General features: G+C 43.6%; 1 protein-coding gene across 5 annotated transcripts; it reads right to left on the reverse strand.

Annotated features, from left to right (window-relative positions):
* Nucleotides 1-19289: 19289 nt before the first annotated feature.
* On the reverse strand, nt 19290-59387 carry LOC147641062 (voltage-dependent chloride channel 1, chloroplastic-like). Of its 5 annotated transcripts, XM_086817813.1 has the most exons (5): nt 58966-59351; nt 57736-58878; nt 57472-57639; nt 41256-41462; nt 19290-19962 (listed from the first exon to the last, which is right to left on the reverse strand). In XM_086817813.1, the coding sequence occupies exons 1-5, from the start codon at nt 59191-59193 to the stop codon at nt 19768-19770; spliced, it is 1941 nt and encodes a 646-aa protein (XP_086673939.1). In that variant the 5' UTR covers nt 59194-59351; the 3' UTR covers nt 19290-19767. The 5 variants fall into 5 exon arrangements, with proteins under 5 accessions (XP_086673939.1, XP_086673932.1, XP_086673949.1 ...); XM_086817806.1 differs by having other exon boundaries at nt 57736-59355; XM_086817823.1 differs by lacking the exon at nt 19290-19962 and adding an exon at nt 19975-20981 and having other exon boundaries at nt 57736-59351.
* Between the last annotated feature and the right edge of the window lie 12702 nt (nt 59388-72089).

Consider the following 72089-nt stretch of genomic DNA (forward strand, 5'->3'; position numbering starts at 1 on the left):
CTCGGCTCGTTCAAGTTGTAGCGGAAGAGATGAGATGCTCGAAGGCGAAAGCAATCATGTCTTGTGACTGGGTGAGGTCGGGAACACCAAATAAGTGTGGAACTTCCATCTATAAAACCAAATTCTTTGATTAAAATTCTTCGTTAAATTAAGCTTAAGGAATGAAAATACAACACGTAAATGCTCTTTCTCAGTTTTTATTATAAAATTTTGATAAGAATTCATTTTTCCTTACTAACTTTCAACAAAGCTCTGATACCAGCTGTGAGACCCCTCGCCCCCTCCGCGGTGCCTCCTCAAAGGGCGCTGGCAGACGGAAGCAGCGTTAGCCTCTCATGCAGGGCAGGGATCCACACTCGGGGCCTCGCCCATGGATGTCCGGACAAGAGACTAGCCCGACGGTTCCTTCGAAACCGAGCCCGGAAAAACTTCCCTAGCCCAGAAGACACGGGCGATTCCTCCAAGAAAAATCTTCTAACGGGAGAATTAATCTAACGAGTCAAAGTCTTAACTATTCAAACTGATCCGATCGAACCTGAAGTTACATGGTCAGATCAAAGAAGAGACTTGCACTTGGTCTATACAATCACCACTTTTTTCCTCTTTTAAAAAACAAGGCATAGCCGCTGATTCTCTCCCACAGAACAAGGGTCTTTCTAGGATTTAATCTAACTAACGTAACTAATCATAACTTAATTGTATCACAAGAATCCCTTGATCCAGCCTAGCCCATGGGTTAGCCAACCGCCCAACCGCTGTATTGGTGGGATTCCTTTATAAAACTTTGGTTATGTTTTTGCCCGAGTACCGAGGAAAAGAGTTCCCAGGCCCCCTAGCCGGCGTTTCATGCAAAAATTAAGATAGGCATACCACGTACACACCCAATACGAAATTGCCATTATAACAGATTCGGTTGTCTTTAAAATAATATTTCAATGAAAATTATAATATTACTGATCATAGTCTTCCAAAAATATTGAGTCCATTTTATTACAAAATATATCATCTCGACTCTCCGTTGAAGACCAGCTGGTCAACCAACGAGATCCAATATCAAAATTTGATTCACAAAAGTCATCCTTTTCAGTCCATCCGAATCTTCCTCGATGCACACATGGGTGCCCTAGCAACCGCGAGCCCGTGCATCACTTGGTCAAAACCCTCTAGGATCCTACTTAGGTATCCTAGCACTTCACTCAGGGACTGCTTTGTCGGTCCTCGCCCATCGTACCGGAAGCGCACCATTTTAACCATACCGAGGCTGGTCAAGACCTCGGCAGGCTTTGCCGCGCGAGCGACGTCCCTTGACGACTCCCCGCCAGCTATTGCAACAATGAGCCTCCTCTTAGTAAAACACATACCAAATGCTTTCTCCAGCATTCTGGCGTAAAACAACCCTTTAAAAGAAAACAGAGGATCTATACAAGTAAAATTCCTATTTTGAGATTGGTTCCATAAAAACCCTTTTTCCTTAATCCATAATTTCATAATGAGAATCATTGATTTCTCATCAGGGTAATCTACCCATCATTTGACTGAATGTCCAACTAGATTCTTGGTGATTTCGGTCAAGGAAAAACTAGGTTAATTCAATGATAGTCTATTCTTTGAATTAAGAACTGGAATTGGTCACACAAAGTTTTTGCTTGATTCAGATCGAGAGATGGACAAGTATTTGTCCCTTTTGCAACACAAACCCGCCAGCCTCCAATTCTCAAATCTCATCCACAGTCAGGTTTGTACATTGTAACACTGGCCAAACAACTGGGGATCTAGCAGGTGATTGACAGATGGTGTTAGAGACTCTCCAAGTATGATCCACACTGTTGTTACAAAACCACATGAACTGATGCCTTTTCCTCCCAGAGACCATTCTCTCATACCATAAAAACAAGGAGCTAGAACACCTTGCCCCCATAGTTCTTGATGCTCTTTTTGCACTTGCCATCTTGGCCACCTAATCGTCCCTAGCAAGTTACCTTGCTCTGTAGAGATGTTCGACGTATAGCCCACATTGAATCATGTATGTCACTCTCCACAATTTTCTGCATCTCTGCTTCACTTGTCTCTCCTTTTGCATTTTTTTGATCACCTGTAGTTAAAGGAATAGTGGGTGGAAAGCTTAATCTCCTACCTTGTTTCTTGCATGGCTCTGGTTTTCCATGACATACTCTGGACGATGTGATGAGTTATCTTTCTCAAGATTTATAACTGTGAATTTTCGACGCCAACTAACAATAATGTTATTACCAAAAAAGTTTGGTTGTACATGCATTGGTGTGCCACTCACTTCTTTCCCCACCAATATGTTAGTGCCTAACGGATTTGGGGCTTTTGATGTTTTGGCCTTCTCATCATCAACTTTGTATTGTAGGGCCTACTCCGTGATATTTACCTTGTATGAATGCATGCTTCTTCTGTGAATTGCAAGAGGGCATTAGTGAGGTGGTCTAAAATAGCTGCATCATATAAAGAGATGGTTTCCCCCCCTGAAACCCTCTCTTTTGCTAACCAACTTGCATGCTTCGTTTCTACTAGATTAGTGATCAACATGTTTGGCACACAAGCATCGTCGACATCCTACAGCAGGAAATTAAGTTAATTACATCATCCAACCACATTCTATCACCAACCAAGCCAGCAATCCATGTCTACTAATAAGTTTGCATCAGCAACTTTACCGTTCATCCACCATGATCTAATGTGTTTGTATTTTAAAAGTTCCTCTTCCTCACTCAATACACAATGCCACTGACGGCATAGTCAATTGTGCTCTTCTTGAAAATTCCTAACTACATATTATATTATATGGATGCTCAAGCTTTGTTCCCAATGAAAAAGACACGAACGCTCACAAACTTCCAATATATTCTCTCGTCCATTATTATAGACAGTCCTAACTGCCCTTAGGTTGGCTCCAGCCTCATCAGCCCCATGAAGCCAAAAAACTATGGCTTGGAGAAGCCTTTTTGGACCACAACATTGTTAATCATCTCCCAAAAAAGGACTTTTGCCACTGTGTCCCCCTCTTTCATTTCACAAGTTGCAATTGTCATGAGCTATTGCAGGCTGCATGCCATCATATGACAATTGAAAAAGTACTAAAAACAAGATCAATTTTTTTCAAGAACTTAACAAGACCAAACTCTACCTTGGATCATATACATGTGCAGCCATTGTTGTCCATCCTTGTACACGCCTCATATGATCAAAATAAACCCAAGCCTTCCTCATATCCCCGTCTCTTGTTTGGCGCATACAATTCACCAGATCTAAACCTGATGCAGGCCTTGTGGTTGACATTTTAAACACATAACACCGGTCTGCTAACTCAAGAAAACGACTACCATAGAAGAATTCAAAAGAACATTGTATCTTTAGTTCTAGGATACTTGACTCTTCTCCTTGCACACTGAACTGTTGATCCTGGGAGTACACACCATCCTCCTAAATCTACAAGAGAATTGGACCAATTAACAAACTATGTAAACTTTCATTCATAAGAATTACCAAACAATAAAAATCAATATGGAAAGAACATTACCTTTGACATTGAATTAGGGGATGCATGTGTTCCAATAATAGTGACAACTCCATGTTGCTAATATTTGATTCATTCTTCATATGCTTCCTAATAACTACATCCAATACGAGTTGTTTGGTGATATCCATTTGTACCTTCCTTGGACCACTTGTAGATAGCAACCTCTGAAACTGCCTCTTGCACAAGTTCTCTTATCTTTTGCAATGCCTGCCTTGATGTGTCCCTTTGTACCTCATGCAAATGTTCCTCTTGATGTATCATCAATCTCGGCATATGTGGATGAGCAGACATACAATAGTACACTGTAGCACTACACATTCTTCTATATACAGGTTTGTTCTTTGCAATAGAAATAAGCTAGTGATCCATATCCATCCGTTGTTAAGCCCAGAGAGGGAAGTTTCTGTGTGAGCTTTCCTATTACGTGAAAAATTACAAAGTTCTAATAAATACTCTTATAAATCAAAGTTTACTTAAATTTAGCCAAGACAATAAGCTTACCAATCCATGATGTTGTATTTAATGTGCCATTCATAGTTCTGCCTCCACACAAGGCATAAGTGCACTCGAATAAGCCTCCACAAGAACTCTTCCGTACAATCCCAGGAAACTTCACATGACTCTCTATAGGTTTCACCCAACAATGGCCATCATGTGCTTGCTCCATTCCTTGCATTGGAGAGGCTGAAGGATCATGTACATTTGATAACTCAAAAGCCACATTACCATTATAGATTTAAGTAAACTCTTCTACTTTCTCAATATGTGTGCTTATTGCTAATAACAATCTACGAAGAACACCAACATGAGATTCCTCAGACAATAAGTATTTGACCACACTCTTCTGAAGTGATGTACTTGTGGAAGAATCTCCTATTATAAGGTCAATAATAACTTCTTTTGGGATGCTTGTTGTAGTGTTGTTTGACTCTCCTATTATTGAAATAACAAGGTATTCTCTTGTTATATCTTTATCAAAGATATAACACGGTTCCTCTCCAGCGGGTCTGGATAGGTATAAGATGTTCTACACCACCATCTTGTGGTTTGATTGCAAAAACTTTCAATCTAGAGTGAGGACATAATATTCCATCAAAATTATCAGCTTTAGTAATATAATAACAACCCTGTACAGTTCTAACAATAGGATCACTCTCCAAACCTCCCATAAAAACCAGCTCAAAAACACATAAGCTCTCAAAAAACCATCTCACAAACATACAACAAACTAATGACAACGAATTCAAAGTCTAAACACGAATTCTATACATATTTAAAAAAAATTAAAATTATACTCATTTTATAAAAATGATCATTATAAATAATGTCATTAATACACAAAATCTAAAATTTATTTTCAATAATTATACTATACAATAAATGCATGCATAAATACCTCTCATTTAATGATTATTCCATAACTAATTCTCATATAATGATTGCATAACTTTTATATCTCTGTCGTGATCCCAATTTAAGTTTTACCCTTTTTATCATCTCTTTTATGATTCCATTCATTTTTATTTAAAATGAAGAGTACATCTTTGTATTGCCCCAACAATGCATGGGAGAATCTAAAAAGATTCAAAATGCAACATCTGAGCATGTCTATCATCATGGTCATTGTTGTCATCATCATCATAATAAAGGTCTCTCTTTAGGTTTAGCCACAATTACAAAGTTATGCTTACAAAGTCAACTCATTGAAAGATAGCAAGTGGCAACTCCTCATCATTAGGAATGACAGAAGAAAATAATGTACTCCCTAACCCCTTAAGTACATGTTAAGCTGGCACACACAAGGAAGATGGACTACATTGAAAAGCAATTGTACATCATGTAACGTGTGTCATATGTAGTGGATTGAAAAGCAATTGCATTGTACATCATGTAACGTGTGTCATATGTAGTGGATTGTGACATTATACTTTTAAATAATGATGTACATCACTAAGCACATATGAGTGAGTTGTCCTTAGTGATGTACATGCTTAAGGGTAACAGTCGCCCTTAGTGGGCAAGATTTTCCACTAAGGGCTTAGTGGGTCCATTTCTCTTAGTGGGGGCAGGCTCCACTAAAGACTTGCCCACTACGAGCGACCGACAGTTGCCCTTAGTGGGTCCATTGCCCTTAGTGGGGCTTTCCCAAGGGCAACCGTCACCCTTAGTGGGTATCTACTCCCAAATCAAAACGCACTCTCTCTCCCCCCAAAATGAAAATGCACTCCCCCCCACCAAAACAAAGCTCGCTCTCTCTGCTCAACTGGTTTCTTCTCCTTCCCAAAACAAAATGCCTTTTTTTTTTCCTTTTCCCTCTCCTCCTTGAAGCAAAACACTCACACACCCTTGTCCTCTCTCTCTCTCTCTCTCACAGATTCTCTACCTCTCTAAATCCTAAAAAGATAGCTTTCTCTCTTTCTCTCTCTCACCAACTCTTTCTTCACTTTCTTTTTTTCTCTCTTTATACCTTTTCCTCTTCTCTCTCTTTTTGCATTGTTTCTTCTCTTCTTCTTCTTTTGTTCCTTCTTTCTCTTCTTTCAAAACCCTAATTTTTTAATTTAATTATTTTTCTCTATTTATATCTATTCCTTTTTTGCTCTATTTTTTATCTTTTGCTTTCTTATATTTTTTAGGACTCTTTCTTTCTTGTTCATTCTCCTTCCGTGTTACTCCTTATGGCATCTCCCCAATTCCAAAGAGGGACATAAGTATCCTTGATTTTCAGTGATACCAAGGTAGCTACTGGGACCGTTTTGCATGTAGACCCCACCGTGGATACTGTCCTGCTATGCCGCATGGTCATGCTGGTGTGTCAATAGAAGATGTTGAAGTGGGAGAAGTTCCTCTTACTTTTTCCCTCGAAGATGGTGATATCAACAAGTTAAATCAAACTAAAGGATACATCATTGTGTGGCCAGCCAAAGATTGTGTAAGTCTTATTTTATCTCTCTCCACCTTTCCAATTATGCTCTTTTTTAGTGATTTTTTTAAGAGTAATTTGTCTTGTATATGTCGATGTGTTTAGATTGTTACAACTACATCGAAGAAAACCCCATATCCAAAGAGTACAAAACGTGTAAAGAAGAACACACCTACCAGGCAACAAAGCCAAGAAGTGACAAGTACCACAAGAAGAGGAAGAAACTGCAAGAGGAAGATGATGATTGGAGTCCTCCTCGAAGGAATCCAAGTCGAGTTGCTAAGTCTTCGAAGAAAGGTGCTTCTTCAAAAATAATTAAAGAAACTAAGGAAGGAGGAGGAGAGGTGGACGAGGGAATTGAAAAAGAAGGCAAGAATGAAGAGGGTTGCATGGTGACTCCTGCAACTCGCTTGTGATTAGAACTCCTACAAGACAGTCTTAACAAAGTGAAGGTAATTGTTAACCACTTTTTATCAAATCTTACATAAGGTATATTTTGGATTACCAAGCATAACATGTGTATGTGCGTGCATTGCAGGTGGTGAAATCCACTCCTTTGCCACCTATTTTCTTGTGCAGAATTGTACCTAACCTCTCTATATTACGAAGAGTGCAGTTTAGGTGCAAGAAGCTGGCAAGGGAATTTTATAATGTTATTTCATGGGATGATATCTGGCGATTGAAAGACGAGAAGTTTGAGAATATGATCAAATGCACAAAGTGGAAATTCATGAGTAATAAGATGTTATGTGTGGGACGGCAATCATCAAGTTGTGGCATGGATGGAGGAGATTAATAAATGTGAGTCTACTTAAACTGCCTACTTTTGTGAATGTGGTCTTTTGTTTTATAAAATAGTTTTGGGACTAATTAGATTTGCACTATCTAATTGTAGCGTTCAAGAATGTCGCATCAAGACATCCTTGTGTTGACGCTATCCTTATTGAATTCAATAAGGATAGTGAGGGGGAGGTTCTCATAGTGATCGCTTGCTTAAATAGGTAAGAGAATATATGTTTTAAGACTTTTTGAATTAGGAATATTCGACATACTATGGCTTAAACAGGTAAGAGAATATATGTTTTAAGACTCTTTGAATTAAGAATATTCGACTTACTATGTTTCAATCGTTCATCATAACCTTAAATTTTGTTGCCGTAGGATGAATAAAGTGGGCTATGTTTCTTCCTCCCTTGTATACAAAGTGTGCCTCATTAGGGCACTTTGCTGGCAAACAAAGAAATAATTATGAAGCACACTAGAGAGATGAACAAGGCATGGATAGACAAGCAAGATTCGACACAGAAAAAAAAAGACCGGCCATCTTGGTATAACTGTGAGCTTTCGAAACTTTCCCAAATAGTATTCCAGGTAAACCTTCAATCTTTAGACACTTGCAATATATGATAAACACTTGCATATTATCCACTAATGTTGCAATTTGTGAATAATAGGATGAGTGCCTCGTAGCCACCCAAGATATTAACCCCTTAGGAGATAGTTTATCTGCACAAGAGTTTGAATAGAGATAGAGAACGACATTTTATAAAGATGAAAGAAAGTGGAGGCATGCTACAAGGCAGCTGGCGATGATTGTAAACCCTACACAAGAGGAAGGTTTCTTTGAGTAATAAATCCTACACTATTTCCTCTATCTATTTTGTAGGCAACAACATTTTATGGTTTTAATATTACGGTTCAATTATGGTGTTGTGTTGCAGATGACTAGTGCAAGTTAATTAGGAACCGGATTGTTTAATAGAGTATAAGCTTATAACTTTGGCAGCTAGCTCGTTGCCAAATGACCACAAAGCATAGATTTTGGATATTTCAATTGATGGAGATTTGCAAAGACTGAAAGATTCACAAATCCCTAAAAGTATTTAATAATTACTTTTTCTATCTTCTTAATATTTAAAAAGTACTCTATTTTGTTTGAATAACAATTTCAATGGAAATGTAGCAAATGCAAGTTTATTCAGGGATTGGCTTCGAAGAGAAGTCATATGGCATGAGCTTAGAGCGCATGGTATAACCTTGCAGAAATATCAAAAAATTACAAGGTAATTTTTCAAGATACATTCATGTGGATGACCTCACCGATCTTAAGAGAATGTATTTTGGGAAGCTTTCCGAGGAAATGGTGGGATTCCTAAAGAAACAAGGTGTGGTAGCTTTGAACCCTGCTATCGTTCAAGGATACCAAGTGTGTTGTGTTCAGGTGCATAACATTCCATAAAGCATACTTACTACTTGATTGTACTCTTATATTTGTAAACTAAACGGACGTATTAATGTGTAAATGGATTCGTAAATGCCATCCATGGAGATCTATTGTAGATGTGCCTGCTGCAATCTTAAAAGAATAGCGCAATCCAAAAAATGAAAGCACTATGTATACACAGAGCAACTTTGAGATCTTTGAGATGTCGAGATATACAAGAGATGCCCATACTCGGTCTTGTAAAGCAAAGCAATCAACCATGGTATGAACTATACAATTAGATATTTTACTTTAATTTAAATATTATTTCTTATATCTTTTCGAATGGTGAATTCTATTATGAAGCCTAGAAGTCTATGTGACAAATCACATGTTCAAGGCAAAGGTAAAGGTCTTATGAAAGATGAAGGGGATGATGAAGATGAAGAGGATGATGATGAAGAAGAGGATGATAATGATGAAGAAAAAAAAGTGCAAAAAAAGGATGCAATGAAGGAAAAGGAAAAAGGAAAGTCACCATAGGAAGAGGACGACTCTGATACCTCTCCATCAAAATATGACGAAAGTGATTCTGATGATAGCACATATAAGATTGAGGCAATCCCAAAAGTTGAAGAAGTTGGTCATGCAGCAGCAACCTAGGCAGGAGGGCACTCTTTTACTTGTGGTTCATTAGTACTATTGTTACATTGTTTGCATACTAACATAGATTAAGTTATGGATTTAGATAAGCTTGGCAAGAGGTGAAATGCCAAATGCACCATTGCGACCAATTCATCCAGGGTGACCTGACTCCAATCCAAATTAATTTGCCAGGTATGATCTTACTCATTGGTAATGATAATGTAAAGTATTTGTGTGGTGCATGCACTTACAAAATGTACGCTTTGTAGGAGTGTCTCATCGTACCACGACAATAGTCCTCGGTGCTCCCAGCGAATATCAAAGTGCTAGTTCCTCTACTGTTATAGAAGCCTTGGCGTTAACAAGTATAATAATCAATTGTGACCACATGTGAAATGATTGTAAAGGTGTGTCTTTTATATCCTGTAATAACAATTGATGTATAACTCTTCTCAACATGGTGTGGCAGGACATCATTCTACAAAGATGATGGCATGTGTTGGGAATACTTTGAAGATAGGTCGTGCACTTCTGAACTAGCAGTGTCCTACCGGAGCTAGAACATATCTTTGATATGTTGCTAAAGGCCACAACGTGGGAGATAGGACCTTTACTATTAAAGGTGTCAATACAAACATAGCGTGTGATTGTATTGTAGTGAGGTTGCCCACATGAGGTTCTGTTTATGGTTTCCCCAATGACATTGTCCTACAATGGAATCTCTGTACATGTGAGTGATGAGTTTATTTTCCCTTCATTAAGACCTTATGTGTTGTTGTGCATATGTTACGTATGTGTATATCATGCTTATGTTTTTTATGTATGTCATTCTAAGTAATGCCACGTAGATGGAGAGGAACATGCATTGTTTCAGATTTGCGAGACCATCTTAGACAACAATGGCTTTATTATTGTCATCGGTACTGTGTGTCAAGTGATAACCATTATAGCTTATGCTGAGCGTTCTAGCATCTCCTTGGACACCTTGGTGAATGTACGATATACAACGCAGATTGGAATGACCTTTGGACAAGAGGTAAGCAACACTAACCATAGAGGTTTCCATTGAGCATCACTTTTTGCTACAAAAAACCATCTCATACTCTTGCGCAGATACATACCCTCATTGTTGCTACATTCATAAGCACAGTTGGACAAAACCATACATAACCTTTCTCACCTGATTATATAATTGATCCTTGCAACATGCTGCAGTGGGATAGACACCTAGATGGGACAACATAGCGAGGTATGGAGTTGACTCTTCATGTGGTCCTAAATAAGGGTCTTACATTTTTTGGTGGAATTAAGAGATGTTTTCTTTGCAGGTGGATGTCAACATGGATATGACTTTTGGGATAGCTTGTTGAGCCATTATGTAAAGCAAGGGAAAGTGTTAGTAGAGCTTTATGCTGAATGTGGAGATTTTGCTTTGGTAGCAAAAAAACTAGGCATAAACATTGTTTTTATTGATCCCGATGAGGATATGGTGAAGGGTGTCTTAATGAAGATTTCATTGTAGTGTAGTAAACATATTTATTTGTGAATATTCAAATGACTGAGTCATGATCTTATTGGTCAAACAATTGTTTATGATTGTGTCAAGAGAAAGAGGACGAGAGCAACGCATGTTGGGGTTTTGCAACGATGTTTATATACATACAAACCAATAAAGAATCAACATTTTCTGTATTGTGTGGATGAATAAGGTAGTGAAGCATTTGTAGACTCGAGGATCTGTAGGCAAAACATGAGTTAAGTAAGCTTTGTTGGAAAATGAGAAAGAAATATATAGAGAGTGAGCAAAGAGAAGGACAGAGAGAGAGAGAGAGAGAGAGAGAGAGAGAGAGAGAGAGAGCAAAGAGAAGGGAATAGAGAGAGGGAGGATACAAAGAGTGAGCAAAGAAAGAGACTGCAAAAGTGAGAGAGAAAGGTAGAGAGGAAAGAGAGAGAGAGAGAGATCTTGTCTTCTGATGAGGAGGTTCCTGAGCAAGCAAGAACAAAATGAGGAGTTCGAGAAAATGAGAGAGAGAGAGAGAGAGAGAGAGAGAGAGAGAGAGAGAGAGAGAGATATTAAGCGTCTACTAAAGACCCAATGGGCCTATGAGACCAAAGTGATACAATAATGTCCATGGCATATCTCATCATGGAATGGAAAATAAAACAGAAAGAAAACATAAACATAGCTATCTCACTGGGGTGATACAAAACACAGAGAGAGAGAGAGAGAGAGAGAGAGAGAGAGAGAACAAACAGAAGGATAGAGAGAGGGGGGGGATACGAGAGTGAGCAAAGAGAAGGATTAAAAGAGAGAGAGAGAGAGAGAGAGAGGACGGGGGGAGGTAAGAGTGAGCAAAGAGAAAGACCGAAGAGTTAGCAAAGAGAATGATAGAGAGGGATAGAGAGAGAGAAGGAGAGCCAAGAGAAGGATAGAGCGAGAGTTAGCAAAGAGAAGGATAGAGAGAGAGAGAGAGAGAGAGAGAGAGAGAGAGTAAAGAGAGAGAGAGAGAGAGAGAGAGAGAGAGAGAAGGATAGAGAGAGTAAGCAACAAGATGGATAGAGAGAGTAAGCAACAAGATGGATAGAGAGAGAGATGAGAATATAGAGAGCGAAAGAGAGAAGGAGGATAGGAGGTAAGACAAGGATAGGGAGAGAGAGAGAGAGAGAGAGAGAGAGAGAGAGAGAGAGAAGAGAGAAGGATAGAGAGAGATACAGAAGAGAGAAGGATAGAGAGAGTTAGCAAAGAGAAGGATAGAGAGAGAGAGGGGGAGAGAGAGAGAGAGTGAAGAGAAGGATAGAGAGAGAGGGGGGAGGAGAGAGAGAGAGAGAGAGAGAGAGAGAGAAGGATAGAGAGAGTGAGCAAAGAGATGGATAGAGAGAGAGGAGGATATAGAGAGCAAGAGAGAGAAGGGACATAAGAGGTAAGAGAAAGATAGAGAGGGAGAGGAGGATATAGAGAACGAGAGAGGGAAGGAGAATATGAGGTAAGAGAAGGATAGAGAGGGAGGGTGGGAGAGTGAAAGGGAGGGATGGAGGGTGGGAGAATGAAAGGGAGGGAGAGAAATGGACAGTGGTAATAGAATAGAGAGTGTGTTAGCAAAGAGAGACAAGGATAGAATAGCGAGTGTGTTAGCAAAGAGAGACAAGGATAGAGAGAGTGAGCGAGGGAGGGTGGGAGAGGGAAAGCGAGGGAAGAGAGGGGGAGGAAAGAGGGTGGGAGAAGGAGAGAGGGAGGATGGGAGAGTGAAAGGGAGGGAGAGAGTAGAGAGAGAGGGAGGGTGGGAGAGTGAAAGGGAGAGAGAGAGAGATGAAAACGAAGGGAAGAGAGAGAGAGAGTGGGAGAGGGAAGAGGGTGAGAGGAGAGAGAGGGTGGTGGTGGGTGGAGATGGTGGTAGCAATAGTTAGAGAGAGATTGTTCAAGTAGAGAGAGGAAAACCAAGAAAAACTCCCTCCACTAAGCTCGGATCCCTAATACCATCAAGTGAGCAAATGGCCTCAATGCCCAAAAAGCAGTGCAGATCTCTCAAATTCTTCATGTCAAACTTTCTTTTGAGAAGACTTTTTACATGCTCAATCTCTTCCAATTTTTCATCCCCAACAATAAGATCTACATAGATGGCGATGATCACAATATCCTTATCACTCTTGCGCACATACAAAGAGTGATCTGCATCTACCATATGAAAACCAATAGTGACAAGATCCTCAGCGATTTTGTCATGCCATACTCGGGGAGCTTGCTTCAGCTCATACAAGGCCTTACAAAGCTTACATACATACTTTCCATCAAGTAAGAGAATGCCCTATAGAAATATCAGGCATACCAAGGGGCTCAACCACTCTTTTTGCCTTTATGTGATGTACCAACTACATTTCCAAGGCTGGTATTATGACGCAACCTGCCACTTCATGGTCTATTAATAGAACCGCTGCATGAGGACTCTCCTGGTCCACTCAATGACTTGTGACTGTTGACTTGCATTCTGTGCAACCACATTTCCACTTACATCAACCCCCCAACAGCATCTTTTTCAGCAGCATACTAGCTACTCATCTCATCAAATACAACATCCTTGCTTACCCTCAATTCACGTGTAGCAAGATTTTAACATCTATATCCCTTTTGCTTAAGCGAATATCCAATAAACACACATTTTTCTACCTTTTTCAGTAGCATACTAGCTACTCATCTCATCAAATACAACATCCTTGCTTACCCTCAATTCACGTGTAGCAGGATTTTAACATCTATATCCCTTTTTTGCTTAAGCGAATATCCAATAAACACACATTTTTCTACCTTTGGATCTAGCTTCATACGTAACTCATCTGGCACATGCACATACGCAATACATCCAAAAACTTTCAAGTGAGACAAATCAAGTTTCTTGCCAGCAAACTTCTCCTCTGGCATTACATCATGTATGGCTGTAGTAGAAGTCATGTTCATAATATAAATTGATGTAGACACAACCTCAGCCCAATAGCTATGCGGCATATTCTTCTCTGCCATCAATGCTCGTGCTATCTCTGCAATGTGTCTGTTTTTTTGCTCAACACAACTCTATTCTGCTGTGCAGTGAATCTACATGTAAATTGTCTTTGAATGCCATTCTTCTGCAAGAAATCAAAGAACTCATTGGAGAAGTATTCACCCCCTCCATCTAACCTTAGGTACTTCACATGCTTTCCTGTGTGCTTTTCAGCCATCACTCTAAAATTTTGAAAATGAGTGAAAACTTCACCCTTCAATACACCCACACTTTTCTCGTGTGGTCATCAATGGATGTTACATAATACTTGCAACCACCCATGGACGTAGTTATTGCAGGACCCCATACATCTGAATGCACAACATCTAGTACATTCTTGCTCACATTTCTATCATGTGGAAATACATGCTTTGTTTGCTTTCCGAATTGATATGCTTTACATACTTTCTGCATACCATTAGCTTTAAACTTAGGCAGCCCTATGACGATTGCTTTACTCTGCATAGACTTCATTCTTTGCACATTTACATGCCCAATTCTCTTATGCTAAATGTTTGTACCTGCAACAACTTCTGATCCATTTACAAACATTGCAGCACTCACTTCAGGTATATTTACATTGTGTAAACATTCTGCCCACTCTGTTGCCTTTTGCAACCAACTTGCACTTATCTTTAAAGTCTTTTACATAACAACCATCAGGGTTAAACCGAACTTGCAAACCTTGCTTAATCATCTGGCAGAAACCAGATTCCTTGTAATGTTTAGAACATGAAATACATCTGCAAGGTACTTCATCTTACCATCTTGCATAGATAATGACACATCTCCAACATGGTGAACAGTGTTATCTCCTATTTCAACAAAACTTGGTCTTTCAAGACTCTTTCAAGACTCTTCATTTCCTTGAACCACTCACCAAACCATATGACTTGCATGTGGTTCGAAGCACCTGAATCAACGTACCATACAACATTCTTACATGCTGCTACATCATTTCCAAACATAGCATTAACTACATGTTGCATAACAAACAACCTCTCATTATTTTTGCTAGAGGACACATAGTTATTTTGCTGTACTTTTTCATTCCGCATGTCATTCTACTTCTTGTAACAATTTGCCTACACATGTCCAGGCTTACCATAGTAAAAATAGCCTCGTGTATCATTATGTTGCCTTTGCCAATTACCACAACCTTTTAGACCCCCCTGTCTCTAAAATGGCCTCTTCCACCTATGTGTTGTTGTTGTGAATCATGGAACTTTTGGTGCTACTAACCATAGTTCTGATTACATGTTCGGCCACCACCTTGGCCACGGCCACGGCCTCGTCCTCTACCTTAACTTGTGTAGAAGGCCTGCTACTCTATTTTTATTTTCTGAAGAATGTTGATCTTCACCCAAATTCTTCTCTTCAATGATTAGCATTGACATCAAATCTGTAAAGTTGAGAATGTTTTCTCGAGTCTGAATAGACGTCTTGAATGCCTTGTATTGTGGCGCAAGACCATGTAGACATACTACTTCCACCTTATCATCATCATCAACAAAAACACCAATTGATGCAAGGGATTCCACAATGCCCTTGATCTTCAAGGCATAATCATTCACAGACATGTTTTTCTTCTCCACCACAGTATGAAGCTCATTCTTCAACTGAATCTTTTGTGCCTTGGTGTTAGTTTCATACAGCTTCACCAAGATGTCCCATGCCTCCTTGGGTGACTTGGCATCCTGTATATGCCCAATATAGTGTCTTGTATGCTAATAGAAAGCCAATACATGACTTTCTTTACTCCTTGATTTCAATCCTTATATTCTTTTACATCTACAGCAGTTGGATTACTCTCAGGTATCTCTGGGTGTCTCCTCCTGTTCACCTTCAATGTAGTCCCAATAGTCTTTTTCTATCAGAAAATTTATCAATCTAAACCTCCAAGCATGGAAGTTGTTCTTGTCAAGCTTCTTTGCAACAATCTGGTTAATTCCATCATTTGACATCTTGTCTACAACACAAACTCACCAAAAACAACACTCTTGTTTGACTTGCACAAACTGTTGTATTCTATGCAGCGGTACTATACTGTATCCAAACTGTCACAACCACTGACCTCAATTTGCATACATACACCCAATGTGCCTGTGTTCTTGGCCTGAAAAACTTTGTTTGAAGGATGAATAGTTGTCCTTAAGCTCCGCTCCCACGAAGAAAGCTCCTCAATCGAAGTTCGTTTACCGGTGCCTCCGGAAGAGCTCCCAACAAGGGTGTAGTAGCCAACACAAAGAGGAAAGAGTAGATGAAGCTCTTATCCTTGTACCACTTCCTGTGCTTCTCTTCCTTGCCGCTCAGCTCTTAGCATGAACCAAGCTCTGATACCATAAAAAGATGCAGGGGAGAAGGGAGCTTGAGCTCTTGCAAGCGCGCACACACTCTCACAAACCCTAGAAGATAACACATAAGGTGAGACTTAAAAGTGTTCTTCTTCTTCAACAAAAGAGGTCTACAAAGGAGATAAAGTGACTAAAACACATACTAGAGTATATACAAGCGGTCCATAATGTAAATGTAAATACGCTAAAGTGGAGTGGGTAAGTGTGGACTAGTCAGTGTAGTCCAACTGTAAAATCTCTAGTGAAGATATGTCGGTGTTAGCTACTACCAAACCTGCCAGTGATGTAAATATCTAACGGTCACGCAGGCGCCTCGTGAGTGTCAGCTCATGTTGAGCTTGGATGTCTCAACACCCCTGGCGGTACTAGGATCAAACGGGGAAGGAGCTCAATAGGATGTCATGGACGTCTAACCCTCTCCCCAGCAATAGACTTTAGTAGAGGCTCTCTTCAAAGGGTTCAGATCATTGGCTTCCATGAGCACCACTGGCACATCAAACCCCCGCACGCACCTCGTGAGTATCAGCTCATGTTGAGCTTGGACGTCTCAACACCCTTGTGGCCATTCTAGGATCAGATGGGGAAGGAGCTCTCATTGTCTCCGTAGGATGTCATGGACTTCTAACCCTCTCCCCAGCAACAGACTTTAGTAGAGACTCTCTTCAAAGGGTTCAGATCATTGGCTTCCATGAGCACCACTAGCACATCGACCCCCCTTCCCCCTCGCCAGGCAATACAGGTAGCTTGAGACAAATCTTGAAGACTCTGGCTCTAGGAAGGCCAACCTTTGACCTGGATTTAGTGGGACCCTGGTAAGTGTGAGTGGATAGACCCCTATATATATACTTAGATGAATCCAAGAACATGCCCAAATTCACCTTTTAGGAACGTGCATGTTATATACTCATGGTAGTCAACCCACAAGACTATATGACTATCAACTCCATTATGCATAGTATGGACTAGATACTACGACATCCCCACTAACGTCATCAGTGCCCAATAGTGGGTGTAGAACTCTGTATCAAGATATGCTCTCACACACACTCTACACACACATAAGAGCATATATTCACAAAAGCCCTTCGTACTGAGTTTCTGTCAAACCTCCGGAGATGTAGGGAAAACTCAGCCATAATGAAGCCTAGCACTAAGGAAAGTAGCAAATAGAAAGAATTAGTACAGCAAATAAATAGTTGATAGGACAAATGCACTAAAGATAGAAAGAATAGACACAATATCAACTGGCCTTAACTCGGATGAAAACTTCACAATGTGAAATCTACATGTCCGCTAATACAGCTGAATTATATACCTAGATTAATCCAGGAACATGCCCAAATTCACCTTTTAGGAACGTGCATGTTATATACTCATGGTAGTCAGCCCACAAGACTATATAACTATCAACTCCATTATGGATAGTATGGACTAGATACTACAACATCCGCACTAACATCATCAGTGCCCAATAGTGGGTGTAGAACTCTGTATCAAGATATGCTCACACACACACACACACACACACACCCCACACAAAAACACACATAAGAGCATATATTCACACAAAGCCCTTCGTACTGAATTTCTATCAAACCTCCGAAGATGTAGGGCAGACTTAGCCATAATGAACCCTAGCACTAAGGGAAGTAGCAAATAGAAAGAACTAATACAGCAAATGAGTAGTTGATACGAAAAATGCACCGCTAAAGATAGAAAGAATAAGCACAATATCAACTCGCCGCAACTCGAACGAAAACTTCACAATGTGAAATCTGCATGTCCGCTAATACGGGTGAATTATATACCTAGATGAATCTAGGAACATGGTCCAAATTCACCTTTTAGGAACGTGCATATTATACACTCATGGTAGTCAACCCATAAGACTATAACTATCAACTCCATTATGCATAGTATGGACTAGATACTACATCCCCACTAACGTCATCAGTGCCCAATAGTGTGTGTAGAACTCTGTATCAAGATATGCTCTCTCACACACACACACATAAGAGCATATATTCACACAAAGCCCTTCGTACTGAGTTTCTCTCAAACCTCCGAAGATGTAGAGCAAACTCAACCATAAGGAAGCCTAGCACTAAAAGGGAAGTAGCAAATAGAAAGAACTAGTACAGCAAATAAGTAGTAAGTAGTTGATAGGGCAAATGCCCGGAGAACCCTACCATCTCCTTTTTTTCATTACTTGATAAGGCTAGGCCGTCGGATTCTGATGCATGAGATCAACGGCACTCTTGCTTCAACAGACCATTGGTCTTCCCAAGACATCTCACCTAGCTTCCTCAGAGACTACTAGAACCGACTATGGGACAGCTTCCGACCAAGGTCACTCTTTTTACTTTAGCAGGTAGCTCACGTGAGTTTAGCAACTGGCACGTGGCTGGCCATTGATGGTCGTCCTACACAGTGCGTGAGATGCAGCCTCCCATAGGAGTCGCAGCAACATCGCCTTTTGGGACTGCCCCAAAGTGCAACAAGTGTGGCTGAGGAATCTTCATCTATTAACCACCTCTCGATTTTCTTCTTGCCTCATTACTTAGGGGACAGTTGCTCGGGTTGACACAGCTAGGACCCACCCTCCACTATGAGGAGACAGTACATGCCATTGCAAGATAGAGTCTATCCCCACCCACATCTCTTCGGACGAGGCCGGGTCCCCCGACACTTGTCAGAGGTGACAGATCATCAACACCATTGTGGCATGGCACATTCAGCGGGCACAATGCACCCCCCCCCCCCCCAATGGAGACCATTCATGGCATATGGACAGTATCATTCTAGCTGTCTACGCTTTTTACAAGTGACTCAAGTACACTGATTTCTTTGGGTTCCTTATAGTTTTCTTTAAGTGCGCTAGACTTTCTTCACCTTGGTTTGGTTTTCTTGTTTTTCCATAGAGGGCAAAGACTCCGTCAATTAAAACTGCCTATTGCTAGCAAGAATTAAACAAGTCAACTTGTACAAAGTTGGTAAGACCAGGAATAAGGCCCATCACATAAAGCTGGTAAACTTTAGAATGCTGACCTATCACCTCGAGAGAAATAAAACACTCCAAAAGCACATTGTGTTTGATTGTAAAAGAAAGTCTACTCTCGTTCTTCATATTAACTAAAGAGCTCAACATTGGAGCTTCAAATGCTTCATAAAGTCTGATAGGAGCTTATGATTTCCCCAAACCAATAGCTAGTGCAATCTAGATAAAGTTTATGAATATTTACCACGTAGCCATTGACCAGGAGCACAAGTAGTTACATAATGTTTCTGGGCACATCACTTAGCACTGTGCACAGCTGAAAATGCCACCAGCTGACTATGCATGCTCAACTACTGTATAAAAAAGTGCTAAGTTAAATTTCAATATTTTGTCACGTGTATTGTGGATTGCACAAGTACATGAAGAGCTAGAACCGACACCACCACTTTAAGATGCCATTTCCAAACTTTGACATAAAAGGTAGAATTGCTGCAAGGGAAAAAGGAGAATGCCATCACTTTCCTGCAGTCGCACATCAGCAGAGCATGTTCCACCTTGCGAGAAGAATTTATTATTGATTAGACTCCAATGAGCCCTTTGTTCCAGCACCATAAGCTGAGCCATCACTTGGTAACTTCCTCTTTAGGGACAAAAACTCATCAGCCTGTTGCTGTAGCTCTGTCAGTTCCCGTATATTGTCATGTGCAATGCCAATGATTTTGTCCAATGCAAGCATTGAAAATGGTTCTTCAATGAGAACACCCACCTATATCAAAATATGCAGAAAAATGTTAAAAGAAGAAACTATGGGACAGCACCTGCATCCCTTCAAACATAATTAGCATGTGCCCTTATTTACCTCCCCCTTTCTCAGCTCACCATGCTTTCCCCTCTAGCTGTGCTTGCACATCCAATTTCTGCCGTTGCTGCCTACTCATTTTCCCTCCTAGCAGCTTCAGAAATAGCTTTAGCCCACAGCTCATGCTCCAGCCCCTTGAGTTCCTCTCTCCTGTCTACATTCTTCTCTATTGCACCGGCCTACAACCCTGTTTGTACTCAAATTCCACCCCTTCTCCATACTAATTCCTACCATCCACCCCTTCTCGTAAATAATTAACACTTAAAACACTTATGAAATGGAAATCCCTCCCTCTTCAATACCAAGTATATTATTAGAGTTTTTTATTTTGTACAATGTTCCATGGGCTCTTAAGCCAGATTTGCCATAAAAAAGAACTGTGAAAACATGTATCTAACAATATATTCGGTGATGATTCCCTCAATGTAGAGCCTTTCCAGAAACTCCCCACCTCTCATTGGAGTAAAGCAATCTTGAAATTGGCGTTCCGGGTCCACACGCATCACTGGTCCTAGCACCTAGATTGCAACCTTGCAGTGATGGGATTGCTGAGAATGAAAAACTAGCACTGGAGGTCACTCCCTGGCACAAAACCAAGCACCAGCAGAGTTGTAGATGAATTTTTGTCGCGTAAACATCAATGGGCTGGTCACGGGTGTTGCTCAATAGCACAAACATGCACTATGGACGCTCGGAACAGCCCTACATCAGCTCGAACAGCTCGCAAAAGGGATTGATCAGCTCAAAACAGGCTAGTCAACACAGCATGGGCTGATCAAGAGCAGCATAGGGAGGCCATATAGCAACCATACAGCAGCCGGCTGATAACGTGGCAATCGTACAGGTCACCCTGATGGAGCAGCTGAAAAACAAGTGTGGATAGGTGTAGCATGTCGCCCTTTTAATGACGATCACAGATATGTGCTCTGTTTTGCAAATGGATGAGTGTAGCCTCTCTCTCTCTCTCTCTCTCTCTCTCTCTCTCTCTCTCTCTCTCTCTCTCTCTCTTTTTCTGGCAGTTGTATCAAGCCACTAGTTCGTCTTTGGCCACAAGTTATGGCTAGTTGTTTTTCAGTTTATGCTTTTCATTTTGTACGGGACATTTAGTTTCCTTGAGTTTTGGATGTATTGGTACTTTTGTCTCATAGGCCACTTTGGCCTCTTGTACACGTTAATATATCTTTCTTCTTTCTCTCTCTCTCACAGCCAGCTCTCTTGGCACCATGTCTGACAACATGGTATCAAAGCCTCTGCTCTTGCTCCTGCCTATGCTACCACTTCCGTCACGACCTCTGCCACCGCCTTCGCCTGCTGAGGACACTGTTGCTGCCTTCGCTTGCTACTGCTATTGTTGCCACCGCCTTTGATGGCACCATGGCCACCTGCCTCTACTAGCTTCGCCCACCTCTGACTGCATCGGCCTGATCCAAAGGCCATCAGTTCTAATGCAGCACCTTGCCATTGCTAATGCCGCCATCTGTCAAGCTGCCCATCATCAGCTCCCTCCTAACCTGCTGCAGCAGTCCACATCCTGTAAGCACCGTCAGCAGCAACATGTCATCCGCAGTGGCATGGAAATGTCACAAAAGAGACCACTCTACACCAACATACACTCGAGAGGGGTTCTCTGCTCGGAAAGTCCCCCCTAAAACTTAATTAAAAAATCCATGTGTGTGTTTTTCCTTTCGTAATGCCTTCTTGTTCTAAAAGGCTCCTTTTGGATAACTGTTGCCATGTGTGGTCAAGCTTTCATATCAGGCCTGATATGAGATTCAGGTGTTGGCATCATAGTGTCCTTTCATATCACATGATTGCAATCTTGAGCCCTGTTAGGGCAAAAGGATGAAAGGACCAAATGTGCGAGAGATCAAAGCAAATCAACACAGCATGAAATGAATGAATGAGTATATATATTAATGAATGTAATCCAGTACAAGAGGCCCTCTGATGTGAGGTGACTCTGAGTAGTAGACTGGCAAAGAAGCAAAGATGAAGTCGAAGCAAGAGGCTCGGTTGGTGACGAAGGCTCGCGTCGAGGACAGTAGTGGCACTCGCGTGTGGATGTAGATGTTGAAGGTAGCAAAACGCACGACTGCAATGGATGATGAAGATGATGGCTGAGCTGCTGCTGAACGCAAGAGATACAGCGATGAAGATGTGTGTTGGTTGATGCGTTGATATTCAGCCGGGTGCTGCTGAAGTGGAGGACACGTTGAGCTAGCCAGGCTGCTGCAGTGTGTGCTGTGTAGGCTATACCACCGGCTGGTTGATGTGTTGATCTGTATACAGATGTTCCAGGCGGCTGCTGCTGTGTTTTGAGCCGACGCCTGCTGATGACATTGGTTGATGGCAACTACTGCAGTGATGGAGCCGACGGGTGCTGGTTATAGCACCGGCTTGATGACGTGTTGGTTGACGGCGGCTGCTGTGATGGAGCCGACGGGTTGAGCATATGCGATGATGATGGTATTGATGAAGCACTCCTTTTATATGATGAGGGGCTGCTGGTCAGTCCAGAGGAAGGTTGTTGGCCAGCAGCAACAGATGGACAAAAAATGCCAATAAAGTGTCGTTTGGGCTGGTTGTCACACACCCCCTCTTAGGCCAAACGGGGACCATATGAAGAAGATGGTAATTGGGTGAAGAGGAACATAATGAAGTATTTGGCTTTGGGTAGGGTTGGTTGTTGCGGGTGTAGATCATGTGCTCTTGGTCTTTGGTAGAGTCTTTTGAGTTTGAGTTGTACTAGATCAATGCCACAATGCAAAGGGCTTTCATGTGCATGAATGCCCTTTTGGGTTTTCATTCATACTTGCGCCCCAAACACAAAAAATAGAATGTGATACAAAGGGTATGCAAGATGGTAAATGCTATGCAGTGGGTTTTCACATGAGCAGTGCCCTCACGGGGTTTTCACTTACTCATGCGCCTCTTACAACAATGATAAATAATCCAAATGGTGAGGGTGGTCCCCCTCTCAAGATGCTGAGGGTGATGGTGGAGGACTGATGCCGATCCGCTCGCGGAGACGCTCGAGGATAGCCTGGTTGACGGACTTGGTTGTCCGCCGTAGGAACGTACTGGAGCCTGATGGTACCAAGCTCAACCTGTTCCCTGGCACAATGAAAATGAACACCAACATGCTTGGTACGGTTAGAAAAAATAGGATTGCCGGTGAGGGCAATCGCACTTTGACTTTCGACGAAGATGGTAGTAACAGTGTCCATGGGAGAACACATCTCCTCAAAAAGCTAACGGAACACACATCTCCTCTGAAACCACTCTCCTCTATCACCGCAAGCGAGCACACTACCGTGGGCATCACGATACATGAGCAATGAGAGGGGAGCAATGAGGAGAGAGAGCGATGAGAGGGGAGCAATGTGAGAGAGAAAAGAGCACAGCGTGGAGAGAGAGAGCAATGAGAGGGGAGCAATGTGGAGAGAGAGCGATGGGAGCAACATGAAGAGAGAAAAGAGCACAGCGTGGAGAGAGAGAGAGAGAGGGAGAGAGGTCGCTCATAATTTTCGAATGAGCAACGTAGAGAGAGAGAGCAATGAGAGGGGAGCAATGTGGAGAGAGAGCGATGGGTGCAACATGAAGAGAGAAAAGAGCACAGCGTGGAGAGAGAGAGAGAGAGGGAGAGAGGTTGCTCATAATTTTCGAATGAGCAACGTAGAGAGAGAGAGCAATGAGAGGGGAGCAATGTGGAGAGAGAGCGATGGGAGCAACATGAAGAGAGAAAAGAGCACAGCGTGGAGAGAGAGAGAGAGGGAGAGAGGTTGCACGGAGAGAGAGAGAGAGAGAGAGAGAGAGAGAGGGGCAGCAGGAAACCCTCTGCCAGCAGCGAAACCCTAAAACCAACAGCCTACAGGAGACGAAACTCTAAAATGGGCAACTGGCAACCTGGAAAACCCTAAAACGACCTGCTGTGGCATACTGAAAACCTAAAATGACCTGCTGTTGTAGGCTTGCTCGTTGCCAATAAGGCAGACAACAAGGTGGCATGCAGAGAGAGAGAAAGCACAACCCTTGGCCTGGAATAGACAACACGTGGGCTGCAATATTCCAGATTGCAACAAGCAAGGAATGCAAGAAGAGCTCAAGCACGGCGGTTCAAGTCGGCCTTTTTTCTTATTAGCCTCATGGCTAACCCCCCCCCCCCCCCCCCCCCGGGGGGGCGAACCATTATTTTCTCAGAAGCTAAGCTTGCGACCCTTTTTGCTGAAATTGAAAAAGACACAAAGACGACCCTCATTGCCAAAGTGTTTGGGTCTCATCCCTCCCATCTCCAGGCCCGTGACTTGGTCCTCGCGGCGTTGCCCTCTGACCTTACTCTGCACTTCAAAGATGTCATATTACTTGGGGGAGGCTTCTTCCAAGTCGACTTTGATGATGAGGATTCAACCTCTTTGGTACTGGAGGGCAGCCTGTTCCCTCTGGGCCCAAGGAAAGATGTTCTTCCAACCTTATTCTAGCTACTTTGATCCCGTGGCATTAGACCGGAACAATGTCCCTATCACTCTCAGATTCCCAGGTCTTCCTTGTGCATATTGGCCTATGCTGGAGGCCATCGGGTCATCGTTTGGACAGGTCCTTCAGGTGCAGCCCTACCCTACCTTACCAACTTCATCAGCCCAAGTGGTCACTGCCTCGACGAATGCTATCCCCAGGGTTATGGTGCTCACTGGTTGTGATGAGCCTCTTGATGATTTTGTGTTGCTTCCGAGACCTAATGGTCTCTTGAAGCAATGTATGGAGGTCGCTGGTAAACCTGACCAGTGCCGGGTTTGTCATCAACAAGGGTACTTTGCCAAGGATTGCCCTAGAGCTAGGGGCCGTAAGAGGCAATGCAAACACGCCTCCCCCTCAACACAGCCTATGGCCCCAGCCCCGTCCAGTGGTCCGTCAGGTGTGGCGGGTCGTGTCACGTGCACATCCTCCGCGTGGGGACGGACCCCTCCCTCAGGTCATGCATAGCAGGATGGTGATGCTTTGGATCATAGTGGTGAGACGGCTGGACCATCCGTGCAGAAGGATGGTCCTTCAGGCCAAGATGACTTTGTTAAGTCCTCCCTGCTTGGGCAGGACAGTTTGTAGGATGTACAGGGCTTGAAAGATTATGCATAATGCACAACATGATGTATTAGGTCACGGTGCCTTGCATGGCAATCATGTATCTCGCACTTATGCAGACACTATGCAGAGTCCCGAACATGGGAATGACAGTGGACTTTGTCCCAAAGATTACCCCCTCCTTTAACTTTAGTGAGAGGAGGGCTCAGCGTTTGCTTCGGTCACAGGTCAAAACTCGCTCTTGTCTATGAGGATTGTCTCATGGAATGTGTGCAGAGTGCATGTGACAAAAATCCTAGCTAAGGCTCTGAGCATGAGGTTGCAACCGGTCCTCCAAAGAATCATTCATGACACACAGAATTGCTTTCTCCGAGGAAGGAGTATTAACATTTTTTCATTTTGGGAAGTCGTTGAGTGGGCTAAAGCTAGCCATCAACCCCTTGCCATCCTTTTGTTGGAGTTTGAAAAAGCATACGACAGAGTGGATAGGGGTTTTTTGGAAGGCAGCAGCACAATGGCACATACGGTATTCTCCCAGGATTGGATCAGAGGGGTCTCTTGCCTTTATAGGGAGGCCCATAGCACAGTTTTGGCCTGTGGGGGATGGGGTGAGCACTTTCAGATTTCTCGCTCGGTGCGGCAGGATTGTCCCCCTACTCCCCTACTTTTTCTCATTGTGGCAGAGGCCATGAGAAGATTTCTTCGGGCCACCCCAGGTGTCACGGGTCTCAGATTGCCTTTATGCACAGAGGATGAGCTTGTGGATTCAGAGTTAGCAGATGACACCGCAATGTTTCTGGAGGCTTCACATGCTTGTCTTTGTGCTTTTCGGACAGCCCTGGATATGTTTTGTTTGGCTGCAGGTGCCAACATTAATTGGCACAAATCTCTCGGATTTGGGTCAGTGACTCCCCACACATAGATTGGGGCATAGATGTGGGGTTTACTTGGATTGAGAGAGGATGTACTGCCAAGTACCTTGGCTGTTAGGTTGGCATTGACATTTCCCCAGCATAGCAGTTCGCACCTGTACTCATGAGCATTAAGAGAAAACTTCAGCATTGGAGCAGTAGGAAGCTTGATCTAGCATCCAGAGTGTTGGTGGTTAACCAAGTGTTTCTGGCCACCGCCTAGTTCATCACCTCATGTTCCGTTTTTCATAGAGGATGCATTAGCCAACTCTGCCTCCTCATTAGGAACTTTTTGTGGTCAGGGTTGGATGGCACTGCACACACCCAGGCTAGAATTGCCTGGGAAACCATTATCAAACCTAAGCATGAGGGGGGATTGAATATCATTGACCCAGAGGTGCAGTGTAAGGCGTTGCTTTGCAAGTTGATTGTCTGAGGATTTCTTCCATGCACTGAGCCTTGGAAGGACTTTCTCATGCAAGAGGTTATGAGATGCACTCCAGTCAGGGGTGGCGACTGGCTCTACAGCTCACGATTCATCTTTTCTAAGGCAGATCACCACTCCCCCTCCTCCCCTCTGGTTAGGTCCCTTCTTCGGGCCTAGGAGTGCATGAGAAGTTTTCTAATTCATATACCTCCTCGGTCAATTGAGGAGGCTTATAGACAGCCCATTTTGTGGAATGATTTGATCGTGGATGAGCATGGTAGATCTCTTTGCACTGCCACACATATCCATTGGGCTGCTTGGGAGATGTTTTTTCCTTCTATCTTGGAGTGGAAGAGGTTTAAGAGCCTCACGGAGGATCAGAGGGTTGGCCTTACTCAGCACTTGAGGGGAGCTAGTCGGAGGATTATGCAAATTGATGCAACCATACCCAACCATTGGGTTACAGGGGCTTTTCTGGATGGATCTCCTCACTTGTGGTTTGGGGTTTCTTCAGGGACTGGGGTTCCTCTACAGATTATGGGTCTCCCCTCGCTAGGGAAGGGTGAGGTACCATTTTTCTTTTCTGTTCACAATGGGTGGGAGTTGGAGAAATATATATACCTAGATGAATCCAGGAACATGCCCAAATTCACCTTTTAGGAACGTGCATGTTATATACTCATGGAAGTCAACCCACAATACTATATAACTATCAACTCCATTATGCATAGTATGGACTAGATACTATGACATCCCCCACTAACGTCATCAGTGCCCAATAGTGGGTGTAGAACCCTGTATCAAGATATGCTCTCTCTCTCTCTCACACACACACACACACACACATAAGAGCATATATTTCACACAAAGGCCTTCGTACTGAGTTTCTGTCAAACCTCCGAAGATGCAAGGCAAACTCAGCTATAATGAAGCCTAGCACTAAGGGAAGAAGCAATTGGAGAGAAATGTTGGAGAAATGTGTGGTACAGGATATGGTTGAGGGCCTAGAGGTTTGGCCCATGAGAGTTGTTGTCAGAGCAAGGAACCATTTTGTGGAATGATTTGATCATGGATGATCATGGTAGATCTCTTTGCGCTGCCACACATATCCATTGGGCTGCTTGGGAGATGTTTTTTCCTTCTGTCCTGGAGTGGAAGAGGTTTAAGAGCCTCACAAAGGATCAAAGGGTTGGCCTTACTCAGCACTTGAGGGGAGCTAGTCGGAGGATTATGCAAATTGATGCAACCATACCCAACCATTGAGTTACAGGGCCAAAGGCAAGAAGCATCTATGATCATCTCTTTGAGAGAGAGAGAGGGGGGGGGGGGGGGTGTTCAATACAAAAGTACTTCCTTGCTCTGACAACAACTCTCACGGGCCGAACCTCCACGCCTTCAACCATATCTTGCACCACACATTTCTCCAATTGCCACCCATCGTGAACAAAAAAGAAAAATGGTACCTCACCCTTCCCTGGCAAGGGGAGACCCATAATCTGCAGAGGAACCCCAGTCCCTAAAAAAACCCCAACCCACAAGTGAGGCGATCCATCCAGAAAAGCATGTTTGGTGGATGCCCTATCAGACGTTTGCCTTCGGATCCCAGTGAGTGGGAATGGATGGATGCCACCAATCCGATGAAAAGTTTGCCTTTCTATAGCTACACTGTGAGGAATGCTAGGCAGCTTGTCTTGGGATAGATTCAGAGAGTCCCTAACCTTATACCTCATTGGGAGTCCTATGGTATTCCTTTGACATTCACAGGAGTTTCTAGCGGAGGCTGTGGCACTCTTACAGGAAGGCACAAATCTCCTCATTCTCTTGGATTTCACTACATGGTGGACTGGCCACCAACCAATGGAGATCGGTTGTTGGTGGTAGCCCAACTTGCCCAAGATGTGCAAGAGCTTCAAAGACAGTTTATCACTGCCTATGGGAATGCAGGGAAGCACAGAGGATTTGGACCGTGATAGCACACCTATTTGGCAGGATTAGTAAGGATGCCTACATATGTTTTGGTGCTATCATTTGGTTGACTCAGTCAGCAGCCCCCAGCTTAGCTATGAGGGGGACAACAGGAGTCACGTCATTTTGATCAAGTAAGGAGTTGCCTTCAGGATTTGCCAGATTCAGGATACACCCTGCCAGCACAGAGATTGGACAATGCATGGGAGATTATTGCTAGTATTACAGCCTGGCACATCTGGAAGGCTAGATGCACTGAGGCCATAGAGGGCACTATTGTCTTTGACACAAAATGCCTTTGCAGGATTTGGAGTGATATTATCCATACCCTTATGGCAACCTGGGTCAAAATCCAAGGATCTTCGAGGGCCGCAGAGAGAGAGAGAGCGGCTAGTTTATGAGAGAGTGAGATCATGGTCTATTCTTCATTTCCACTCATATGGGACCTTGTTGGCAACACAAGGCACCCGATTGGTTGAGATCTCCACCTAGTTTGGTTTGAAGTCTCTCTTTTGTATATTTTTTCAGCCTCAGTGGTGGCATCATAAAGGGCCTGGTACTCAGCCTCAGCTAAAGAACCTACAACGGTATCTTGCTGCTTGCTAGACCAAGAGAAAGGGCCAGATCCAAGTGAGTACAAATAACCACCATAAGAACACCGAGAATCGATATCACCGGCCCAATTGGAGTCCGTGTAACCATGCAAGGTGAACCCACAACTGAAGTGAAGTCCGAACACATAGGTACCCACTAGATAGCGAACAACCCGCTGAACTCCAATGTGGCTCCTTCGGAGCATTGAAATACTGACTTAAGATGAATGTGCAATAGGAAATGTCAGGTCTAGAGTTAGTGAGCCATATAGTTTACCAACCACTTGTCGGTAGGCTCGCTCTTCATGTGGCAGCGAGTCCTCTTTCTTTGTAAGTTTGATGGTTGGATCCAGTGGGGTGCCCACAGGGATAGCACCATCAGGAAAATATGAAGTGATTAGTTGAAGACAATACTTTTGTTGTGACACAAAGATACCATCAATATGTTGCACCACCTCCATGCCAAGGAAATATGAGAGAAGACGGAGATCAGTCATCTCAAATGTTCGTCTCAACTATGCCATGATATCAGCCACTTTGGCTTGATTTGAACCAGAGATGATAAGATCATCAACATACAACACTCGGTAGCACACCATCCCCTGATCTATGTCGATATAGATATTGGAATCACAATGGGATGGTTGAAAACCTTGGCTGTGAAGAAATTTGTCAATGCGATGATACCATGCTTGGGGAGCTCGCTTAAGCCCATAAAGAGCTTTATGCAGGCGGAAGACTTTGTTCTCATGCCCGGGGAGTGGGAAGCCCGGAGGTTGGTCAACATAGACTTTCTCCTCGAGAATGTCATTTAGGAAGGCACTCTTGACATCCATCTGGCAGACTAGCCATTTGTGGTGTGCGGCCAGATTGAGTGAGAGACGAATGGTCGTCATTCGAGCTGTAGGTGTGAAGGTCTCATCGAAGTCAATGCCTTCTTTTTGGTGAAAGCCTTGCACTACAAGCCAGGCTTTGTACTTGTCCAAGGTACCATCAGCTTTGAATTTGGAGCAAAAAATCCATTTGGTTCCAATGACCTTCTTATGACTAGGGTGATCCATAAGGGACCATGTGCCATTATGGTCAATGCTTTCAAGTTCTTGTTCCATAGCCTATTTCCAGGCTCGCTATTTGATTGCCTCTTTCCACGATGTTGGCTCATCATGCGCCACATAGTCTACTGAAAACACAAAGGCAAATGAGGCCTGGTGGACCGACGAGGACCGTCCAAGGGGGTATCGCTGGAAAGCATGCCTGAATCCCACATGATCTGTTGGTACTAGCGGGGTAAAGGGTCCCTGGGTGGCTCTCGTAGAAAAAAGGCTCCTCAAGTGGCGGAGTAATAGTCGACTGATTGAGTTCATGTGGCAGAATCGGAGATATGGGCAGTGGAAGGCGAAGTCAGTCCCGCTCATCAAAGACAATGTCTCGACGAACAAAGACTTTGTTCGAACTTGGATCAAAGACTTTGTAGGCCTTTGATTCAGAAGAGTAGCCCACAAAAATGAGTAACTCACTCTTGGCTCAAGCTTGCCCCTCGTGTCATTCGTAGTGTGTGTGTAAGCACAACACCCAAAGACACAAAGATGAGACACAATCAGTTTGCCACCATAAAATGCCTCAAACGAGGTCCTGTGAGGGACAACGACCATAGGGCAACGGTTCAAAAGGTACACCGCAGTGTTGACCACTTTTGACCAAAGGCGTCCAGGCAACTCTGTTGAAAAGAGCACGGAGTGTGCCATATAACAGTACGGTTCTTGTGTTCAACCACTCCGTTTTAGGAGGGGGAGTTGGTGGAGGTGAGCTAGCGTTGAATGCCCTGCTCTTGCAAGAACTTGGCAAATTGATGGGAGATAAATCCACCACCATTGTCACTGCGAGCAATCCCAATCGAGACGCCCGTTTGGTTAGTGACTAATCGAACCCACGTGGTAAGTATTGGAAAGTATCTGATTTATGCTTCCCCACACGTACCTTGAATAGTCATCTACAATCAGCATGTAGTAGAGTGACCTGTTCAACGAGGGGGTTGGGCATTGCCCAATCAAGTCGAAGTGAATCAACTTGAGGATACCCTAAGCACGATGAGTAGCATGCTCTGGGAACGGTGTACCATGCTGCTTACCCATTTGACATGGCTTGCAAACATCCTTGGTTAGTTTGAGCCGGGGTATGCCTTTAACCAACTGGTCTCTAGACAACTCATAGAGTGTGTCATAGGGCAGGTGACCATAGCGATAGTGTCATAGCCGTTCACTGTCCGAAGGAGATCTAGTCACATAGGCACGAACCCAATGAAACTCAAAACCCTCGGAAGATGGCTCAAATAGAAAGGTAGACATCCAATATAAGCCATCCTTTTGTGCTTGACCTCGAGCAACAACGAGACCGGTAGTCTCATCAATCACCTCGACAACTCGCTTATTGAAGTACACTACACAATCGAGTTGGGTCAACTAGCTAGGAAACAGAAAGTAAGTTCAAGCCCAAGTTAGGAACAAGATAGACTTTGTCCAAGGTTGCCTAGTTGGGGCCTGTGGTAGTGTCAAATTATACAGTGCCAACAGATTTGATGGGCATCAGTGTATTATTGCCACATTGAACTTCACTCTTAGCATGACGCTGAGAGATGAAAATGCCAGCATTGCGTATCATATGGTGTCTAGCTCCACTATCGACTATCCAAGTGACCGGATGGCAACAGGGAAGAGTTGGGTGCGCTTCGATGATTGGCACAAATTGATCATCAGGTAACTGATAGATTTGAACGAGGGCAGAAGCTTCCATACGCTTGCTACCTCGTCTAGCCTGATGTTTCTTCTTCCTTTCGGAAGAGTAGCCAGAGTCTAACTCAGATGTGGCCTAAGTGACATTGGCCGAGGGACCGGGATGAGATGTAAGAGAAGACCAATCAGACATCCCTTCTGAGGTGGCAAAGAATACTAACTGGGGGGTGGAACTTGAGCGACATGGCCAGTGGTTCCCCACTGAGAAGATGTAGGCCACTTCGTACCTGTTGGTGTTGGGCTCACACACTCACACACTCACACACACACAAACCTGCACATTAGGGTTAGGTGTAGGATGGAGAAGCTCACACAGAAATGAGAGAGAGAGAGAGAGAGAGAGAGCCAAAAGTGTGGTAGCCACAAAATGCAAGTTAACCCTTGCATGTGTGACACATCCATATAGTATGGAAGTACAAAATATTATATGTAGAGTGTCCTTTCACACTTGATATCCAAGGGGAAAAACCACATGGAAAAAAGTGCCCTTGGTTAAGCCCTGTTTACACATAGCACTACCATAAGTGAGCATATGCCTACAAATTCCCCCTGTAGTGGAAGTGTGAACCTGTACAAGGTAGCAGATCACTCTCTGTACGAGAGTAAGCCCAAAGCTTTGCGGAAAGCTTCAAACTTTTCTCGAGGTAAAGCCTTTGTGAATAGATCTGCAACATTATCCTGTGTAGGGCAGTAAGATAAACTGATCTCCCCTGCATGTAACCTCTCTCTGACATAGTGATAATGAATCTCAATGTGCTTGGTACGTGCATGAAATACTGGATTTCGTGCCACGGCCATAGCACTCTGGCTATCAGTGAAATGGTGGTGGGTGTCTACTGACACTCACGAAGATCAGCCAATAATTTCCTCAACCATACACAATCTACTGTAGCTGTGAAGACTGCCCTATACTCAACCTCACAAGTAGATGTGGCAACAGTGGATTGCTTTTTACTCAACCAAGATATGCATGAACTCCCAAGAAAAAAAACAATTTCCACTGGTGGATTGCCTGGTATCATAATCACCAGCCCAATCTGAATCACTGTATGCATAAAGCTGCAAGCTGCCCCCCCTGGGATAGAACAAACCAAGATCCAGGGTACCCTGAAGATAGCGAAAAATGCGTTTGACTGCTTGCCAATGCTTTGTGCCCGAGCTGTGCATGAATTTGCTCAACAAAGACACCCCAAAAGATATGTCTGGTCTCGTGTTACACAAGTAAATGAGACATCCCACTGCCTGGCTGTAAATGCGGACCTCAAAAGTCTCTCCAATATCATGCATAGTAAGCCGTACACCTGGTTCTACTGGAGTAGAAATGGGCTTACATTCATCCATGTGAAACCTTTTTAGCAAACTTTTTATGTACTTAGTTTGCTGCATAACAATGCCATCATCTGTATGCATAAACTGTATGCCAAGATAGTAGTGTAAAGGCCCCAAATCTGACATATCAAATTCAGCTTTGAAATCTGAAATCTGTGCTTTGCTAGTACCTGTAATGAGCATGTCATCTACATACAAGATGACTATAAGAATATCGGCACTGGTTTTCTTCACATACAATGTGCTTTCAACTAGACTATTCACATAACCTTGGCTGGTTAGACGAGCATGTATTTTATCATACCAAGCTCTTGGGGCTTGCTTTAACCCATACAATGCTTTGTGTAACCTGCATACTTTATGTTCCTCACCGGGAACTACAAAACCAATGGGCTGATTTACATATACTTCCTCTTGTAAATCCCCATTTAAGAATGCAGTTTTGATGTCCAATTGATGCACTTTCCATCCTTTATGTGCAGCCAATGCAATCACTGATCTTACTGTGGTCATTCTCGAAGTAGGAGCAAAAGTCTCCTCATAATCTATTCTCTTTTTCTGGGAATAGCCTTTAGCCACAAGTCTTGCTTTGTACTTGTCAATAGTACCATCAGACTTCCTTTTGACTTTGTACACCCACTTTGTTCCAATGACATGCTTGCCTTTAGGCAATTCCACAAGATCCCAAGTATTGCTCTTCATGATAGAAGAGATTTCAGCTTGCATAGCTTGCACCCAATGCTCATTCTCATGTGCTTCTTCATAAGAAGAAGGCTCTTCTGAATCAAAGAGACCACCCATGGATAATGCAGACTCCCCACGATGTATATTCAATGCATGGCTGGAACTAGTAGCCCTTGTTCTATCTATGAGTGGAGCTACAAGATCATCTGGATACATCATCAAGATTCAAGGGTACAAAGTAAAATGAAATGAGCTGAAATGAACCAGTAGAGTATAGAGAGAGCTCCAAAAGTGGGTATAAAAAACATCATCATCCTAGTGTGTTTGAACTTTGAACTTTGAACTTTGGGTCTTGAGAAAGGCTTAAGGGAGGGAGGGAGAGAATGAGGGAGAGATAGTGTGTGTGAGAGGGGCTGCCTTGGGCCCTTAAAGCCCCTGTCTAAAGACTCACACCAGCAAAATAATAATAATAATAATAATTTTTATTTTTATTTTTTTGTGGACGCCTCGATCCGGCAGTCGTACGCCTCGAACTGTTAGAGGCGCGCCTCATAACAACTATGGGTGGCAAGAAGGACTTGGCTCGCCACCACCACTCGACCATCTAAGGAGAGTCTCGCAAAACTCCAATACAAAAGCTTCTTCCGAATGCTCAAAAGAAGAGCGGCGGGCTGTTGTTCCGAAGAGGTGTCAATGCCCACCTACGATCCAAGATACCAAACTAGAGTGCCCCTCGGGATCAACTGGAAAGCCTGGACGTCGAGTCGGGGCGGGTGCAGAGCCTACCTAGAAACCACACGACTGATGCGTGACAAAAGATTTTGATCGCCTCAACGAATCTCTGGAGATTCCCAACATCTCCTGAAAGTTGAGATGCAATGTCATCTGCAAACTTAGTCCAGCAGCTCCTCAGTTTGGAGGGGGAGATGCAATCCCTGGAGCCCAGTCTCCTGAGCTAAGAGAAAACAGCTCATGGCCTCGGCGACGAATAGGAAAAGGTAAGGTGCCAAAGAACAACCCTATCGGACTGAGCGGGAAAAGGGGTAATCTATCACCTAAGGCTCCCTAAATGAGAACCTAAATATGAGAGGCTCAAAAACATCCTGAAACACCACAGATCCACTCCACTGGGAACTCCATCCGGCTCATTGTGCCCTCCAAAAAGCTCCAATCAACCCTATCATAAGCTTTCTCAAAGTCTAGGACTAGCACTATGAGGTCCTTCTATCGCCTCCTAGAAGGTGAAGATGTTGTCCAGAATGCTCTGATCCTGAACAAAACGTGTCTGAGTGTCATGGATCAAATCTCCACTACCGCATGTCCAATCTGTCACCACCCTCAATCAAGTGTATCAAACCCTCTGAAAGCCTCTCTGACATGGCACTTGTGGCCATAATCTCATTGAAAGTTGCTCGAAGGCCGCGTTCCATGAGGTCCCAGTTGTGAAGAAAGAAAGAAACTGGAAGCCCGTCCGCCCCCGGGCATTTTCCCCTAGGAAGAGCCGTCAATGCCTCAGCTAGCTCCTCCGTAGTGAAGAGAGTCAATAAGAAGGACCGAAGAGCGGGGGGGAACCACCTCTCTCGTGTGCTGCCAGACCCTCTCGCACGCATCCATCGCGTGTGAGGATAATGGGACACCCATGAGGAGAGATCGAAAAAAATCAGTGGTGATGGCTCTCACATTTGGGGGAGGGGGGGTTCAAAAACAATAGCTCTATCCTAGCCACGCAACTTGCGAACACCATCTCTCCACCTGTGAGGGCCTACTATCTCAAAGGAGTCCCCTGTTACTCTATCGCCGGCCTAGGTCCAAAAGGAAGCGCTGGCATGGTACCTGTACTCCACCCTCCTTTCCTCGATAGAACTGATCTCCATACGGGCGAAAACAAGCTGACTCTCAATCCACGGGCTATCGGAGGAACTCTCCTGAAGGTACTAGAGAGAAGCAAGACCCACCCCTCCTCAGGCTCCTCTCCTGCTCACGAAATCCCTCCAATCTGCTCTGAGCAAACTCTTGCAAAAATCTATTGATCTCACCAAGGTACATGCGGCAGAGCCTAAAATAAAATCCAGTCCCGCCCATATCTGCTCTATTTTGTTGCAAATCTCGGGGTCTTGTATAAGGCTGTCCGGAATCCTAGTGCTCGCGTGCATGTCTTGCCTCCAGGGGTCCTCTGAGGACAGAATAATCGGAGCACGATCAGAAAAAGTAGCGCCCACCAAGATGCCGATCATGCCCCCACGGCTGCAAGCCCACTCATCCACATAAAACCTATCAAGTCGAGAGAGGTTGGGGCCAGTGCTTTTCCTATTAGACCGCGAGAAGCACAAGCTCCCAGGGTTGCGCCCAAACTCTGGGAGATGCCAAGGGTCATGTCCCCTGAGTGCTAGGATCAACTCCTCCCATGCTGAGTACTCTATGCCTGAGACTGTAGCTGTGTCTCCTTCGAGTCTGTCCTTTGCTGCCTGAATCATGTTAAAGTCTCCACCCATGCACCAAAAGTCAGCCTGAGGAAGGGCCTAACAAGCAGTGCTCCAGAAGATGGCTCTACCTGCTCTACTGCAGTGTTTCGGGCATAAACATTGAGCCCACGCAATCCTATCCAACCATAATGGTAACCCACAGTGCTCGCCCAGAGACTATGACACTTGAGCCTGTCACTGCCGCCAAGAATTGCTCACACTGATAGAAATACAAACTCCTCCCTACGTCCCCGATGAGCCAAAAGAGGGAGACCAAAAAGTGTGGCTTCTGCCCAGTAAAATCTTCACGCAATGGCGGGTACACCCCTCGGAAAGGTAGTCCTCTTGGAGGAAAAGAATGTCCATGGGTCTCATCTGTAGCTCTGTGAAGCTCTCCTTTGAGGACGCCTGCCTCTGAAAGCACTAAGGCCGCCCTAAACCTTGAATGTTCCATGAGGCTATCCGCATATCAATCTCTGTGGGAGACAAAACTATCAGAACTGCCCTCCACTCAAAGAATCTTAAGCGTGGGTTTAGATGGGGAATAATCACAATCACTTCTAGGGCGAAGGTGCGCCAATGGGTGCAGATCCTATCCTCCATGTGTCACCGCGTGAGCGTAGGCATACTCCAAACTCCATCAATCACAATGGAGGTATCTGTAAGAAAGAGGGGGGGGGGGGGGGGGGGGGGGGGGGGTATATTGCGACTGAGATATCCTCCACGCTGGAGGCCACCACCTCCCCATCCTAGTCTCTATGGCTTGGGCCTCCAAGCTCAATCCTAGCCAAGGGCAAGAGGTGGGTGAGCACGTCAGTGATGCAAAGATCATGAAGATGGTGTGTGAGCTCTATTGCCTGCCCCTAGATAGCGGCAGCCACCGACTTCGAGTCCCACTCCGTCTCTAGGGCTGCACTGCAGGGAAAGGAGAAGATCATCGCGCCACTCTCTGGTGTAGAAGGTCTGGAGTGATGAAACACCACACATGTCCGAATGGGAGCTATTCTCTCCTCAAAAATATACGTTCCTTCCGCTGGAAGACATCGGAAGAAACTATAATCCACAGGCAGCCCCAAGATCCTAGGGGCCCCACTAAGGGACTCTGGCGAGACAGCCCTCACTGGGAAAACGCCAATGGTCATCTCTACTGGCTCCGAGAATCGATGAATCAAGCAACGCGGACGGAACTCACCGGCTGCCTCCGCCCCGAGTCGAGTGCTACTAGAGGGCAATGGAAGTGCTCTGGAGAGGCGAAGGGAGGGGAAGTGCGGACTCAAAGAAAGAGGACAGGGCAAAGGGGACTATTGCAGGAAGAGGCAGAGGCGGGGATCGAGGAAGAGGCAGAGGAGGGTGGGGAGGCGGAGAGGAAGGGGAAGGGGAAGGGGAAGGGGAGTACTCTGCTCCTGAAACTGTGGCCATGCCCCCTCCAAATCTGTCCTCTGCTGCCTCAATCATGTTTCAGTCACCATCCATGCATCAAAAGTCAGCCTCGGGAAGGGTCTACCGGACTATGCTCCAAAAGAGGGCTCTACCTGCAGCAGCGTTCAGGGCATAGATATTGTGGAACCCAATGCTATCCTCTCCAATAAAAATGGTAACCCGCTGAGCTTGCCCAAGACCTATGACTCCTGAGCTTGTCACTACCAACAAAAGCTACTCACCACTGACAGAAATACAAACTCCTCCCTGCGTCCCTGAAGGGCCGAAGGATGGAGACCAGAAAGTGACTCCTGCCAAGTAAAATCTTCCCGCATCAGCGGGTGCGGCCCTCAGAAAGGTGATGCTCCTGGAGGAAAAGAATGTCGATAGGTCCCCCAACTATAGGTCTCTAAAGCTCTCCTCTAAGGACGCCTCATCTCTAAAAGCATTGAGGCACCCCTAAACCCTGAATGTTCCATGAGACTATCCGCACATCAATCTCTGTGTGAGGTGGAACTAGCGGAACTATCCTCCACTCCAAGAGTTGCAAGAAATAATCACAATCCGTCCTGGGACGAAGGCACACCAAGTGGGTGCGGATCCTGTCCTCCATGTGACGCAACTCTGTCCAAGCGCGAGAGTATGCATACTCCGAACTCCATCGATCACAATGGAGGTATCTATAAGAAGGGGAGAAAGGTCCTGCGACTGAAATATGCATGAACACAAAAAGCAACACCTCCAAGCTGGAGGTTATCATCGCTCCATCCTGGTCGGAGTAGGCTGAGCCTCCAAGCTCCATCCTAGCCAATGGCCAAAGATGGGTGAGAACGTCGGTGATGCGAAGATCGTGAAGATGATGGGAGAGCTCAACTGCCTGTCCCTGGATGGCAACAATCACCGACTCTGAGTCCCACTCCATCCCCAGGGCTGCACTCAAAAGGGAAAGAGAAGATCAGCACGCCATTATCTGGCATAAAGGGTCTGGAGTGGTGAAAAACCACACATATCTAAATAGGGGCTACTGTCTCCTCAAACATATATGTCCCTTCCGCCGGTAGACATCCAAAGAAACTATAATCCATAGGCTGCCCCAAGATCCTAGGGGGCCCACCTGGGGACTCTGGCGGAAGAGCCCTCACCGGGGAAGCAGGCAATGGTCACCTCGATCGGCTCAAAGAAACGGTGAATCAAGCAACTAACGGAACTCGCCGTCTACATCTGCTTCGGGTTGGGGGCTGTTGGGGGTCGACGGGAGTGCTCTGGAGAAGCGCAGGGAAGAGGGAGGGGCGGGGGGCTCTAAAGCGGAGGATGGGGCTGAAGGAACTACTGAGGGTAGAGACAAGGCGAGGAGGGAGGCGGAGGGGGTGAGGGTGAGGATGAGGATGAGGGTGAGGGTGAGGGAGGAGGCAGAAGGGGGGGGGGGGGGGGGGGGGGGGGGGCGAAGAGGGACGTTGCTGGGAGAGATCCATCAAAGAGAGAGGCTGCTGGGAGAGACTCACCGGAGGCTCAGCGGGGTCTACCGGCCTCACTGGGCACTAAGAGCCAAGGGAGGAATCTCAATAGGGAATCGGCTACCAAATCGTTGGGGGGGGGGGGGCGCTCCACGACTGGAGGTGGCCCGCCACCAACGGATGGATGGGTGCTGTGATAAATGCTCAAAACGGTTCTCTAACAGAACCGAGTCCTCCTGTACTCTGCCAACCTGGCGATAGCACTCAGCCCTAGGTCCGCTGACGGCCCGAGCGCGGGCCAACTGTCCTCCACTCTCCGACAGCTGGGTCTGGGACCTGGTGCGCCGCTACCTGAGAACCTACCCCTCTCTCTACCCCTTGCTCAGGATCTGAACGGGAACCCGTGGGGGGGGGGGGGGGCTGGGGGCGGTCTCCTGGACGTCAAGCCGTCGAAAACCGGTCCTTTTTGGGGTGAGCCACAAATGCCGGATGTGTGCTCAAGCACCAATCGCGATGACGGCAAAAGGGACTCTGACTTTCACGGGCCTAGCGTGCTCTTAGAGGTTTCTCCTCGACTGACGCCGAGGGCAAGCTCTAGCTAGATGTCCCATCTGCCTGCAAATGAAACATTGGCCTGGACGGCCTAAATACTCCACTCGCTAAAGGATGGGGTCTCCCCGGAGGCATGGAATAGATATAACATGAGGCACTGAATCCGGGCGAGGCAACACAAAGAAGCGATGGAATCTTGGCTACCCGGGCAAGGGCTGAGGCAGCAGTGGGGGGGGGGATTCCATCCTTCTCCCAATGGCACCACCAATTACCGGGAGAAGAGGAAGGCATTCCTTCCCAAGGCCTGGGAACCAAATTGTCACTAGGAAGCCCTACACACCAGCCATAGACTCGGACGCAAGGTCGAAGCCGTGCTGCCACCTCGCAAAGAAGGCCTGGGCCGTACGCAATGCAAGGGGGCTGAGTTGCATGACTTGGTCTGACCTCGCTAACAAGTCGAACTCCACTTGGTGGTAGCCATGCCCCTGAGGGTGAATGTCTGTGATCTTTGCAAACTCACTAATGATGCTCACCTGTAAAGGATCTCTCTGTTGTCCGCGTGCAGGGCGGCTACCAACAATTTTGCAAACTAGGATGAAGGCCTCTAATGCTGTAAAAGATCTCTGAATTGTTCGCACGCAGGGCGGCTACCAACAATTTTGCAAACTAGGGTGAAGGCCTCTAATGCTGCAATAGTCGTAGAAACGATTTGAAGGTCCGATTCGGAGAAAGATAAGCAAGCAATGGCAGCCTCGATTGGCTGCCATGGAGTCCTCCGGAGGATGAAGACCAAAACGTGCCAAGACTTGCCGAGCAAGAAACGCCCTGAAGAACCTACAAAATCTACCTGCAAGAAGAGGGAGAGGAAAGCAAAACGAGGAAGAAATGGAGGGGGGGGGGGGGGCGCGCAACGAAGCAAAGGGGGGAAGGGGGGGGGGGGGGGGACCGGCTGGGCAGGCGAAGGGGGGGAGAAGAGGCAAGGGGGGCGCAGCCAACAAACGAAGGGGGACGGGGCAGGCGCAGAAGAAGGGGGAGGCAGGGCGGCGCACACAACGAAGGAGGGAGGGGGAAACAGGAAGACGAAGGGGCAAAGAAGTGGCGCAGACAAAAGCAAATGGGGGAGGCAGGCAAAGGGGGCGAAAGGGGGGCGGAAAATAGAATGCGGGGGGGGGGGGGGGGGGGCAGAGAAGAGAGCAGAGGGGCCGCAGGATGCAAGCAAAGCTTGTACAATTCTTATACTCCTTTGGTAATTAAATACTGGAGGGGAGTGGAGGGGAGGGGGATGTTGGCCCATCTTTGACCCGTGGTGTTGTGCTGATGGTCTTGGTGGTGTTGTGCCAATTCGAATTACCTTTGAATTGTGTTTAATGAAGTTGATAGTTAAGTGTTCCAAAATCCGTGCTCCCCACTCTCCAAGATTTTACAAGACTATGCACAAAGGCATGTCAACTTTAGTCCACATATTTAGTGAAAGGCAAGCTTTTCTATGAGCCTATAACTAAAACCAAAGCCAATCAGAGCAAGAAGTTCCAAGCATACCTCCTCGATACAAAAAAGCGTGGCAGCACTAAAGAATGTGGCAGGTACAACCAGCCAATTGCATGAATCCCAAAGTACAATAGGAAGACTCATGTGCCAAAGGACCAAAAACCTTGAGGTAAGGCGCGTGTAGGATAGTGGGATTGGTGTTCGAATAAGCCGTTCACAAACACTGACACTTGCATTATACTGTGTGATGTGGCCCTCCTGTCAATCAATGAAAAAAAGAAAGGTTATTGAAACAGTGGCACACACCCTAATAAAAATGTCTTCGTTCCAACAATGCCATTAGAATTCAAAGCTAACGCTATTGCATGAACAAAGATATTATGGAAGAAAACAAACTTTCAAAACACTGCACAAATAACATAAGCACCTCATGCATTGTGTGTATTTAAAACTCTTCAATAGGAACACAAATCTACAGGCACACAAACCTTCTCCGCCATAAGCCACCTCAGAACAAAGATTTTGTTGCCAGATGGTGAGATGCGTCCGGTGAATGCTGAAAAGATACAGGGGAGAAGAAAGCTTGAGCTCTTGCAAGCACATACACACTCACACAAACCCTAGAAAAGAGCAGCATACAAGATGAGAGGCTGAAAATTCTTCTTCTTCTTCACACAACAAAACAGGTCTACAAAGAAGATAAAGTGACTAACAATAGAGTATGTACAAGCGGTCCATACTGTGAACACGCTAAGAGGCGTGGGTAGATATGGACTAGTCGATGTAGTCCAGCTATAGAATCTCTGGCGAAGATATGTCGGTGCCAACTACCAAACTCGCCAGTGATATAAATGTCGAACGGTCATGCAAGCACCTCGTGAGTGTCAGCTCATGTTGAGCTTGACGTCTCAACAAATGCAGGTAAGTGTCGTAGGCCAAGTCGATGTCGCCTGCCAAAACTCTCTCCCTGATGAAGTGGTAATATACCTCAATGTGTTTCGTCCGCGCATAGAAAACTGGGTTCGTGGCCAACTGTATACTGTTAAGATTGTCACAATATATGACAACCTTTCTCTCCACATGCAACCCCAAATCAGCAAGTAGCTTGCGTAACCAAGCTACGTCACATGCTGCAACCGCAGCTCCTCTGTACTTTGCCTCTGTACTCGACAAGGCAACTGTGGGCTGCTTCTTGCTGCTCCAGGTCACAGCAGCACTCCCCAATGAAAACATAAATACACTGGCAAATCTCCTGTCTGAGATGCTACCTGCCCAATTTGCATATGTGTACCCATATGGCTTCAATGGTACACCTGCTGCACAAAACAATGCATAATCAACAGTGGCCCTCAAATACCGAAGTGTGCGTCGCGCACTGTCAAGATATGGTTTGTGCGGAATCTGCATAAACTGGCTCTCTAAGCCAACAGTGTAGATCAAATCTGGCCTGTTGATCATGACATAAATCAAACTCCCCACAATCTTCCTGTACATAGTGGGATCCTCCAATACATAACCTGCATCCACACTAAGCTTGCCATTTTAATCTAATGGCACCGAGATTGGCTTACAATCAGCCATTTTAATCTAATGGCACCGAGATTGGCTTACAATCAGCCATCCCATACTTGGGCAACATGTCCAATGCATACTATCTCTGTGACAGCCAAATACCCTCAGGTGTGCGAATGATCTCAATTCCCAAAAAGTAGCGAAGATCTCTCAAATCCTTCATCTCAAACTTCCTTTTGAGAAGACTTTTCACATGCTCAATCCCTTCCAAGTTGTCACCCCCAACAATAACATCATCTACATAAATGGTAATGATCACAATACCCTTATCACTCTTGCACACATATAAAGAGTGATCTGCATCTGCCATATGAAAACCAATAGTGACAAGATACTCAGCAATCTTGTCATGCCATGCTCGTGGAGCTTGCTTCAGCTCATACAAGGCCTTACTACGCTTACAATGGGTGACCTGTATTCTCAAATCCTGGTGACTGATCCATATACACCTCTTCTTGCAAGTCACCATGCAAGAACGCATTTTTGACATCCATTTGATGTAAAAACCAGCCTTTAGCTGCAGCCCCCGCAATCACAACTCTCACAATTGCCATCTTTGCAACTGGGGCACATGTCTCCTCATAATCAATCCCATGTGTCTGTGCATATCTTTGGCTACCAATCTAGCCTTGTACCTGCTTATGCTACCATCACTGTTATGTTTCACCTTATACACCCACTTACAGCCAATAGCTTTCTTGCCTTCAGGAAATGGCACCAAATCCCAAGTCTCATTTCCATACAATGCATCCATCTCCTCATCCATAGCTTTCTCCCCATTCTGCCCACTCTGTTGTCTTTTGCAACCAACTTGCACTTATCTTTAAAGTATTCTACGTAACAACCATCAATTTAAAACCGAACCTGCAAATCCTGCTCAATCATCTGGTCAACAGAAACCAGATTCTTTGTAATGTTCGGAACATGAAGTACATCTGCAAGGTACTTCACCTTACCATCCTGCATAGACAATGGCACATCCCCAACAAAGGGCAATCAGATGAGCAGTGCCATCCCCTATTTCAACAAAACTTGGTCTTTCAAGACTCTTCATTTCCTTGAACCACTCACCATGACTTGTCACATGTGGTTCGAAGCACCTGAATCAACATACCATACATCATCCTTACATGCTGCTACATCATTTTCAGACACATCATTAATCACATGTTGCATAACAAACAACCTCTCATTATCCTCATTATTTCTGCTAGAGGATGCATAGTTATTTTGCTGCACTTTTTCATTTCACATATCACTCTGCTTCTTATAGCAATCTACTTGCACATGCCCAGGCTTACCATAGAAAAAACAGCCTCGTGTATCATTATGCTGCCTTTGCCAATTACCATGATCTCGTTGACTCCCCCTGCCTCTAAACAGATATAGAGAGAGAGTAGAGAGAGAGAGAGATGTGCTGGAAAATTCAGTATATTCATATAGTACAAAAAGGTACTTGTCTACAGCCATAGGCTGCCTTGAAGAAAAGGTTATAACACCCAAAATTCTGTCCCCCTATGGGACTCCTAATGACCCATTCCCTAGTGGAATGAATGGCTAGAACTATGAGCATCTTGGGCTATTTATAGGCTCTTGAACCAATAAATGAGCTGGCCGACTGGCATTAATATCCTTAAAGGTGATGCGCCTCTGCAGCCGCCTCAGTCTGGTCCAGTCGACAGTCATTTTTAGCAACTGACAGTCCCCTCTTGCAGCCTGCCTTGTCATCCTGGTCCCCTACAGCCAATTCAGCACTTGATGCTCCAAAATCTGGTCTTTTTCCGGTTCATAGTCTTTATCTGGTTGCCCCCTTCTGGAATTAGCCTTGAGAAGGTACATGGCATTGATCATGCACATGACGATGACGGGAATCCAACCTGCTCTTGGATGACTGTCATCATCCCAATCCTTTCCCGAAGTCCCTCTGTCATCCATCCATCCCTGGCAATCCCTTTTCTCTGAAAGCCCGGCCTGTTCTCCAAACCACTCTGTCTTAAACGAAGATCTATGAATCTATTCCCTCTAGTCCACAATCCATTCTTGCCCTGACTTTGAACACGGTCTTAGTTTTCATTCCTGAGAAATGAGTTTGGCACTCTCACATCAACCTTGGAGGGTAAACCTCCCTTGGAACCGTTGCCCGAGCACCTATCTCCCTCACAGGACTGCCATCTCCTTTGGCTTTGTGGAACACCACTAACAAACCTCCTGGGAGCTCTTCCCGATCTGTGTTTCTTGCCTTGGGCTTCGTATCCGTGTACTTTCCAGTACCTTGGACCTGTATACCATCATATGGGACTGAATTAGTGTTTAGCTTTGCTGAGCCTGATGCTCTGATACCAATGTAATACTCCCTTGTCAAGCTGAATGAAAGAAACTTGATTGGCAAATTAGACAACACTTCTGGAACACTTGAAAATTTCACGCTCTGGGAGTCTTCTTTCAGCCCTAAACACTACTGGAAAACCATCTGATGCAAAACACAGATATAGAGAGAGAGTAGAGAGAGAGAGAGAGAGAGAGAAAAGTGCTGGAAAATTCAGTATATTCATATAGTACAAAAAGGTACTTGTCTACAGCCATAGGCTGCCTTGAAGAAAAGGTGATAACACCCAAAATTCTGTCTCCCTATGGGACTCCTAATGACCCATTCCCTAGTGGAATGAATGGCTAGAACTATGAGCATCTTGGCCTATTTATAGGCTCTTGAACCAATAAATGAGCTGGCCGACTGCTAGTCGGCCAGCCGACTGGCATTAATATCCTTAAAGGTGTTGCGCCTCTGCAGCCGCCTCAGTCTGGTCAAACCGAGAGCCATTTTTAGCAGCTGACAGTCCCCTCTTGCAGCCTGCCTTGTCATCCTGGTCCCCTACAGCCAATTCAGTACTTGATGCTCCAAAACCTGGTCTTTTCCCGGTTCATAGTCTTTATCTGGTTGCCCCCTTCTGGTATTAGCCTTGAGAAGGTGCATGGCATTGATCATGCACATGACACTTGGCCACATCCACGACCTCTACCTCATCCTCTACCTGCACTTGTGTGAAGGCCTACTGCTCTGAACTGTTTCTGTTTTGTGAAAACTATTGATCTTCACCCATGTTCTTCTCTTCAATGATCAGCATTAACACCAAATATGTGAAGTTGGGAATATTCTCCCGAGTCTAAATAAACGTCTTGAACGCCTTGTATTATGGCCTGAGACTACGCACACACTTCCATCTTATCATCATCATCAACAGAAACACCAATTGATGCAAAGGATTCCACGATGTCCTTAATCTTCAAAGCATAATCATTCACAGACATATTCTTCTTTTCCACGGTATGAAGCATTCTTCTTTTCCACGGTATGAAGCTCATTCTTTCACTGAATCTTTCGTGCCTTGATATTAGTTTCATACAGCTTTACCAAGGTGTCCCATGCCTCCTTAAGTGACTTGGCATCCTGTATATGCCCAATCATGGTGTCCTGTATGCTGATAGAAAGCCAATACATGACTTTCCTTGTTCCTTGATTCCAATCTTTGAACTCTTTTATATGTGCAGTAGTCGGATTAATCTCTGGTATCTCCGGTGTCTCCTCATGTTCACCTTCAATATAGTCCCAGTAAACCTTTTCCAATCAAGAAATTGGTCAATTTAAACCTCTAAGCATGGAAGTTGTTCATGTAAAGCTTCTCTGCAACAATCTGGTTTATTCCATCATTTGACATCTTTTCTACAACACAAATTTACCAACAACGGCACTCTTGCTTGACCTGCACAAACTGTTGTATTCTCTGCAAAAGTACTATACTTCACCCAAACTGTCACAACCAATGACCTTACTTTGCATACATACACCCAATGGAAACTTTGAGACCTCTTTGCAGTATACACAGTCTCTGCACAACTAATCGCCCTTTTTGCAGTTCCAAAAACAAGGTTCTGCAAAGAATCGAAACTTACCCGCAGTGCTTGTGAACGCCTGCGAACTGAAAAACAGAGGTCCAGACGCGCCCGAACCGCGTTTTCAGCCCGAAAACTTTGTCCAATGGACAATATAGTTACCCTGTAGCTTTGCTCCCGCGAAGAAAGCTCCTCAATCGAAGTTCGTTTAACGGTGCCTCCCGACAAGGATGTAGTAGCCAACACAAAGGGGAAGAGTAGATAAAGCTCTTACTCTCGTACCGCTTCCTGTGCTTCTCTTGCTTGATACCATGAAAAGATGCAGGGGAGAAGAGAGCTTAAGCTCTTGCAAGCACACACACTCACACAAACCCTACAAGAGAGCATACAAGGTGAGAGGTTGAAAATTCTTCTTCTTCTTCACACAACAAAAGAGGTCTATAAAGAAGATAAAGTGACTAACACACATAATAGAGTATGTGCAAGTGGTCCATAATGTGAACACACTAAGAGGAGTAGGTAGATGTGGACTAGTCGGTGTAGTCTAACTATAGAATCTCTGGTGAAGATATGTCGGTGCCAGCTACTAAACTCACCAGTGATATAAATGTCGAACGGTCATGCAGGCACCTCATGAGTGTCAGCTATGTCCATAAGACTATGAAGTGACGAGTTTCACTTGTATAGAAAGTCCACGTGTTGCTGGATGAATGTTTGAACTTAGAAAAGCTGTGTTGAAAAGATTACACCTTGGGACTGCGTTGAAACAAGATAGTGAATAGGTTCAAACCCATAGGATTGGCATGTTGCAAAGAGCCCATCGGCTGGTGGGCAACATCATCATGGACATCTTCGTGGAAATCTCCTGCGTGCACGGTTGTCAAGGCTGCAGTTTGGTAATCACCAAATCGTCATGCTACTTTTTCATGCATGGGTGTGTTGGGTAACATGCTGGTCGGCAGAAAGGAGGGGAGGTTGGGCTTGCTACGTGGCTTTTATTAAAGCCAATTTAAGGTTATAAGATGTAACACCTTAATGCTTTTTTTCGAAAAAAATAATAATTTTAAAAAAAAATGTGAGGAGTCACAGCATGAAGAGTCCTAGCTTTTCGAAAAGAGGAAGGCGACTGTAGAAGATGTTGGTTCAACCTGGGAGAGCCACCATCACCAACCGGTGCTAGCAAAGGTGGGAGAAAGGACCCAATTCAATGCTATGAGTACCCAGGTAATCAATCATGTGTTTCCTCTCTTGTTTTTGTGTGGATGAAGCTTTTCTGCATAACTTGGGAGAGTGGGAGAAATTAGGTAAAACTGAGCAAAGGGGCCGACATTGAGTGGGGCATTCTCTCTTGCTCTTCCATACAAACCCTACTAGAGCAAATTTTAGGGTTAAGGTTGGGGTTAGGGTTTTATTATTTTTAGGGTTTGGGTTTGGCTATGGGCATCCTACAGGTTGGAGTTTGTTTGCTCTGAACGACTTCTCAGCCTATTAGCGATTTATAAGACATGATTAGAGACATAACATTGAAAGTAAGATGCTTAGAGGCGGAAAGCTATGTGTTGTTGCATTGAGACACAAGGCCTTGCTAAATAGGGCCTGAAGAGATACAAATGAAAAGGCACATCCTTGATGATAGGATGTGACTCTTGAATGAATAGGTATGTCCTTTGGAAGTAAAGATGTGTCCTTTGATCAATAGATGTGTCTCTTTGAATAGACATGGCCTTTGGTGATGACCCATGTGACAGGGTGTGACCCTTCATTGGTGTCTCTTCAATGATTAAGAGTAATTAAGAGAGATTAAGTCACAATCATGACATTTTGAACCTTGAATTCAAATCGTTGAGTCTTATTGGAAATATTGGTGTGAAGACCAAGTGTGAACCCGTCTACGTCCAGATGATGGGATACGAGTATACAGCTCATCTTTTTAGCCAACTAAGAAGAAACGGTATTCTCGGAGCTGCCCATATTGAAAAGGACAATAAATTGTTGTCCCTTCGCTGTGCCATAAGCACAGATAAGGGCTTTCTTTTGACCCTCAACCTCACCCTCCTGCTTATCATCAAATACCACAGTTGGCACTGAGTTTAAAGCGGACAAGAGTTGTATGGCATTAGTGGCCGATGGTGGACGTGTGGATGAACCTATAGCGGCGGCTACTGTGGGGGCAGATGTCTTGGAGGCTTGTGCAGCTTGCCACTTGATACAATCTGTAATACGCAGAAGCTCTGGGAGTCTTCTGTCAGCCCTAAACACTATTGGGAAACCATCTGATGCAAAACGCAAATATAGAGAGAGGGTAGAGAGAGAGAGAGAGAGAAGTGCTGGAAAATCAGTATATTGCTATAGTACAAAAAGTTACTTGTCTGCAGCCCTAGGCTGCCTTCTTGAAAAGGTGGAATACACCAAAACAGTCCCCTATGGGACCCCTAATGACTCAAACCCCTAGAGGGAGTGAATACCTATAACAATGAGCAAGTGGGCCTATTTATAGCCCTTGGAATCCATGGGGAACTGGCCGACTGCTGGTCGGCCAGCAGCCTTGCCATAAACAAAAAAACGCAAGTCCTTGTTGGTCAGCCGCCTTGATAATGCGCTTCAACCCCTTCTCCCACTGGAGTCAGCCGACAGCCTTCTGGAACCAGCCGACTGCATCACCCCTCCATGATCCCAATTGTCCTGCTCCAAGTCCACCACAGATGCTACACCTGAGGTTCCTAAATTCTGGTTCTTCCTATCTTTTACTAGCTGCCCCTTCTGGATTAGCCCTGAGAAGGTACATGGCATTGATCATGCACATGACATCCCCCTTTGCTAAACTTGATGACGGGAATCCAACTTGCTCTTGGATGACTGTCATCATCCCAATCCTTTTCCCGAAGTCCCTCTGTCATCATCCATCCCTTGCAATCCCTTTTTCTCTGAAAACCCGGCCTGTTCTCCAAACCACTCTGTCTCTCTGACGAAGATCTATGCATCTGTTTCCTCTAGTCCACAATCCATTCCTGCCCCGACTCTGAACACTGTCTTGGTTTTCATTCCTGAGAAATGAGTCTGGCACTCTCACATCACCCTTGGAGGATAAACCTCCCTTGGGACCGTTGCCCGAGAACCTATCTGGCTCACAAGACTGCCATCCCCTCTGGCACTGTGGAACACCACCAACAAACCTCCTCGGAGTTCTTCTCGCTTCTGTGCTCCTCGCTTGGGGCTTCGAATCCGTGTACTTTCCTGTACCTTGAACCTGTACACCATCATATGGGACTGAATCAGTGTTTAGCTTTGCTAAGCCTGATGCTCTGATACCAATGTAATACGCGGAAGCTCTGGGAGTCTTCTTTCAACCCTAAACACTATTGGGAAACCATCTGATGCAAAACGCAGATATAGAGAGAGAGTAGAGAGAGAGAGAGAAGTGCTGGAAAATCAGTATATTGCTATAGTACAAAAAGGTACTTGTCTGCAGCCCTAGGCTGCCTTCTTGAAAAGGTGGAATACACCAAAACAGTCCCCTATGGGACCCCTAATGACTCAAACCCCTAGAGGGAGTGAATACCTAGACCAATGAGCAAGTGGGCCTATTTATAGCCCTTGGAATCCATGGGGAACTGGCCGACTGCTGGTCGGCCAGCAGCCTTGCCATAAACACAAAAACGCAAGTCCTTGTTGGTCAGCCGCCTTGATAATGCGCTTCAGTCCCTTCTCCCACTGGAGTCAGCCGGCAGCCTTCTAGAACCAACCGACTGCATCACCCCTCCATGATCCCAATTGTCCTGCTCCAAGTCCACCAAAGATGCTACACCTGAGGTTCCTAAATTTTGGTTCTTCCTATCTTTTACTGGCTGACCCTTCTGGATTAGCCCTGAGAATGTAACACGCGGAAGCTCTGGGAGTCTTCTCTCAGCCCTAAACACTCTTGGAAAACATCTGATGCAAAACGCAGATATAGAGAAAGAGTAGAGAGAGAGAGAAGTGCTGGAAAATCAGTATATTGCTATAGTACAAAAAGGTACTTGTCTGCAGCCCTAGGCTGCCTTCTTGAAAAGGTGGAATACACCAAAACAGTCCCCTATGGGACCCCTAATGACTCAAACCCCTAGAGGGAGTGAATACCTAGAACAATGAGCAAGTGGGCCTATTTATAGCCCTTGGAATCCATGGGGAACTGGCCGACTGCCGATCGGCCAGCAGCCTTGCCATAAACACAAAAACGCAACTCCTTGTTGGTCAGCCGCCTTGATAATGCGCTTCAGTCCCTTCTCCCACTAGAGTCAGCCGACAGCCTTCTGGAACCAGCCCTCCAAGTCCACCACAGATGCTACACCTGAGGTTCCTAAATTCTGGTTCTTCCTATCTTTTACTGGCTGCCCCTTCTCGATTAGCCCTGAGAAGGTACATGGCATTGATCATGCACATGACACAATCTTTCTTACCATGCCCTACAGTGTGGCAAAAGAAACATCACTTCTCTGCCTTGTACCATGTTTGCTTGGAGATATCCATTAGTAATGCCCTCCTTGGCCCTTTCCTCAGGTGTCTTCACAAGCTTGTTTTCCCTATCTTTCTTGCTGCTTGAGGTGCTCTGGGAATCTTTCTTTGTATCCTTGCTATTATGAGCTCCCTTCCCCAGCTGGGATGTTGACTGCGGGGTGGTGGATGACTGTTACTGGGGTTTGGAGCTAGGCTGGATCTGCTTGGGCTTACCCTCGTTCAACATCATTGCCTAATTATAAGCCAGAGGAAGAACCCTGTCATATAACTGTGGCTCAAAGTTACGCACGGTAAACTTAATGTTCATATCCAACTCCCTAATGTATTGTTTCAACTTGTCCTCCTCAAATATCCCCAACTGCTATGCTAACGCAATAACTCTGCTAGAGTATGTCGGTACTGGAGACCCATTTTAGGAGAGTTTGTAAAACTCATTTTCAAGGTTGGTCATGTATTGGGGAGGAAGGAACCTTTTTTTGATGTAGCATACACCAAGCTAGGACCGTGTGAAACAACGAGGCCTTCTTTAAACCTGAGTTTAGTGAGTCTTTAGCAATCCTTTAACCAGCATACATGAATCTGAAAGATGTATTCGAGACAACACCAAATGGGGTCCCAAATTACCCACTGAAGGCCCCCCAAGCAAGAGTGTTTGTTTATTTCTTCTTCTGGAGAACTGAATACAAGCTGAACTCTGTCCACAAGACTAAGCAAACAAACTGACTGACTAACCGCCAAACACAAGGACAGTGTGACCAAACGCTGGGCAGAACTCTTAATAAGCTGTAGGCGACTGTGAAGCTATCTTCAAGAGGATACACCGGTCCGAGACTGAGGGTTGGTGTGCTGAGATCTCTTGAAGAGGCTGAGCTTCTTTTGCCTTGGGCTGAAAGCACATGAGTGGTTGTAACTATGCAAAGGCTAAGGCCTATGCACACATGCTTGATTGTATTGCTTGATAACTCTGATTCTATTCTAATGATTTTTGGGACTGATGATGGCTTGCCTTTTTATATGGACCCACGGGGCTGGTCAGCTGCTAGAAAGTGCTGTCGGCCTGCTGATATTGCCATGACCTGAATTAAATAGCATTTAATGCTGGCTTTGTTGCGTGGCTGGTCTGACTGCCTCTGGCCGACTGCTGTCCAGGCCATTTTAGCATTGGCGGACTGCATGCCCAAGCCCATAGGCTGCTGACTGATACCTAGGGGTGGCTTGGGGTATTACCTACCCCTTGCAAGGCTGCCCACTCCTTGGGGCTGGCCCCTACTACCTGAAGTGTACTAATATGCCTATGATGCATACTACTCCTAAGGCTGACATATGCATGAACCTACATGATGAACACTTGCCGCATTCTACATAGTCACGAGTGGGTTAAGAGGACTGACTTGACACTAACCTGACAAACCTCTATGATTGGGAGACTGACCTAAGTGGCTCATGCCTGACATCCCGGACTGGGGCTCACAAAGGGGTCATGGCATACGACAAAATATCCTAAAAGGTACTACTTTTGTAAATGTTCTTGCACTGTTGATGAGCCAGTTTGTCACCGTGTACCACAATGCATGGGTGCACGTGTCATTCCCTCCTCCTTAGCTTGGCGGCATATTCATGGCTTCGAGATAGTCCGCCAATAACTACGGATACTCGAGGAAGAATTCTTCATCTAGCCAAACGGCTTCATGGGTCCCTCAGTCTTTGAACTTTATATAAAATTGGCGAAGACATCATCCGGAACCGTGCTTCCAATGATGTAGAAGGATCTGCTCAGGCTCTATCACTTCTGCTTCATCAACCATTTCTGGCTGCTGCTCTTCCGGAACATTCTGCAATGAAGGTCCAATATAAGGCTTTAACCAAGAGACATGGAAGACGTTGTGCATCGTTCAACTGTCTGGCAATTTGAGTTGCATGGCGACATCGCTTATCTTCTTGATGATGGAAAAAGGACCAAAACTTCGGAATAACAACTTTGGACAATGCTTGCCCCTTGCTTGAGTCTTTGCTTCATGATTCTTAAATATACCCATTCACCTTCTTTGAAGTTGAGGTCTCTCCGTGACTTGTTTGCATGTCTGGTGTAAGCCTCTTGAGCTTTGGTAAGACGCTCTTTGACTGACTCAATGATGGCTGAAAAAGTTTGTCGTCTTGTTGGCTTCCAAGGAAGGAGAGATCATCCACGCGAGAAGAGATGAAAATCTTTGACCAAAGGCTGCCTCGTACGGAGTTCGGCCAACACCAGATGAGTGTGTCATTGAGAATCGCCTATACCAACAAGAGATGAAGCTCCCACTTCAATTGCTGATCATGGCAATACGCTTGTAAATCTCGGTTTGGCCATCGGTCTGGGGATGGAATGCACTGGACAATTGCAATTTGGTACCAAAGTTGTTGAACAGAGCTCGCTAGAAGTGAGATGTAACTTCGGATCCCAATCTGAAGTAATGGTCCATGGCAAACCACATACTGGATACCAATGTGAAAGAAAGAGCCGGGCTATATCTTCTGTTGTGGCTGTCTCTTTGCATGGTATAAGCATATAAAATTTACTGAATCTATCAACTATCGTCATACACTGAGCATTCCGAGATCCAGTAGATACGAAAAGTGATCCAACGAACATGAAATGGACCCTCAGGGACGGGCAATGGCTGAAGCAACCGTGTCTGTTTGGTGTGAGGTACTTTCACTTTTTGACATATGGAGCATGTGGAAACATAGCTGCTGTATACATCCCTGCGGATCTTTGGCCAATAAAACAATCTTTCTAACTTCTCCAAAGTATTGTTGATCTCCCGATGACCACCAACAAGTGAATCATGGGCATCATGGAGGAGTGCCGGTCTCTTCTCCCTGAGGACATAATCGACCCTTGAAAAAGACCCGACCGTCCTGAATGGAATAATGACCCGGTTCTGAGTAAAGGGCCATACTCTAAGGAGTTACAAATTCTGGACAATTTGCATGCTATATCTTCATATACTGTCTAACTTTTTCCTTGTATCTCCAACACAATGGACTCTTGTACTGTCTGAATACTACCTTTGTAACTCAAAGCATCTGCCTACAGGGTTGTGATTACCCGGTACATAATCATTTCACCAAATTGTTGGAATAACTGACTCCACCGATGTTGTCTATCGCTCCACTGGGCACTTGGCATAGTCTGTAACCACTTCAAGGCCTGGTGGTCTGTCTTCATAGTAAATTCCCTTCCATAAAGAAAAGCTTTCCACTGGCTTTCCACTGTTTCAAGGTTAGAAAACCGATCCATATGTGAGCCTTACGCTTGGCACAAGCCCACGAAGGATCGTATCTCTTGGGTTGTCTTCAGAATGTCCCAATCGAGGATTGCCTTTATCTTCTCAGGGTCAAGGCGAATTCCGCTAGAACCGATCACGTAGCCCAGGTATTGGACTTCTTGAACTCTATATATGCTCTGCTTTGCATTGATGTAGAGTTCGTTGTCTCACAAAATCTACAAGACCATCTGCATATCCTTCTCGTGTTGTTTTGCAGTGGCAAAAAAAATAAGAATGTCATCCAGAAAAATGAATAGACATATACAGATGAGAATGGCAAGACTCGAGACATCATCTTGTTGAATGTCACCGGTGCATTGGTCAAACCAAAAGGCATGACCACGAACTCGTAATGACCTCGTTCTGTTCGAAAGGCCGTCTTTGGGATATCGGCTTTGAAAATTCTGACTTGATGATAGCCACTTTTGAGATCGATCTTGGTGAAGTACTTCGCACCGTTGAGTCTTTCAAGAATGTACTCTATCCTTGGCATGGGAAACTTATTCTTGATTGTCATCTTGTTCAAGGCTCGGTAATCCACACAGAGACGTGCGGTCTTATTTTTCTTTTGCACAAAAAGAATCAGTGCAGCAAATGGAGAGGATGAAGGCCTCGTGAAACCAAACTCTGCAAGTTGCATCTCCAACTCAGCTCCCAACGCCTTGAAAAAACAATACCGAAACTTACTGGGTGACTCAGCTCCAGGTACCAAATCGATACGATGATCTTCAGGACGAGAAGGTGGAGGTTTGGGTGGAAGATCATCCCTCAACATGAAACTATTGGAGGCGGCTTGTCATCTATGGCTCTAATGGAGTTGCGGTGGATGCCGCTATCTGCCGGTGGGCGGACATAGATCATCGTACATTCAACTCCTTTTCTAATAGCCCTACTGGCCTGTAGATGGAAAATGAGCGGAATACCCTAAATGCTCCGATCCTCGCGAATGATAGTAGGCTCAAGCAAACCTTCGACGATCGTGAAGGTGTCCTACCTCCAATCAGCAATGGGCGCATATTGGCAGAACCACTAAATCCCAAGGATCATGTCGCACCCAAGGAGGGATGAGACGATGAAATCCCCAAGTGATCCTCGCGAATGATAGTAGGCTCAAGCAAACCTTCGACGATCGTGAAGGTGTTCTACCTCCAATCAGGAATGGGCGCATACTGTGGCGGAACCACTGAATCCCAAGGATCATGTCGCACCCAAGGAGGAGAGAGACGATGATATCCCTCCGAAACGGAGCCTTCTGGACTGTGAAGGCAGACTTTTGAGCTTTCTGGGAAATATGGGTATGTTGTAATAATAGAATGGGCATTATGAGTACCACCTATGAACCGTAAAATTCACCTATCATGTTCATGCACATGTGCCATGGGGTCCCTAGGCATCGCCGGCCTCATGGACATTCACATGCATTTATTAAAGCTAGGCAATTTCCACACCAAAAAAGCATTCAAGCCATACCCAAGCCTATATAGTCACAAGAAACGTTTCAAGGTTTTGAACGTTTTTTTTCGAAAGGTTTTGTCCCTAACTTTAAAAAAACTCAGGTTTCGAAAAAAATCTATACTATATACATACGTATAGATAGATATACATAGCCACTAGAATATGATGTCATCTCACACATTCCACGTAGAATCTTTTTTGTTGTGGCAAGGCATTGTAGAATTTGGGATTGTAATTATGGGATTAAGGAGATCAAGAAGTTAGGGAATTGGAATTACGAAGAAAAAGAGGGTAGAGAAGAAGACGAGAAGAAGAAGAGGAGGAGGAGGAGAAGACTAAAAGGGGGTGAAGGAAGGAGAAAGAGAGAGCCCATGGGCACTCAAGTTGCTACTACATAAGGATCTACTCAAGGAGAAAAAAAGATTTGAAAAAAAAAATCCCTAAGAACGTCACTGGCCAAGAGATTTCGAGGTTTTTTAGAAACGTTTCGCTTCGAAACGTTTCAAAGGTAGACGTAGACAATCTCCAATCTTGTACTCGTTAGATTTAGAAGCAAGGATTAGAAGCTGGTGATAGCAAGGTGGTCTAGAAATCCTAAGGCCTTGAGGTGTATATTTGAGTCAACTCTTGTGTGCTTGGGAGTGTTCCTAGGTTGTTCAGCCTATGGTGGGAGAGTTTGTGTCTCAAAAGTCTAGTGTTTTAACACTTGTTACACATTCACACATGTGGTTGTGAGCACTCGATGCATTTTGTGCTTGACAGTTCTAACATGTCCCATGGGCACTCAAGTTGCTACTACATAAGGATCTACACAAGGAGAAAAAAAGATTTGAAAAAAAATCCCTGAAAACGTCACTGGCCAAGAGATTTCGAGGTTTTTTAGAAACGTTTCGCCTCAAAACGTTTCAAAGGTAGAACGTAGACAATCTCCAATCTTGTACTCATTAGATTTAGAAGCAAGGAGTAGAAGCTGGTGACAGCAAGGTGGTCTAGAAATCCTAAGGCCTTGAGGTGTATATTTGAGTCACCTCTTGTGTGCTTGGGAGTGTTCCTAGGTTGTTCAGCCTATGGTTGGAGAGTTTGTGTCGCAAAAGTCTAGTGTTTTAACACTTGTTACATGTTCACACATGTGGTTGTGAGCACTCGATGCATTTTGTCCTTGACAGTTCTAACATGTCCCGCAATCTCAAAGGTCCCTGCCCCTAGATATAGGCATTTCCCGTCATAGATGTGCAACTAATTTATTTTCCTATGCTTCATTTACATATAGGACTAATAATAGCCCCTTTTTTTTATTAACCCCTAGCCCCATAGCCATGGTATATGCAACCGAGTTTATATCAGGATGATGGATGTGACACCATAGAGCTCTCCATAAGAAACTCATAAATATGTTGCTTCATTTTTCCATTTGAGCCAGCAATCTTGGAAAAGAAAGCTGATAAGGATTTATGTTTGGTAAGGTATGCATTTTCTACAATATCCAAGCCTTGACGTTCTTTCTCAGCAACCTTGGCAGCTATCTCCTCTATATGTTATTAACAACTCACCAAAAGAACCCTTTCTGTATTTTCAAGTTGCACAAGGCCAAGAGTCTGCGACATCAGCTGAATTATGCAATTTGGCCGGTGGTGTGAAGCAAGCACAAATGATAGATCATCATCTTCGAGTAAAACTTGTAGGTCTTTCCTCATGTCAGATCCGTAGATAAGGTGACACTGCAAACAATCAGACAGCACATTGCTTTCTTACCACAGACATTCCACTATTGTATATACTGAACAAATGCACAACTGACTAAGAAGAGGACTTGCCTTCAGTGAAACAGGAAAAGCCATGATGTAAGTCAGAAGAGAAGATTTCAAAGCCACATCTTGTGGACTCTTGATCCACTGTGCAGATTGTCTAGCGAAATCCTTAGTAACACTTATAACACTTGTCCAAGTTTTCCTTGCTTCATCATAACGAGAGTAGGAAGCATCAGTTCTGAACACTAAGAGCAATGCAAGTGCAGGGGCTGTAAGCTCATATGGAAGTGATGCTGCATGGAGTAAAGGAAAGAATGATGGAAATAAGCCAAATTTTACAGCAGTATTGTATGTTGCAACGACTATAGAGCCAGCTGTGAAAGTAAAAACAGGCGGGATCAGTGAAAGGATAACTCTGGAAGAAAAACTGGAGAGCACATGGCGCACATATCGCAACGAGCTGCGATGTCGAAGCCAGTCATCATGTGAATAGAAAGCTCGCTGTTGTCTCTGTGGCATGCCACTCTCCTTCTGTGCATCTGCCCAGGTGGGAAATCTACTGATAAATTCTATAATGTTCTTGGAAGCCAACAGGTGAGATAGTGAAGACTTGTGATCGTCAGAGGCCGAAGGAGATGCTGAAACGGACATTCTAACATTTTTGCCCACGTTATTCTTGAGATTGTCAGAGGCTGAAGGAGATGTTGAAATGGACATTCTTACATTTTCGCCCAGGTTATTGTTGTGTAGCTCCACTGGAAGGCCAGATGATGGAGAGACATCATCTTCAGAGGCTGATGGAGGCGTTGTAACAGATATTCTTTCATTCTGATCACTATTGCTGTGTATCACCACCTTTTTTGTACCCAGAAGGTGAGATGACGGTGTTACCTGATCTTCACATGGTCTGGCAATGGACGCTCTGTCGTTCCTGGTGACCTTTGCTATGGATGCTCTGTCATTCTCCTTAGGGTTACTGCTGGTTAACTTTGCTATGGATGGTGTCACGTCCTTGTTAGGGCTACTGCTGGCTAGCTTTGCAATGGAGGCTCTTTCAGTTTCAGTAGAGTTACTGCTAGTTGGCTTTGAGATGGATGTTAGATTAATGTCATTAGGTTTACTACTGGTTAGCTTTTTAAAGGATGCTGTTACAGCCTGATTGGGTCTAGTGCTGTTAAGATCCACGTTTTTGGAAGATGGAGTGATTACCTGATCTTCAGAGGCTTTGTTCAAGTCACAGCTGCTACGCCTAAAATCCACATCTTTGGAAGCCAGAAAGCAAGATGATGAGCATACCTGCTCTTCATCGGAGGCCTTTGTGATGGATGCTCCACATCCCTCGTTAGGTTTTCTGCTGCGTTCGTGTGATCTGCGACTTAGGGATGTTTCTGGTGCTCCTGTGTTTGAGCCCTTGCTTACATGGGGGATCCTTGAGCTCCTGCTTTTGCTGAAGCCGAACAATGGTAGCTTCCGTCTTTGGCATAAGAAGAAGCCATGACCGGCGCCGGCCGAGATACAATCCATGCCGGCCGTTTAACTAATGCTTAGAAGAAGATCGTGCCATGAGGCCGTTGATCAGCAACGACCTGGTTTTGTGTCCGAACGAACGTGCTCGACATTAGAGAGGGGGTAGCCGAAATGCATTCTATTGTCGCAATCCACGCAAATAGGGGTGGATAACGAGTGAAAAATGTTATTTCATTAATTTTCTGTGAGAGGCATAATACGAAAACCTTAGGATTACTAAGATATTAATAAACCTTATTTTGGTTTTTTCATTAATTTTCTGTGTGAGAGGCATAATACTAAAACCTTAGAATTACTAAGATATTATTAAACCTTATTTATTCTTTGCATTTGTATTTCCAACGGTTGCTTATTTTTAACAGTTGCAAATTGCCGTTAATAGGGCAGATGGCTGTTGCGAGCGAGGGGGCTGCTAGCCAGTTTGCGTTGTTGCCCGAATGTGACTAATTTCAGCGGACCTTACTTGTTGTGCGGGCGTGGTCTATTGATGGATGCAAGCAGGGGTGATGCAAGCGAGTTGGCGTTGCTTCGCGAATGATGTGCTATTGGCAAATGCTGACTTCCAGTGGACCTTACCTGTTGTGCTAATGGCAAATAAGGGCAATGGGATGCGAGCAAGGTGTTGTGGGCGAGCGGATGTGGTGATGCCACTTTCAGAAACAGACCTTACTATTGGAGCTCTCGTGTTCTCTTGTCCAGAGCGGTGGGTCTGATGGGTCCTAGCCACTTGATCAGGAGTCGATTCGAAGGTTCATTTTTATGTCATTAACGTTATGTTATTTTGATAAAAGGTGTGGAAACATTAATCGTACTAGATTAATTCTTTTTTGCACTTACATTTCAATCTCGTTGTAAAGAAATAGTTTTAAAAAAAAGACATTCCTATTGATATTGAAGGTGATGATAGTGAAAATGAGGAGAACATCCACCCACAAGCTAGAATATGTTCCTTTATGCCAAAAAAGAAAAATAGGTATTAATCACATGAAAGATCAATAAATGATATTTTTAATATATGTGAATCCATACATGAAAAATAAAGATTATCTATGGTTTTATTTTGGTTGTCCTCTTTTTTTAAAGCAGAGTCGATAATTTTTCCGGAATAGTAGAGTGAATAGTTAATTTTTTATTAATTAATTATATCAATGGTATACGTCGTTGCGCATGGAGTTTGTGCTTGCCGGGCTCTGCACGTTTCGTCTATGCTGGTGTTCTCGAAGGTGCAGGCTCTGGACTCATCTGTTTCCTTTCTGGTGGTGTCAAGGTCGCGAATCGTCCGTTTGCTATTTGTGGGTCTCATGCCGGGATGCTGTGCATGTGAATCTTGCACCTAACGAAGTATTATGAATTTTGCCAGATTTAATATGACGTTCACAACTAACGAAGTTTTTGCCAGATTTAATATGACATTCACAACTAACAAAGTATTATGAATTTTGCCAGATTTAATATGATATTCACAGCTACGACGTATTGTGGTTAAGATGGCAGAAGGTTGAAATCATAGAGAGCATGACTACAATGTGCATTTCACGTGGACGGACTACCCAAATGAATGTGCATTTCACGTGGAAGGACTACCCAAATGAATGTGCAATCCTCTCCTTCCACAATTGCTTGCTACAACGTGGTGACCCTTTGCTTGTTAGGCTTGCTTAATATATTGTCAACTCACTCTATGTAATCTCTTTTTTTTGCTCTACAACGTGGTGACCCTTTGCTTGTTAGGCTTGCTTAATATTGTCAAGTCACTCTATGTAATCTCTCTTTTTTTTTTTGACAAGAATGCACCCGTCATCTCATTGGTGAAGCTTGTTGGGGCTTTGATTTGTGATGCCCTTTATATATATATCCTAGCGGAAACAACCCACGTAGAGAGTATTGGAGCTTACAAGAGACCACAGGCTTGAATGTTGAACAAAAAATGGAAGTGGTCACCAAATTAAGAAAGTAGAGTATGGATTTCATAAGTACACTTAATTCAAAGATATAATTTTCATTTGACATTGCTTCCTAGATGTACCTTCTTACAATGAAAAAACTTAGCTACTTAAGAACTGTGTGGCACCTTTGGTGGTAAGGTTTTTTTGTTACGGATATAGAGGACATACCAAGTTGAGATCTCCACACTTATGTCACTAGCATGGTTGGTGAAATTATAGCTGATATGCTGCTAGTGGTTTACAAGATGTATGATAGCTACTTTGGTCTACCATAGCTATGGCATAGCTATAGCACCAGCTCATATAGTCAGTTGGGTTCACACTATGGATCTTCTTATATGTTTTAGTAGTAGAGTATTTTTCTTTATAGTATGTACTCTTATCTTTATGTTATAATTGTTGAGAAGTAAAAATAAAAAATAAAATTTAGCCATCCATCTCTCTCGTGTGCTTGTGTACTCTTGTATGTGTGTGTGTGTGAAGATCTTTTGCTTGTAAGGAGATCAAGCTCACCCTATCACTTGCATTCTTCTCATGATATCAAAGCGCCAATTCAAGTAACAAGCTCAAGAGGCAAGCAAGAGGAGGCAAGTAAAGGAAGCAGTACATAGGTAAAGGTAACATCTACTTTAATAGCTAAAGATTTTACTATGCTTAATCTAATAATATGCACCAATATAAGTAAACTCTTAGCTAAAGGTTGGGTCCCATGCTCCTTATTGTCCTATATATACATGGATTTTTTTTCTTATGACAATTTCCCCCTCAACTTTAAGTCAATGCAATCAATCAATACACACACACACACACACACACACACACGGATTTTTTTGCTTATGCATTAAGTCAATGCGATTGACCTAAAGTTGAATGAACTTAGTAAGGGTGTTATCATCCTTGAAGCTCATTGTTACTCTGGTCATGAAAGGCTTTAGATATATAGAGTTGTATATCTTTGTAAGTTGCCTTCCCTGCAACCTCTTTAGTACCACTACTCCATGGTCTAGCATTTTAATATAGTTCTTTTAAGTGGGGTAAGAACTTCTTATCAAAATTCTTATCTTGTCGAGCATCAAACATCAACACCAACTCCCCTTTTTTGTAAGTCCTGGGTTTCTTCTTTGACTTTACAAAGGCTTTATCAAATGTGACCTTTCTTTTGACCTGCATTTTCTTCCAACTTTTCAAGTTGGAGGATCTTGAGTTCTATCTTCTATTATGTGTTACATCAACACCTTCAAGGTAGGGAGTTAATATTCTAAGGGCATGATGGATTTGGTTCCATACACACCAGCTCAAAGTGTGTGTATTTATTAGTTACCTTATGATGAGTAGTGCTCTGTAAGCTCAAAGTGTGTGTATTTAATGGTTACCTTATGAGTAGTGTTGTAAGTCCAAAGTGTTGGTACTAAGCACTTATTCTAATTTCTTTTGTTTTTGATGCACATTTTTCCCAAAACGTCATAGAGAGTACCATTGGTCTTCTCGGTCTGCCTTGTTAGCCTGGGGATAGTAAAGACTACTCCTTATGTGTTTCATCGAGAGTTTCTTTAAGAGTTATGTCCACTACCTCTCACATGAAATGTGTACCCTGATCGAATACTATTTTTAAGGGGCATCCAAAGCTAGCACATATGTTGATATTGATAAACACTACCACTGTAACAGTATCACACTCTAAAGTCCACACTTAAAGTGGCCAAGGCTTCGGCCCATTTGGTGAAGTAATATGTGGCCACCAAGATGTAGCTTCTCATCCAATAGTGATTGGCACTGGACCTATAAAGTCTATTTCCCAACTTTAAAAAGCCATGAGAGGACAACTAGGATGCAAAGGTTTTCCCTTGATGACCTTCTTTCCAAAGAATAGATAGGCCTCACAAGACTTGCAATACTCTAGCGCATCCTTATACATACTTGCCCAATAATGCCCTACATACAGAACCTTCTCGGTTGTCTAATCAGCTGCAAATTGATTGCATAGATACCTTCATGGCACTTTGGTGTGATGACCTTGCCGTGCTTCCTAGTGATGGCTCTCTGGATGATCCCATCCTTTCTTACCCTATATAGCACATTATGCAAGAGAGGAAGCGCCTCGCATCTAGAAGGATTTTCCTTTTTGCATTTTAGGGATAGGAACAAGTGCTAAGGTAATTCCTCACTTCCATGTATGCATCCTCATCCAAACCAAAGGCAAGCATAGGTAAGACACTGTAAAACTTTTCCTCAAAGTCTTATAATATGAATTTTCCTCCTTTTACCACTTTGACATCAAAATCAAACTTTACAAAGAATCATTTGGCAAACCTTTTCCACAAGGGAACCTCCCCTAGAATTCTCATCTTACCACTTTGACAAACCTTACATAAGGGAACCTCCCCTTAAATTCTCCTCTTACCACTTTTACATAAAAATCATACTCTACAAAGAATTATCTTCATTTGAAAAACCATCCTAAAATTCTAATAATGCATTTAAAAAGGAAATTGCTCCTCCTTTTACCACTTTGACATCAAAATCAAACTCTACAAAGAATTATCTCCATTTGGCAAACCTTCCATAAGGGAACTCCCCTAGGAACTCTCCTTTTACCACTTTGACATAAAAATCAAACTCTATAAAGAATTATCTCAATTTGACAAACCTTCCTCAAATTCTAGTATAATTGCTCCTCCTTTTACCACTTTTAAACTCAAACTTTACAAAGAGTTATCTCCATTTAGCAAACCTTCCACAAGAGAATCCCCCCTAAAATTCTCCTCTTCAAAAAGCACAATTTTCTGCTACTACAGTGAATGTTCTTCCCAAATAATTCCTAAAATGCTTTAGGTCAAAGACTAGCGGGAGGCTTAGCTTTTCTTCCTCCTCGTACTTAGTTTCTAGTTAGCACCCACCTAGAGGTAAAGGAAATGTGAAACATTCTATATTCCTCCCCTTTCTGTAATAATAGGATTCCTACAAGTGCATGGGATATGCAACCTACATTCAAATAGAGCCTTTCATGCCACTTTGGATTCTCTGTAGGATATTGCAAAACTCTTTCTCAAAGTCTAATAAAACATTTTTAAAGGCAGCTCCTCCTCCTTTTACTACTTTGACACATCAAAATAAAACTCTACAAAGAATTATCTCCATTTGATATAAACCTTCCATAAGGGAAAACCCTCCCTAGAATTCTCTTCTTCCTCATACTTAGTTTCTATGGTCAACATCGGCATTCTATTGTCTTTCTATGGTCAACATCAACATTCTATTGTCCTCCCCTTTCTATAATAGGATTCTTGCAAGTGCATGGGGTGTGTAGCCTACATTTAAATAGAACCTTCCATTCCACTTTGTATTCCTCAAAATGCTTCTTTTAAATCTTCCAAGCTAGATTGACATCCTTTCCTCAATAGAATTCATTGTTTTTGTGAAGAAGTAAGGTTAGCACTCTAGAGATTAGTGTAAATTAAAAAATAAATTTGTGCTAATACCCTACTAATCTAAGAAATCCTCTTGCCAACCGCATTGCGAGATGGACTCCACTCCTAAATCTTTAGAATCTTCTTTGGATCAGTTCTCTATAATGATATGACAAATCATTCTACCTTCCGCTCTATATGAATCCTACATTTGCTTGGATTCAAGCATCCCTCTCCCCTATCATTATCTTAGTAAAGGCAATTTTCATTCTTTCCAAGTGTTCATTTCGATGGAGAATTATAAATTACAAAGTCATCCATGTAAACTTGTATAAAGATACCCAAGTATAGTGTAAAGAGATAGTCCATCAACCTCTAAAAGGTAGCACGTGCATTAGTAAGGCCAAAAGGCATAACTTTAAAAGCAAAATTACCCTAGGAGTAGTGAAGGTGGTTTGGTTTACATCTTTAGGTAGTACCCCAAGGAGTGGTGAAGGTGGTTTTTAAATGTCTTCAAGAGTTACGTGCACCTGGTAGTATCTTAAATATCCATCATAAAAGGCGTACATCTCATTACGTTCTAGTTTGTCCAAGATCACATCCTGAAAAGGAATAGGATAATGATATTTCTTTGTTACCTTGTTCAACTTCTTGTAGGTTATACAGACCCTACACTTACCATTTTCTTTACCACTACCGGAGATACCCATTATTAGGAACTTTCTATAGGAATGAATCCTGCCCCTAAGAAGTTTTTTCCTTTCCACTTACCATTTTTCTGTGTCACTATGGGAGATATAGCCATTGGGAACTTTCTATAGAAATGATGAATCCTTCCCTAAGAAGTTTTGTCATGTCCTCCTATGAGTTTGAAGAGGCTCTAACCATCTTGGCTTCTGAACCATTTCCTCACTTCTTCATGTGAAGTGGCAACAGTTGTGGGAACCTTGCTAGCGTATCCTCATACTTAGATGATTCTTCTTGGGTCAAAGTTTTATTAAGGATGAGGTTGCTTAGTCAAGGTGGGGGAGGATTTACCTTTTTTTGACTAATTATATCCTCCATGCCAATTGTGTATACCTTTGCATTTGCATTAACTGGATCACTTTCTTGAGACGTGTCCTTAGAATCTTCCTCCTCTCTCCCAAAGAAGTCATGGCTTCCCCCCTTATTTCTCTAGCTCTTGGCTGCATAGTTTCTATGGTTAGCATCGACATTCTATTGTCTTTTTATGGTCAGCATCTCTCATGTAGAGGAGACATTAGCAATACATAACTCTCCACTCTATTTACATCTCTCATACCATGATGCCTTTGAACATCTTCATGTATACCAATGGAGGATGAAGCCATTGAGCTAGGGTGTTGTTCAACTTAAGAGCTTACCTATCCTTGCCCAAACATGTGTTGTTGGGAGCTTTGCCTTAATGAAACTTCTTGGTTGTGGGTGTTCTAGCTCATCGTTTACATCTTGACTCCATTATCACACCTGGCACTCCATAGCCATGGGTGTGGAGAAAGATATTTATCCACCTAGCTGTATGAAGATTCCTACACTATGGATCAATCTTCCAAAGAGGTGTATATAGAGGGGAAGCTCATGAGAGGAAGATCTTGTAAACATTCTTACCCAAGCATGCATCCATCTAGCTATGTAAGGATTCAAAAAGAACATAAGCAAGAGAGTAAGGACAAAAGAGAGGAGAAGAGGGAGAGCTAAAAAGTATTATTCTATTGCAAGGGGAATGCTTGTGTATTACGTAGTGTCAAAGTTATCGTATATACAAATGGATAGTATTCACACTTGGCTAGCCACTACTTAAAAATAATACATGCCACTATGTCTAGCCTTTAGGCAAGGCACTAAGTCATAGGTTTCCCCATTTGGTGCTAAGTATAATATCCCAATGCCATCTTACAAAAGAAAACTTCTCTTACATGTGGGTAAGATAGGAAATCATCTTAGGGTAGGAGGATGGGCAGGTGCGGCCATGCTAACTAGAGTGGTTAATATACCCTCCATCCTAAAGGTGACCATATCAAAGCTTGGGTGGTAAAGTTGCCAATTTTGGAGAGCTATGGATGGTTGAAGAGGTGGTTGTTAAAGTTGCCTTACATTGTTTAGTGGTAGAAAAGAGACTAATCCACATGCTTTGGGGCTTGTTGGAGATAATCTTTAGTTGGCCCTTGAGGTAAAAAGCTTGTTAAGGATATAGTGTTGGCATAAAAATTCTTGGTTGGACCTTGAGGTAAAAATCTTGTCAGGGTATAGTGTTGGCACAAAAATTCTTGGTTGGCCCTTGAGGTAAAAAGCTTGTCAAGGGTATAATAGTGTTGGCATAAAAATTATTGGTTAGCCCTTGAGGTAAAAAGCTTGTCAAGGGTATAGTGTTGGCATAAAATTCTTGATGAAAGGCCTCATCTTTGGGGTTGTAAGTGGGTGGCCCTTAAGGTAGAAATCTTGTCAAAGGTGTAGCGTTGTCATATAAATTCTTGAAAATTGAGGCCTTATCTTTGGGGTTGTAACTCTTTTGGTTTAAAATTATTTCACACAAGAAATATTGGGCTTCTTTGATACTTGTTGCACCTTTGGTGATGAGGTTTTTTGGTGTTGGTAGTTAGAGTTGAAAGAGTAGGCATGGAGATGTGTTCTTTTAAGATCTTGGAGGTTCCTACACATTTGGGTTATCCAAGTGATGGGTCATACCATGGACTAGGCTTTTGCCCACCATGGCTCCCCATCTAGAGATGTTCCCAGATGGGGTTATCAATGATAAGGCTTGGCGCAAGTGCTAGAGCGATTGTGAATGCCTGCTTAAGCAAGATGTGATCACAAAGTACAAAGCCCTTATTGAATAATTAACTCGTGTGTATGCTCCTTCATTTCATGACATGTCCTCCCCGACTCATTTTTGCTTTCTTTGACTCCTTTTTTACTTTCCTTGTTGTTTAACATTCTTGAGAGAAGATTGAGGGGTGTATACAAGTTTTAAGATGTTATCATTGAAGAACCTGGTTGCTTTTGATTACGAGTTGTTGAGTTGTCAAATAGAATATTAATGACATCATTAAGAATTGTGACATGCTTACACCTTTTAAGGGAATCTAGGCGAGGGGGTTTGTACCATGGATCATACTTTTTCCCACCATGGTACCCATCTAGAGATGTGTACATGGATGTTGAGGATATGGTGCATGCAAATGTTATTTGATGACGAGGGTATGGTGCATGCAAATGTTATTTGATGACGAGGGTATGGTGTATGAAAATGTTATATAGCAAGGAAGCAACTATGTTCTTTTGTTATCCTTAGTTTCAACAAATGTTGTATTGCAAGGAAGCAATTGTGTGCTTTTGTTATTATAATTTTAGCAAATGGATTAAGGAGATCCATAAGCCACATCTTTGAAGTGTGTTTGGCTGATTTGCTTCTGACATCTTTGGTGTACCTGCACTCCTTGTGTGGGGATTATGATTCAAGCATAAACAAGGACTCTATAAACTGAGGAGTAAACACAAGGTGAAGAACAAGAGCCATAAGAGAGAGGCATAGGAGTCACCACTTTAGAACCAAGAGGCTTAGGACAAGAGGCATAGGAGTCACCACTCTAGAAGCATGAGGCTTAAGTGAGGGGCTTGAGAGTAGGGTATTATGTAAGAATAAGAAACAACAAGCTGTGATGATGAGAGGAAGAATAAAATATGATATTTTTATCACTTATAATAGTTGGCAGTGTCAATAGAAAAATGTGGAACACAAAAAGTCAAAATTTTGTGAAGGCAATGGGTGTGAAGAAGATGCAGGCGAACCCACATTTTGATACACCTTGAAGCTTCACTTGTCAGGGTTCTTTGAACTCTAGGACCTTGTTTGAAATTGAGAGATAGAACACTAGTAGTTGACACAATTTGGAAGCTTTTACTTGCCTTGTTTGTTCTTCTCTACATACTTTTGTTTGCTTGGGAGGTAGAAATATGGATGGGGAGATGTAGATGGAGAGATCACCGCTTGTCGGCTTCAACAACACTAGTATTGTTGATGTAGTCTACGCTTTTTGAAATATGGATGGGGAGATGTAGATGGAGAGATCACTGCTTGTAGGCTTCAACAACACTGGTATATTGTTGATGTAGTCTGCGCTTTTGGAAATGAGAGCTTACCCTGAATGTTGGAAATCCCAAGTAAATTTGTGATAGCTATGAAATTAGTGAAATTAATGGTCCATAAATTTAGAAAATTTGTGGACCATTAATTTGTGCTGGTTGTGAAATTAAACTTAGTGGTCCACAAATTTTTGGACTATTAATTTGTGATGGCAGTGAAATTGAAATTAATGGTCCACAAATTTAGAAAATTATGAAAAAACAACTCGCATGTGAAAATATCCCACCGTCTTATTTTTCTTATGCCATTTTCTTTCTTTTTGCATTTTCTTATGTCGTTTAGTTCCCTTTTTGCACTTTATTTTTACTTTCTTCTCTCTTTCTACTCTTTTACTTTCTTGATTTCTTAGTTTATTCTTTATTCTTTTCCCTCTCCTTCTTTTTCTTCTCCCTCTTCTCTCCTTCTTCTCTTCCCCTTCTCCCCCTCTTCTCCTTCCCTTGTTTTTTTTCCTCTCCTTTCCCCTTCTTCTCCTTCCATTTCTTTTTCTTCTTCTTGCACTTCTTTTTCTTCATCTTCCTCTCCTTTCCCCTTCTTCTCCTTCCACTTCTTTTTCTTCTCCTTGCAGTTCTTTTTCTTCATCTCCATCTTCATCTCCTTTCCCCTTCCTCTTCTTCCACTTCCTTTTCTTCTCCTTCCACTTTTTTTTTCCTCATCTCCGTCTTCTTCCCTTTTATTTTCCTCATCTCCGTCTTCTTCCCTTTTTTCTCTCCTTTCACTTATTTTTCATCATCTCCTTACCTCTTTCTTCTATAGCCATTCATATGATGGGTGCACATAGGCTAATACTGGATCAAGGCACTTTTTCCTTGATACTCTTGGCTTGCTTGCTACATTTTCATGTGTGATGCTACCTTTGTCTACATCATCCAATAATTTGTATTAGAGCAGGTTCTCTTGGCTCTTCCCTCCATCTTAGAGTTAATAGTAGCATTGTGTCTGCTACAAGAAAGGCAAAGGTTTTGCAAAGGGTTATGCTCAAGAGAAGGGCATAGATAATGATGACATTTTTGCCCTCACATCTCATGGCTATAATCAGGTGTATTATTGCATTGGGAGTGCATCATGGAGGATGTAATATATACATCAATTGTTGGATATCAAGAATGCCTTCTTGAAAGGTGATTTGCGTGAGGTGGTTTATATATCTCAGCCTTGTGGTTTTGTTCAAAAGGGATATGATATATTGATAATGCCTTCTTGAATGGTGATTTGCATGAGATGGTTTATGTATCTTAGCCTTGTGGTTTTGTTCAAAAGGGACAGGTGTCTAAAGTATATAGGTTAAGAAAAGCCTTATATGATGGCCTTAAGCAGGCATGGTATGAGAAGATTATTGTATACTTGGTTACAAATGGTTTTCGCAATAGTCCAATTGAGAGTACCCCCTATGTAAAGAGTAGTAAGAATTATTTATTGGTCATCATTATATAAGTTGATGACATGCTATTCAGAAGCCCTAATGAGAAGAAGATTTTAACCTTCAAGGTTGAAATTTTCCGTCCATTTTTCTTCTCCTTCCACTTATTTTTCTTCCCTTTTTCTTCTCCTTCCAATTCTTTCTCTTTTGGCTCCCACTTCCCTTCTCTTTTTTCCTCCCTCTTCCCCCTTTTTTTTCCCTCCCGCTTCCCTCCTCTTTTTTTCTCTCTCACTTCCCTTCTCTTTTTCTTCCCCTTCTCTTTTCTTCTTTTCTTATTTCTTAGTCTTATTCTACTTTATTCTTATTTTCTTATTCTTCTTCTTGTTCTTTTTTCTTCTTCTTCCCCTTCTCTTTTCTTCTTTCCTTATTTCTTATTCTTCTTCTTATTATTTATTCATTCTCCCCTTCTTCTTCTTTTCTTCTCTTCTCTTCTTCCCCTCCCTTTTGTTGAGATTCATGGATCAAGGTCTCCTAATGACAATCAGCTACCTAGTTAGATTCTAAGCCTACTCTAACAATAACATAATTAACAAGACTAATCTAAGGTGGATGATACCTAAGTCAACTTATGATGATGAGTATGTGCAATAGACTCAAGCAGCACAATTAGGTCACAAGATTAAGACTTGTACTCATAAAGAGGCTTGAGATGTGTGCAAGTGATATGATTCATTGCTTGAAATGGCCCCCTTTTATATGAGGAGGTACACCCTTGGACTTGTACATCAATGTGGGATAATTCTCTTTATTCATATGGCTTCATGCTATGCTTTGCACTTTCTTGGCTACTCAACTCACTCCCTGTCTCTTCCTTGTGCTCTTTGGCACCATATTTCTCAAGACCCCCCCTTGGTGCCAAATCTTTGGGCTACTCAAGGTGGCTGGATGTTGGTTACAAAATGTTATTTAAATTTTTACTTTCTACATTCTCCTATGTGATGTGAGCAACTTTGGCCTATGTGCTACTTTAGCACTTCCCTCATTTGATGGTGGTGACTTGACCTATCTTTGAGGCCTAGAGGTCATCTCTAAGAGTGAGGTCCCTCCCTTGATAAAGACTTGACCTATCTTTGAGGCCTAGAGGTCTCTTCTAAGAGTAGGGTTACAAAATTTTGACTATTTCTTCTTCCTTGGCCACATCATCGGTGCCAGAGGTATAAGTACTTTTTGTAGGAAGTAGGATTTTTTTTTTCACAATAAAATTTTCTTTAAGAGATGGGTAGTGAGTGGTAGTTCCTGCTTGCTTGAGATCTTCTTGCTCTTTTCCAATTATGCTTTGCTTACATATGCTCGCATACTCATTTGGTTGCAGCATTTTTACAAGAGTTGTATCGTTCTCTTTCATACAAACACATGTTAGCGTGCTCATTTGGCCGCTTACAAAGGTTAGAGATTTTTGGTGAAAAATATGACACTGCCATTGTGAAAATATGTGATGACACCCATACCGATGATAATTACTTCGATGATGTAGTTTGTGTGATTTTTAATGGCCATGTGAAGAGTCTCTTCAATAAGACACTTCACACTTGATTTTCTTATTTTTATTTTATTTTATTTTATTAGTTAACAACCTTATCTCTACAGTTATAATGTGTGTTGAGCATTGCATCTACATCTAGAGATCATGAAGATGCGCTATTTTCTTACTGCTCGGGTGACCTTCAATGTGCGCTGGGGAGGTCCTTTACTATAACATTGACCACCAAATGGTGACCTCTCTCTCATTCCCACTGTCGAGACGATGCTACGTGTTGATTCTTCTCTCTCGTCCCATTGTCAATGTTGCTACCTTGGGAAAAAGAATGATTGTGGGAAGAAACACATCTGGCTTTAACAGTCGTGGTACTTCTCTATTTGAACCTTTTCCTCCGCTAGACACAATATTATCTATTCATCAGACTCTATAGTTATGGCATTTAGAATACACATAGTTGAAGGCATCTTCCCTTTGACTA

Source organism: Cibotium barometz, chromosome 2 (assembly GCF_041138505.1).
Source record: "Cibotium barometz isolate CiBa-2024 chromosome 2, ASM4113850v1, whole genome shotgun sequence".
Lineage (NCBI taxonomy): Eukaryota > Viridiplantae > Streptophyta > Polypodiopsida > Cyatheales > Cibotiaceae > Cibotium > Cibotium barometz.

Excerpts from the sequence above, each read along its gene's own strand:
- LOC147641062 (XM_086817806.1), bottom strand. The coding sequence starts at position 59,193 with ATGGATTGTATCTCGGCCGGCGCCGGTCATGGCTTCTTCTTATGCCAA. Across the intron at positions 41,463-57,471 it reads ATACAGAAAGGGTTCTTTTG|GAGGGCCACATCACACAGTA; the intron begins GTGAGTTGTTAA and ends ATTGATTGACAG. Across the intron at positions 19,963-41,255 it reads CGCTTTTTTGTATCGAGGAG|GTGGGTGTTCTCATTGAAGA; the intron begins GTATGCTTGGAA and ends ATTTTGATATAG.